The sequence below is a fragment of the Panicum virgatum genome, chromosome 4N (genome assembly GCF_016808335.1).
Source record: "Panicum virgatum strain AP13 chromosome 4N, P.virgatum_v5, whole genome shotgun sequence".
Lineage (NCBI taxonomy): Eukaryota > Viridiplantae > Streptophyta > Magnoliopsida > Poales > Poaceae > Panicum > Panicum virgatum.
Genome location: NC_053148.1, coordinates 39,959,886 through 40,029,624, shown reverse-complemented (window position 1 = coordinate 40,029,624; position 69,739 = coordinate 39,959,886). Strand labels below are relative to the sequence as shown.

Here is a 69,739-nt window from a genome sequence, read left to right as displayed (position 1 = left end):
CTCTCTTGCTTCCAAATCCCCTTAGGGTTTAGCCAGTGTATGCGCATGAAGCGCTCTGTAGATTTTCGGATGGCCCCGAAGAAGTCGAGCAAGGGCAAGGGTGTAGCCGCGGAACCAATCCGCGAAGAAGGATGGGTCGCAAGTAAGTGCTCTGAATCTGACCTAGAAATTTTAGTTTATGCTAGTCTTTTGGCGGAGAAATCCGTCATCCAATGGCGTCCTGCCTTGGGTGAGGATCGTCCATATGAAAATACGGGCGAAATCGTCACTTTTGCTCCTTATTTAGAACGGGGATTGGGGCTCCCTTGTTCATTTTTCTTCTATGGGCTCCCTTGTCCATACTACAGGATTCAGCTTCATCATCTAACCCCCAATTCCTTTGTCCATATTTCCATCTTCACATATTTATGTGAAGCTTTTCTGGATATCGAGCCCCATTTTGAACTCTTTCGATTCCTTTTCCACCTTAAGCCGCAACCAGATTCCTACATTTTAGATGTAGTAGGAGGTGCGGGTTTACAGCTTAGGCAAGAAAAAGATAAAGTTTATATCCCCTATAAGCTTAGTAACAAGGTAATCGACTGGAAACCCAAGTGGTTCTACGTAGAAAACCAGTGGGAGAGCGCCCCAGCGATTACTCTAGGCCCTCCGATATAATGGCCTGAGTGGAATAAGAAACCAGTCGATAGTAGCCAAGTCGATGAGCTACTCGCATGGATTGCCGATCTTAGGCAAAAGAATTTGAGTGGAGAAGTTGCCATGTTCGACTGGATGAAAAGGAGAGTCCAACAGCTACAGGCTCGGGAAACCTTTGGTTTCCAGTATCGAGGAACAACTGATTCATCAAGATTCTTGGAGGAAGAGATCTCAGATGAAGAAGTGTTTAGTCGGGTTCAGCGACTACTAAGGAATGTAAAAGATGTGCCAGTTGTTCCTGATACTTTTTCTGCTACGAATCCTCCGAGGCAGGTACTTGAATAGAGTAGTCGATTTTCTAGTAATCGAGTACCTTACCTTAGTGTAATTCAGATAGAATTTTGCTCTCTGTAGGAGGACGTGGACCATTTTAAGAGTAGCCCTCCACTGTTAGGCACATGATCGTTCCTTTTCTCTTTCCAGTCGCTCTTATACTGTCAGCCAAATCCCAGAGTATTCTCATGGAATCTTATTTAAGCAGTACTAATCATCTGGCCTTGGTTATGCAGATGAAGAAACAGCTGGAGAGAAGAGTGACGGGGAACACAGCCCCACCCCAAGCATGGATACCTAGGTGGGACATCCTAAGGGTACGCGTTCGACAGTGAGGAAGCGCAGCAGCTCCTCACAGACTACGAGCAGCAGGTAAGTAGCTTATCGAGTACTTTACCCCATTTGTCGATTTGCTTGGTTTGATTTTGAATTTTTTTTGCTTTGAAGTCCGGTGGCTAAGATGCCGCGGACTACAGCATCTGGGGATGATGCTGTGGTGGGACGAACCGTCCCTTCCACCACAGTGGACCCGTCAAAGGGATCTGGGACTACTCTACCGACGAGTAGTTCCACTGTAGATAATACCGGAAATACGGGTAGCCAAGCCGTCCTCGTGAGGCCGACCCGAAAATTTGGGACAAGGAAGCTTGCCGTGATAAGAGCTCCTACGTAAGTTCTTTAAATCTTGTAATTGTAGGGTTTATCTTTATTTCGAGTACCTGATTTGTCTTTTCAGTGACGTACTGACGGAGGTAGATCTACGTACCTCCCTGCTGAGTGGGGTCCCCGAACCCGGGAGACTACCCTGCTCGGTGACTCGGCTACAACTACTCGGCGTGCAGGACTCGGCTGTGCGCAGAAGAGGATCCTCAGAGGATTAGGATGAGAGGCTCCAACTAGAAGCCCTCATACCTAGGGATCTTAACCGACCTCCTTCCTTGTAAAACAACCCGAATATATCATTCCTTGTACCCCTACGGCTCCTAGTCTATATAAGGGAGACATAGGCCAACCCATAGGGTGACTCTCTCTCTCTCCACTTTTCGCAGCATTCCACAAACCCTAATACAACCCCGAACAAAGGACGTAGGGTGTTACGCTCATTGGGGCCCGAACCTGTATAAGTCCCTACGTCTTCGTGTTACCATCGAGCTCTTGGTTATGAGATCCCCATCTTGAAATTCTACCGCCGGGTACACCCCTGGTGGACTGGCCGGAATAACAATCCTACAGTTGGCGCGCCAGGTAGGGGACTCAGGGATCATATGTCGAGTTCAATGGCAGCCAACACCGGCGTCGTCTTCTCCGCCAGCGTCACCGCCCAAATGGAAGCGACAGTCATCTTCTCCTTTGCCTTCGGAAGCTTCTCGGAGGTCACGGTTCCCAGAAACCCCGCTTCCGGCTCCCCCGCCGCCGGAGGCAATGTCTTCGCTGGGGTTAGATCCGATCTAACTCCCCAAGCACCTGCCACTTCTCGAATTCCCGAATCCGAGAGCTTCGACATGGCGATCACGCCAACCAGGGTGACCCGTCGCCCTGATGAGTCTGCTGACGCTCTAATCTTCCAGATAGATCGCGTTAGTAGATCCATCGCCGAGTGCATTCGACTCGGCGAACACGCGCTTCACCACCGAAACAACCCTGACCGTGTTCTCCGTGAACTCGGCAACGCTCCCACCAGGACCAGATCTGATCTAGTCACTCCGAGATCTACTGCGCCTAGTGTTCTCCGTGAACTCGGCAGCGCTCCCACCAGGACCAGATCCGATCTGGTCACTTCGAGATATACTGCGCCTAGGGTTCCCGAACCCGAGGCGGACTACGTGACGACCACTCCTTCCTGGACGACTCGTCGTCCAGCCAAATCTGCCAACGATCTTATCTCTCAGCTAGATCGAGTCGGCAAATCCATCGCCGAGTGCGTCCGGCTCGGCGAGGACACTCTTCGGCACTGCAACTACTCGGATCGGATCTTTTTCGGGCTCCGCAACGCTGCTACGACGTACTCGGACAAGATCCGAGTGCGACTACCCGGCCCGGCTACCTTCGGTCAGATCCGATCTGACCCGACCTCGAAAGAGGAACTTGGCTTCCAACATGCCTCGTTCACCCTCCCCCCCAACCGCTCTTCTGCGACGGAGCATCGCCGGATCTTCGTTGTCTTCGACGACTCCGACACTCGTGAAAACAAGACCGACGAGGAGAAGGCTCAACGACTCCGCCGCAACGAGGTCTGCGCCGACATGAGGCGCAATGATGCGGCCATTGATCGGGCCTACCGCGACCTAGAGAATGCCGAACGCCGCAACCCCAGGAATCGGCGCTCTCCGATCCGGCCCCGCAACCTCGACGCTGACTTCTTCCTCAACTACAACGGCCAAGACGTCTTCGCTACGCCGTCGGCCAACCTCGCCGCAGTGTTCCAGGTTCTCGAGGGTCTTCAGGAGACCCCCGAGATCGTCAAGGCCCGTGCTCATTTGAACGTGGCCGCCATGCAAGCCTAGCAGCTGTGCGAGGACAACTCGGCCTACCGCGCCCAGTCGAGCCACTACTCGACACGACCACACGGCGACGACAGAGAGGTCAACCAGGGCGACCTTTGCGACCAACTCAACCAGCAAGATCTGTGTCAGCGCATCAACAATCGCCACAGCCAACGCGACGCTGCCAAGCGCGAGCGACGTCGCCAGTATGACGAAGAACACGGCGACTCCGACGTCGACCGTGGCCACCGGGGCGGCAGACGTCCACAACGACCCACCGCGACAATGACCCCGACAACGATCTCAACGTCTTCTCTGCTTTCTCCTGTTGGCTTCGGGCCATCCAGTGGCCCGCCACCTTCAAGCCTACCGAGATCGAGAAGTACGACGGCGAGTCGGACCCCAAGACATGGCTGTGCACCTACTCCATCGCCGTCCGAGCTACGCGCGGCGACAACGGCATCATGGCCGCCAACTTCCCGGTCATGATGGGTCCCCAAGATCTCAACTGGCTCGAAGCGCTCCCCGCTGGCTCCATCAACAGCTGGCAGGATCTCTGTAACACATTCGTCCAGTACTACTAGGCATCCTGCCCGGGTCCCAAAACCAGATGGGATCTGGCAAGTGTCGTGCAACAACTGGACGAGTCCCTCCGCGACTACATCAAGAGGTGCTTTGCTAACCGTAATACCATTACGGAAGCTGATGATAGGGACGTCATCCACTACTTCAATGAAGGCCTCCACAACATCGAACTGTGGAGGAAGATGTTCAAGACCTACCCCAAGATCGTGGGCGACATGATGACGGTTGTCAACTAGCACGCCGACATGGAAGAAGCCGAGCGGGCCCGCCGCCGGCACAAGAACGACTACTCAGAGCATCCCTCTTAGCGGGACAACCGCTCGGAATGACGCCGCGACTATCGCCCACCTCATCACGGGAAGAAGCATGACCGCGCCGAGTCGTCCAAGAACCGGGACCGCAAGCGTGGCCCCGAGAACACCATCGCCGTCGCCGAACGATCCCAGTTCTGCTCCACCCTCAACCAACCGGATCTGGACCGGCTCCTGGAGGGCAAGTGTCCTTGGCACAAGGACGCAAACCACACCACCCGGGAGTGCCAAGCACTCTCCAACGGTGTCATCAAGAACGACGACCCCAAGCGACCCCGTCGTGACAACCGCGACAGGCCGGGTGGTTCCAGAACTACCCAGGCGCGCCCACAGAGGCGCAACTCGCCCAGGCGAGATGACGATGACTAGAGGGAAGATTCCCCAGGGAACTTCCAGGAAGAAGACAGGGCCGTCAACTTCATATACGGCGGCCCCAGCAAGCCATCATGCCGGCGCAAGCTCTAGCTGGATGATTGCGAAGTCAACCTGGTGTTCAAACACCCGGTTGAACCCCTCCGGTGGTCGGAGACGCCGATCACCTTCGACCGCCGCGACCACTAGGTCCACCGGCCCAGGCCGGGTGCTTACCCCCTCGTGGTCAGCCCGGTGCTGAGCCAGGTCCGCCTGGCCAAAGTACTCATCGACGGAGGCAGCACCCTCGACATCATCTTCGCCAGCACATTGCAGAACATGGGCTACGACACGGCATCCTTGGTCCCATCTGACCAGGCCTTCTACGGCATCATTCCTGGAGCCGCGTCGACTCGGGTCGGCCGGGCCACCCTGCCAGTCACCTTCGGCGCACGCGACAACTACCGTACAGAGTACGTCAACTTCGAGGTCGCCGAGTTCGAGACTTCCTACCGCACCATCCTGGGAAGACCCTCCCCCGCCAAGTTCATGGCAATCCCCAACCACACGTATCTTCTTCTAAAGATGCCAGCTCCAAAGGTGGTCCTCTCGGTCTATGGAGATCTTCAGACCTCCTACGCGTGTGAGGCCAAAAATATCGAGCTCTCCGACACCCTGGAACGATCCAAGAACACGGTTCTTGTTGCTCAGGAAGCAAAGAACCTCCCGGCGGATCAGCAGCAAATTTCCACCAAGGAGTCGACTTCCGAGTCGCAGCTCACGCCAGCCGTGGCGACCAAGACCATCGTCCTCCGGGACAATGAACCGCACAAGACCGTCGTGATCGGGGCCAGCCTCGACTCGGCGTAGGAAGGCGCGCTCACCTCCTTCCTCCGGGAGAATGGGGACATCTTCGCATGGAAGCCATCTGACATGCTCAGGGTCCCAAGGGAGGAGGCTGAGCACTCCTTAGATCTGGACAAGAAGGCGAAGCCCGTCAAACAACGGCTCCGCCGCTTCGCGCAAGATCGAAAGTAGGCTATTAGGGTAGAAGTAACCCGGCTCCTAGCCACCGGTTTCATCAGAGAAGTTGCACACCCAGATTGGCTGGCAAACCCAGTCCTTGTAAAAAAGAAAAATGGTGAATGTAGAATGTGTGTTGACTATACCGACCTCAACAGACACTGCCCTAAGAACCCCTTTCCTTTACCTCGCATCGACCAGGTCGTCGACTCGATGGCCGGGTGCGTTCTTCTTTCTTTTCTTGACTGTTACTCAGGGTACCACCAGATAGCCATCCTTCATCACCCCCTTCGGGGCCTACTGCTACAACACCGTGACGTTCGGCCTCAAGAACACCAGCATGACCTACCAGAAGGCCATTCAGAGATGCCTCCAGGGGTAGATCGGGTGCAACGCCGAGGCCTATGTCAATGACATTGTCGTCAAGACAAAATGTAATGACCAGTTCATTACAGACCTCTCCGAGACATTTGAAAATCTCAGGAAATTCAAATGGAAGCTCAACCCGACGAAGTGTGTGTTCGGTGTCCCGTCCGGAAAACTACTCGGCTTCTTAGTCAGTAGCCGGGGCATCGAAGCCAACCCCACCAAGGTCAACGCCATCAGGTTCATGAAGCCTCCCCGGAGCAAAAAGGACCTGAAGAAGCTCACAGGGTGCATGGCTTCCTTGAGTCGGTTCAAAAGCCGACTCGGCGACAGACGCCTACCCTTCTTCAAACTTCTCCGGAAGTCTGACAAGTTCGAGTGGAACGATGATGCTTCCAAAGCATTCCAGGAGCTCATGGATTTTCTTACCTCGCCGCCTGTCCTAACAACACCAAAAGATGGGGAAGTCCTCCTCCTGTACATCGCCGCCACTACCAGTGTCACATCTACAAGGTATAGTGACCTGTCTACTTCATCAGTGAAGTACTCGGCGAATCCAAGGCAAGCTACCCCCAAGTGCAGAAGCTGCTATACGCTATCCTCATCACATCAAGAAAGCTCCGGCTCTACTTCCAGGCTCACAAGATCAAGGTGGCCTCATCATATCCACTTGGCGACATCCTCCGCAACAAGGACGCCAACAGCCGGGTCGTCAAATGGTCAGTAGAACTCGGAGCATTCTCGATTGAATTCACGCCGCGGTCCACCATCAACTCTCAGGCGTTGGCCGACTTCGTTGCCAAGTGGACCGAGATCCAAGATCCTCCACCAGACACCAGATCCGAGCACTGGATCATGTACTTTGATGGCACCCTCAATCATGATGGAGCCGGCGCTGGAGTCCTCTTCATCTCCCCGAAAGGTGAAAAACTCAAGTACGTCCTCCAGCTACTTTTCAAGGCCACCAATAACGCTGCCGAGTATGAAGCTCTCATTCACGGTCTCCGGATCGCTGTTGCACTCAGCATCAAGCGTCTGTTGGCATATGGCGACTCCAAAGTTGTCATACAGCAAGTCAACAAGGACTAGGAGTGCACCAAGGAAAAGATGGATGCCTATTGCAGGGAGATCAGGAGGCTCGAAGCCAAGTTTTATGGTCTGGAGTTCCACCACGTCCCCAGGGACGACAACGTGGCGGATGATGTCCTGTCCAAGCTTGGATCCAAGCGGCCCATCGTACCACCCGGCGTGTTTGTTCAAGCACTCAACAGCCCTACGGTCAAGACGGAAGAGGAACCTTCCATGAAGACCGACTTGGTCCTGGCCATAGGACAGGAGGTCCTAACCCTTGATATTGACTGGCGCTCCCCAATCATCAACTTCATCAAAAACAACAAAAGCTACCCAAAAGGAAAGGAACACGAGAAGCTTGCTCGCTGATCAAGCAACTACGTCGTCATAGGAACCGAGCTGTTCAGGCACTTGGCTTCCTCAGGAACCCTATGCAAATGTGTTGCACAGGACGAAGGAGTCCGACTCCTTAGCGATATCCACTCGGGTATCTGCGGCAACCACGCGGGTGCCTCTACCCTCGTGAGGAAAGCCTTTCGATCAGGCTTCTACTAGCCTACGGCTCTGGCCGACGCCTGAAACATCGTCAGGCGATGTTCCGGGTGCCAGTTCTTCTCCAAGCTGCAGCATGTCCCGGCTCAGGCCTTACGGACCATACTGCCGTCCTGGCCATTCGCTTGCTGGGGACTCGATTCGGTGGGACCCCTAAAGATGGCTGTCGGCGGATATAGTCACATATTCGTGGCCATCGACAAGCTGGTGACAGCCACCACAGCAGCCAAGGTAGCCGAGTTCATTGAGGAGATATCACATCGATTCAGGGTGCCTAACCAGATCATCACAGATCGGGGTACTTCATTCATAGGCTTCGAGTTCTGGGACTACTGCCAAGAAAGCTGCATCGACGTCTACTATGCCTCCGTGGCGCACCCCAGGTGCAATGGCCAAGTTGAAAGGGCCAACGGCTTGATCCACCAGGGACTCAAAGCCAGAATTTTCGACCCGATCGAAAAGTATGGTGCAAAGTGGTTCCAAGAACTACTCAGAGTAGTTTGGGGACTACGCACACAAAGAAGCCAGGCTACCAGCTACTCGCCATTCTTCATGGTGTACAGTTCTGAAGCAGTCTTACCATCGGATATAGCTTTTGGTGCTCCGCGCATCCAGAACTACGACGAGAATGAAGCCGAAGCAGCTCGATGCACCGACATCGACTCGGCAGAGGAGCACCGCCTAACGCCCTCCATCCAGCATGCGAGATATGAACAACAGCTTCGGCGCTACCATGATCGCGACTTCAACGTCGGTGACCTAGTTCTGCGACGAATCCAGTCGACCACCAGCGCTCACAAGCTGTCTTCCCCATGGGAGGGCCCCTTTGTAGTCAGTGGGAAAGTGGTTCCAGGAACCTACCACCTACAGAGGGCAGACAGTACAGACGTGGGCAACCCATGGAATATCAAACACCTGCGTCGCTTCTATCCGTAGAAGCGTAGAAAATGCAAAGTTATGTACCCATCTACTCATTCAATAAAGTTTGATATATTCTAAATATTGCATTCACTCTTTGTTCTTGACCGAGTCATTTTCAACACGCTCGGGGGCTATGTTCCGGCCACCCAGCCAGCCCCCACTTGGAGTCCGACCAGTCGGACAGGAACAACCCGGTTCGTCTTTACTGAACACAGCCGAGTACATTCAGGAACCACTCTGTGTCACCCTGACCAAACGCGCACATTGATGATCTGCTCTCAAGCGCTAATCAAAGGGCTCAGAGATCGCTTTCCACCTACTCGGCAAATTCAGAAAAGAACCCGGACCGTGGGCATAACATTAACATCAAATAAAATTAAAGCATTATTTACATAAACATTGTCCTTAGCTGGTCCACTCTGACCAACTTTCCTTGCAGCAAAAACTCCTGGAGACCGGCAGCCTACAGCTCGGCCACGACACGCTCGGCGATCTCCAGGACGGCGGCGTGGTTGACCTCCCACTCAGCGTCAGAGCAGTGCTCGGGGACGCCGTCTCCCACCAGGTCCAGATCCGCTTCCAGGTGGGTCTTCACAATACCTAGGGTATGTTGCACTGCATCCTTGGCAGCTCCCCTGATGCAGGCCTCCAGCCGGACGCGGGACGCTTCTAGCCTCTCAGCCAGGCTATCGGCAGCTGCCATGCCCTCGGGCTCGAAGGCCCCAAGCAGCGCCTCCAGCGGCCTGCTCAGGCGATCCAGTGTCGCCCGGCCCTGTGCCACTTGATCCTCCGCTTCTGCAAAAAGCACCCGGCTGGGTCAGCCCAAGCCGAAGAACATGACAGAAAGAACATAGCGTATGATCTTCGGGTCGTACCTCGCCGAGCCTCCCGCTCCAGGCGAAGCTTCTCCTCGGTGGCGGCCTCCCGCGCTTCGGCCACCTCTCGGAGCTTCTGCAGCTCCTCGTTGGCCTTGGTGCAGGCCTCCAGCTCTAAATAAAGCAAGTCAGAGATAAACAAGCACGCAAAGAACTCGACAAACATGACTCTGGCTACATACCGCACTTCTCCTTGCGCAGAGCATCCTCAGCCTAGACCTTGTCGGCCTCCAGATGGCGGCTCCGCGCCTCCAGCTCGGCCACCTTGGCCTCGAGCCCCGCCACCCGACTGATGGTGGCGCTCCCCTTGGCTAGCTCCTGAGCGGCCTGCTCTGACATGTCTACGAGAGTCTGACAAACAACTATGCGTTACAAGACCACGCCTGCAAAAACAAGTCGGCTTCAAAATCAGAGCGAGGTAGGAGACTTACCTCGACAAGTCCCTGGGCGATCTTGGCGGACTCCACAAGTTTGATGGAGACTGTGCTGTCCCCCTCCTCGTCTTCGTCTTCCTCGGCCTCCTCCTTTGCCGGCGGGGGCCTGACCCCCTCGGTGGGCTCGGCTTGGGTCCTCTCCGCCTCGATGGCTGAGACCTCCGTGGTCGTGACCACCTCAATGGCTGTGACTTCCAAGGCTCCGACCTCCACGCCCACCGCCCCTTCATCACGGGGCGGATCCTGCATCTCCTCATCAAGGGAGGGAAGAGACCCTGTTGCTGGCTTCCTCCTCCTTCTTTTCCTTCTCCTCACGGCGGGCGCGGCTCTTTGCCGGGCTCGCCCGCGGCGTGGCAAGCTTCGCGGCATCACTGGAGCCACCCTCATTGGACGACTCCTCAGCCTTCCTCTTGGCGCCGCTGAGCGTCGCCCTCCTACACCAACAACAAGGGCACTAAGAACGACTCCAGGAAACAAAAATCAAGACAGAACAGGATCAAGATTGCGGAGCTTACCCGCCGCTGCGACACAGCGGGAACTTCAGCCTCAGCGGCGCGGCCGGTGGAGTCCCAGAGCCGGCGCGCGGGGGCGTCTCCTCCCTGCGTAGTTGGCCTAGCACCTGGGCCGCTTCCTTCTCGACCTGGGGGCCGGCAGATGCCGCCCCACTTCAGCAGTGGCCGGGGGCGCCGACGCTCCCCGGACTTTGCTCACTCCCTTCCGGGTCGAGCTCCTCAACGACTGTTGTGCTGCCGCCAACCCAGCCTTTGACAGCTGGATCTTCCTGACGGTGTGGCGCGTCTACCTCCTCAGGGCGGCCGATGGCGGCAGCCCCGAGGCTCCGGTAATCTCCACATCCGGCTCGCTCCCCACGGAGGAGTTGGAGGAGAACTCAGCCTTCTCCTCCGCCGGCTCGCGCAGCTCGGCGGAGGCAGCAGCGTCCTTCCCAAGGTCCCCCTCAAGCAGAGGAGCGGGGACCAGTACTCCAAGACCTTGGCCTGCAAAAGTACCGAGTTGTTATACAACCCAACGGGTGCGCTCGGAAAAATAGAGCAAAAACAGAGGAAGCAACTCGATGTGAACAAAACAACTCGGCAAAGTTCAAGAAGACTTACGGCATCGGTTGGCCGCTTCAGGCAGTGGACCTTGGGACAGCCCTTGTCCCGGATCTTCCCCGCCATGATGCGGGCGACCCGGTTCGCGATCTCGTCCCGGGGAACCTTGCGTTCGTGTCCCCGGGTCGGGTCCCGATGACCCCAATACTCGAAGGCCGGGTCAGACCCTGTGCCGAAAAGTCGGCGATCTCTTTGAGGAGGCGCTCCACCTGCGCCATATCCTCGGTGGTCGGCGACTCCTCCCATCACGCCTTGTACTCCGGCGCGCAGCCAGTGCGCGCCGGGAGGCAGGGCACCGGGTTCGCCACCACGAACCATTCCCGCGCCCACCCCTTGTTGGTGTCGCGGAGCTCGAAGTTGGGGTAGACGCTCCCCTGGCGCAGCGAGAAGGCGGCCCCGCCCACAATGTTCCGGCGAATGTTGGACGGGTGCCCCTTGAGGCGGTACAGAGCCTGCTATAGATTAAAGTGGGAAGCGATCCCCAAGTACCCCTCGCAGAGGTGGATGAAGATGGCAATCTGTGCAATTGAATTTGGCTTGAGATGAGTTACCTCGAGCCCGTAGAAATGGAGAAGCCCGCGGAAAAACACCCCCACGGGAAGTGCGAAGCCCTTCTCGTAGAAGGACTTGAACACGACCGCCTGGTTCATGTCCTCCGATGGGAACTCTTCCCCATAGCAGCACCGCCACCCGGAGATCTGCTTCTCCGAGAGCAGGCCGCGCTCCACAAGGTCCTGGATGTCGCTCTCTTGGAGCGAGCACTTTTGCCAGGACGACGACGGTGGCTGGGCCTCTCCGGAGCTCCCCGAAGTCAAGGACGCAGATGCAGAGGTCGAGGTGGCCATGGCGATGGCGGCGAAGCCTAGGCGAGGGGAGGAAGTCGCGAGGAAGATGAAGGCCGAGAGCTCTGGAAGCTTGCCGAGTTGGCTAAGGTGGCAGAAAGCTCTGGAGTGCTTGGGAATAGGGTGGTGCCTCCCCTATTTAAATATCGGAGTCCCCCACAACGGGCAGATCCGAAATTAACTGCCGGATTTGATCGGGCCGGTGATCTCACGGCGGATAAGGTGTGATAAACAGTAACTTTCCTTTTTACCATTGCCTCTGACAACCCCGCTCCCCTGTCAGCCGCGACAGATCCGCACGGAGAATAACGGTTGGATTTTCACCCTGATGCGAATATGCTTCAAATATTCCTGGAAACGACTCGGCGCGTCTCCGTGACTCTGCCAGCTACCCTACCCGGGGGCTGGGTGCCGCCTACTACCCGGCGTGTCTCCGCGACCCAGCCTTGGCCTCAGGGCCCGGACGCCATGACGACTCGGTGCGTCTTCATGACTCCGTCAGCTAGCCTGCTCGGGGGTTGGGTGCCGCCTACTACCCGGCGTGTCTCCGCGACCCAGCCAGGGCCTCAGGGCCCGGACGCCGTGGCGACTCGGCGCGTCTCCGTGACTCCGCCAGCTACCCTGCTCGGGGGCTGGGTGCCGCCTACTACCCGGTCTGTCTGCGCGACCCAGCCAGGGCCTTAGGGCCCGGACGCCGTGACGACTCGACGCGTCTCCGTGACTCCGCCAGCGACCCTGCTCGGGGGCTGGGTGCCATCCATTACCTGGTGCGTCTTCGTGACTTACCTAAGGCTTCAGGGCCTAGACATTCGAACTACTTGGAAAGTCTCAGAGACTTAACCCAGGCTTCCAGGGTCAGGGTTGCCGAGTCAGGTTCGATCACTGTGGCGACCTCAGGGTGGCCAGGCACTGATATCCTCAGGGGGGCAGTGTAACAAAAATAACGACTTGATATTCAGACATTTGGACAGACGAGTTAAAGATCAATTCTTTAACCCTCGAAAAGCTTCTTTGAAACCTTCCGAGGCTCGGGGGCTACACCCAACGGGTGCGCCCAGGGGCGTATCCCATTCTGGATCAACAATCACGATGGACAATTATCAAGAGCACCGAAGGACTTCGCTCAAGTACCACAAAAGTTTGACTCGGCCCTCCGGCGCTCGGGGGCTTGACGGAGGTAGATCTACATACCTCCCTGCCGAGTGGGGTCCCCGAACCCGGGAGACTACCTGCTCGGTGACTCGGCTACAACTACTCAGCGTGCAGCACTCGACTGTGCGCAGAAGAGGATCCTCAGAGGATTAGGATGAGAGGCTCCAACTAGAAGCTCGCATACCTAGAGATCTTAACCGACCTCCTTCCTTGTAACCCGAATATATCATTCCTTGTACCCCCTACGGCTCCTGGTCTATATAAGGGAGACGTAGGCCGACCCATAGGGTGACTCTCTCTCTCTCCACTTTTCGCAGCATTCCACCAACCCTAATACAACCCCGAACACAGGACATAGGGTGTTATGCTCATTGCGGCCCGAACCTGTCTAAGTCCCTGTGTCTTCGTGTTACCATCGAGCTCTTGGTCCTGAGATCCCCATCCTGAAACTCTACCGCCGGGTACACCCCTGGTGGACTGGCCGAAATAACAATCCGACACGTACTCTTGGAGGCAAGAGGGGAAACTGAGGATGACTCAGCACCCAAGTCGGTAGTGGAGAAGCCCCCGAGCACTCCAGAGATGAGTGCTCGCGAAGCAGAGGACATAGGGGATGCCATGCTTCGGAATTCTCCGCTTCCGGATGCTGAGAGGAGCGATGAAAGGCTCCTGGAAGACGATGGAAGCGACAAGCTTCCAGAGGAAGAGGGTGGCGAGAAGCTTCCTGAGGGAGGAGACGAGAAGCTGTCTGAGGACGCCCCTACAGGTAAACTTACAATGCCTTGTACTGATAAAGTACTTCTCTTTGCTCGTAGTTTGGATTAATAACCCATTTCTCCTCTAAATTCCCAAAATATAGGGGATATTGTAGAGAAAGTTGCAGATGTGCTAGAGAAAGCCATCTCTAAAGTGCGGGAGAGTGCTTCTCGGGTTTCATCGGGAAGTGTCATGCCACAAGAAAAGCTAAAGCTTGCATTCAAGCTGCTGGGGGTAAGTAATCGAATATGTAGAGTACTTATGTATAGATCGAGTAGTGTGTACTGATCTTTTTGTTTTATTTTTTGGCAGGAGGTGTTGGGGCAGGAGGGTAGCCAAGCCCAAGATGATTCAGAGCTAAATGCTCTGAGAGAGTGAGTGAAAACGCTCTCGTCCGAGAAGGCTGCTCTTCACGAGAAGATATAACAGCTCTCCAAGGCCAAGAAAGGTTAGTCTTTAGCATATATGATGCAATCGACTAGATTGTTTATAACATCCATAAAAATTCATCCAATTAAACCACGCGCTAAAAATTATTTCAAAATCTTTTCGTCATTGAGCTCGAACCATTTCAAATCTTTTTCCTGCCCGAGCTCTCGATTCCCCGAAATCCTTTCCGGCGATCCGCCGTTTTGACACTCAAATTCAATCCTCGTCCTTGTTTCCCTTTTTCCTCGTTTTGCATGTGCATCACTCCCAGCTGAAGCCGCCGTGCGTGCTCGACTGACCCTACGGTCGCCGCCGCGAATTTCGCTGGCGCCCTCTCTTTCTTTTTTTTCCTCTCCCTCCATTTTTCTTTTCCCTTTCCTCTTTTTCTCTTTTCCTTTTTCTCTTTTTCTTTTTCCCCTCCTCCGTTCCTCCTCCTCCCTCCCTCTCTCCTTTCCCATGTGTAGCACGACGTCGAGCAAAGCTCGATGCCCCCCACCTCCCACTTGCGCTGCCCCGCCCCCACCGGCCACTGCCACCGCCGCTATGCACCACCGCCCCCCTGCTCGCCTCAGCGCCGCCGGACACACGAGCTCGGAGCACGCCGAGCCCGACCTCCAACGCCGCCGTACCCCCTTGCGCCGCCCCCTCCCCACTTGCCTGTCTCTCTCTGCACGGCCGTCCTCTCGCCGTCGCCTCCGAGCACCACCGCGCCGCTCCACGACACCAAAGCCGCCCCCACACTATTAATGGCTGCCGAACTCGCCGTCCGGCTGGTCACCGCCGCGCCCCCTCCACCCCACCCTCTCCCGGCCTATAAATAGGCCCTTCGTCGCACCCTCGAGCTCCACAACTCGCCTGCTACCTCCAGCCCTCCACTCCTGCACCCCAGCACCGCCGCCGCAAGCTCCACTGCCAACTCCCGCCGGCCTCCGCGGCCAGCACGCCTCGCTCCACCCCAGCCATTGGTGAGTGGGGGAAATGGATCCCCCCGTCGCTCTCTCCGTTTCCCCCCAACCCCCGGCCACCGTCGTGGACCGAGGGCCGTCGGCCAGTCCTCGCTGGCGCCGCCCCTCCTCTCCCCTGTTTTGGTCACGGGAAAGAGGAAGAAGAAGGCAATTTTGCCTTAAGCCCCCTATTTTTTCCTCTTTTCTATTAAGAGCCTTCCCCTCTAGCCCTTTTACAAAAGAAACCTCCTACAATTTATTTTCACCAAACACTCCCTCCACCATATGAGAACAATTATGAATAGACCCCTGCCCTTTCCAAAGTAGCCTCAGATATTTCCAAAAATTCCAATCAAGTCCTTTTCTTTCCAGAAGTATTTACAAATGGGCCCCTGAACCCCGGATTAGCCCTAAACTTACCTTAACTTATCATTTCATGCGCCAAAAATCCTCCATTTGCCCCAAAACTTTACCACGCCATTTCTAACATAATTTTGGTCGTGCCATTAGAAAACCACCCAAAAATATTACTCCTATATCCATATCTTAATATTTCCCGATTTGAGCTCAACGATAAAACATTTATTTATTTTTCTTTATTGTGTGCTTGTTTGTGTGCACCGCAGATCACGGTGTGAATGAGGAAGAACCCGTCGACGAGCAGTATCGCGAGCAAGTGTGCGAGGACCAGTACCGTGACCCCGAACCCGAAGGGCAGTATCTTGATCAGGACTTCCCGAAAGGCTTTGTGAATGGCAAGTTCAATCTCATCCTTTGATGCATATTTTGTCCCAGTTTTATAAACACAACCTATTGGCCTGTTTTACAAAACTGCATATGCTTTTACTGCTAAGACATGGTTGGATAGCCACCCCTTGACTTGTTATGACCATTCCTTGACCACCTAGATTGATGTCTACATATGATTCGTTCTATGTGGATGTTAATCACTTCTAGAATTGCTTAGGACCTTATACTCGTTCTACTACACATCAAATATGATTATTTATAAAGGAAAATGTGTACGTGTGTGGGAAGGGAAAAGGTGGATTTGTTGAAAATAAATGAAAGATGTGTCTCGATGAGATGGATGGCATCTCTGTGTGAATTGCCAGAAGGTGTGCTCGTACCTTTGTGGTTGAGCAAGAAGGTTGGGAGATATCCATCTTGTCACAATTAAGGACCGAGTTGATGTGTCATCTTGCCTAACTCAACTATCGTGCAAACCACTCGACATTTGTATGTGGTAACGGCTTAGCATAAATCCCACTAGTTAGTCTGATAGCCATCAGGAGAGCTGAGAGCAACGGGTGATCAAGAAGAAGGGATAAGCTCTGTGTGACTTATGCCCCGGTTAAACCTCGGTGAAAGGTCAATGACCCCTTGGTGGATTCCGTGTTGGCTAGTCAGGTCTAGCTAAGGTGGGTATTGGCTTTGTTGGGATCTGCACCAACACTAAGGTGATTGTGTTGTGGTACCCCGCTTGTGGGTAAAGTTGCACACCTCTACAGAGTTAAAACCTATTCGAATAGACGTGCCCACGGTACTGGGCGAGTTATAGTTTGGTCAAATAACTAGCATTTCTTCTGGGGATGGTTGGGTTGGCGTGAATTGTTTTGGAAAAGTGTCCGGCAGCTGTGCCGTGTGCTACGGCGGATGAGGAGTCCGGTTGCAACTTTTAAAATCTTGGATCCTGTGTGGATCAACCCCACCGGCTATAAAAGAATTGTTCTAAGAAAAACACAGTTTCAAAATAAACTCATGCATAAAAAAATTAGCTTTCCGCAAAATTAAACCCTAGCCTTATCCTTGATTTATCCTGTGCATGTATTCTATTTATACCCGCTCCGTGGGTGTGGTTGGACTAGCTGAGTACGTTTGTACTCACCCTTGCTTAATTTTTACAGAGGAAGATCCAGACTTTATCCCCGAGGACGTTGAGTAGGGGTTCCGTTCTGCACCCAACCTTGCCTGTGGATAGGGTCACCCGTAGGAAGCTTCGTATGGCGCAAGACTCTATTGACCTCTTCGTAGTTAACGTTCTTGTTTGGGTTTTAGTGGTTATCCTCGCGATAGTGGTGCTTCATTGCCCATTACCGCGTAGAGTTGTACGGTGATGTACCATCTGATGTAATAAATGTGTTATCAGCCTCCTGGGACAGATATTTGTATCACATTTGAGTCACCTCTTATGAGGGGACGCTTTATTGTTCTGCTTGATGTTCATAAGCTTTTCTTCTAATCGAGTACACAGCTTGCACAAAATCTCTAAAGATTGAGGAAAGTTTGGTACTGGATCTAAAGATTCTTATGTACCGAAACGCAGATGAAATCGAGAAGCTCAAGAGGATCAAGGCGGATTCTGATCAAGAGATGGCAACAATGCTTCAACAGCTCAAGACCTTGTCAAAATCCCGGGACTTGATGCAGCAAGAGCTTGAAGAACTCAAAGACTCTACTCAAGATGTGGCAGGACTTGTGGAGATTCCAGAGGGGAATGAGGACGAACCGCTCACCTTGGCAGGGAAGCTTCGAAAAGTACCCGAGAGCTTTGAAAGGTTCGTCTCCGCGATCACCCGATAGTACATGGGACATGTACTCAGGTTGGTTAAGTCCTACTGGCCACATACTCCACTTGATGCACTTGGGCATTGCGCGAAGGCTGATTGTACTAATGAGCAATTCGATCAGTACCTGCAAGAGACTTCCGCTGTTGCCGACAAGATAGTGGAGTCTCTAAACAAGCCTGAATCCCCTTGAATTTGCTTGTAAAACTGTTTGCCATGTGGGCCATAAGTACTTTGAACAAATGTTTAATATTTGTGTAATGTCAAGTACTTGTTTTATAGTAGGATTAGGCAATCCTTTGATGTGTCGAGTAATTGTACTCGAATGGCATGAGTTTTGGCGGCATCGCGCCTACTCGATTTTGGTCGTGGATACAAAGAGTTGTATCCATAAGTGTCTTAAGAGGCAAAGTATTCTTGAATAGGGTCAAGGTATATGGTTCTAATCAGAACTCTAGTGCTGACCGGTTAGGATTGAATCCCGCAGGATTAACCAAGTGGGAAAAGCACTAAGGGGGTATTTTAAGCCATAGCTTAATCCAAATTTCTCTTTGAAAAGAAATATTTTGTTAGAGCAATGCTCTTATGGACTTGATTGTCCAACTAGGAAAACTCTTATGGAGTACTTGGAGAATTTGGAGCTTTGAATGTTCTTTGATAGATAGGTGAACAGGAGACCCTCGACAACTACTCAGAGTACTAAGGGAAAACAGAACTATTTTGGTATCTCGAGCGAGCGAGTAGCACTCGTCAAGTTCTCGAGGTAAAAAAGCTCTGTAGTTGAAACACCCTTAGTGGTCTAAGCAAGCAGGAGACTCGTGTCAAACTATTTTAGAGTATCGAGAACTTATTTTATGCTCCTTGGGGAATTTTTGAAGTTGACCAGTTAGGATAGGCCTCGCTTGGTCATCCAAATAGCATACAACTTTTTATGAAGATATCCCCAAACTACTTGATCCAGCGAGTAGCATGTCATATACCAGGACTGGATTGATTTCTAAAATAGACATGTTAGGATGAACTCCGTCGAGTTATCTAAGGCGAAAATATTTTAGAAATATCCCAGACTTACTCGAGCAAAGTGAGTAAGGTGTTCTACCCAAGGACTGGAATAATTTTTAAGATAGATCTGTTAGGATAAACCCCGTCGAGTTATCCAAGACGAAACCATCTTAAAAATATCTGAAACCTACTCGAGCCAGCGAGTAGGGTGTCCTAACCAAGGACTGGAGTAATTCTAAGGACAAGTCTGTTAGGGTGAACCTCGTCAGGTTACCCAAGACGAAAATGTCGAAAGAATATCCGAAAACTTACTCGAGCCAGCGAGTAGGGTGTCCTAACCAAGGACTAGAGTAATCCTTAAGACAGGTCTATTAGGATGAACCCCGTCGGGTTATCCAAGACGAAAATGTCGAAAGGATATCCAAAACTTACTGGAGCCAGCGAATAAGGTGTCCTACCCAAGAACTGGAGTAACTCTTAGGGCAGGTCTATTAGGATGAACCGCGCCGGGTTACCCAAGACGAAAATGCCGAAAGAGTATCCAAAAACCTACTCGAGCCAGTGAGTAGGGTGTCCTAACCAAGGACTGGAGTAATCCTTAAGACAGGTCTGTTAGGATGAACCCCGTCGAGTTATCCAAGACGAAAATGTCGAAGGGATATCCAAAACTTACTCGAGCCAGCGAGTAAGGTGTCCTACCCAAGGACTGGAGTAACTCTTAGGGCAGGTCTATTAGGATGAACCCCGTCGGGTTACCCAAGACGAAAATGCCGAAAGAGTATCCAAGACCTACTCGAGCCAGCGAGTAGTGTGTCCTAACCAAGGACTGGAGTAATTCTTAGGACATGTCTATTAGGATGAACCCCGTCGGGTTACCCAAGATTAAAATGTTGTAAGAATAATCGAAGTGTTCCATAATAACTACTCAATTGCTACTCTAATACTGAGCATGGCTTTCAGAGTGGTATTTATGATGGGGTATGGGTCAGATGAGCGAGAGCCAAGTAGTCGATTCATGAAGGGATCAACTTTTATTGACGATTTGCCGAGATTACAGCGATTGTAAAATGACAGACTCTGACTCTTAAGACCTAACTCTTGCCCGTTAGACGTGAGCAATGATTTACATAGCTGAAAAAGTATTCGGAGGTAAACTAATTGATATAGTAGTCGACTAGATTATTAGTAAAGTCTCCTTTGTCAGTGGTGCCCCAAGGGCCTTGCGGAGTGACTTGCACTCGAAGATCGTATGAGAGCTCTTTGGGTGCACGAAGCACTTGCGTAGGAGCGTTTTGTTGATCCTATCTCCGCCTAGAGATGATTCTCCATGATGTTGGGTGCGCGGTTTACCCTGGGGAAGGGTACTTGCCGGCTTGCGCTTCTTGAAGGATGAAGAAGCATATGGTGGGATGCGGTAGTTGGAAGAAGGGTTGTAAGCCTCTATTTTTTCGCGCTCCTTTCTCCTTGAGATGATGACATTGCGTGCGTCGTGACCAATGTTGATCACATTACGGAGGTCGCTGTTGGAGTAGTTGTAGTTGTTGCCTTGCTGTTCTTGCTGGCGGTTGGCAAGGCGCTGGTGCCTAAATGCCCTCTTCTGATTAAGCAGGCGATGATGCTCGTAGAGATCCTCTGCTGCGTGTTGCTCTTCCAGTTGGACAGTAACTGTTACTGCTGGAGGAGGTGCAGGCATGTCTTGCTTGGTAGCAGCTTGGGCTTCTATGACCGTGGGGGGAGTAGTTTCCATGTTGTCGGAAAGATACTCATCAAAGTCATCAGAATTGTAGTCGTCGAGGTTGAGACGCTCCGTGGAGTCGTCCTCAGGTTCATGAACTTCAGAGATGCGAACCATGAGGATTTCATGGCAAAGATCTTGAATTTCATGGTCTTGTTCGCTTGAGGGCGGGTCTAGTGGAGTGCTCTGCTGGAAGGTTAGATCCGTTGGCTGAGAGCCGGAGGTGTTAGGATCTTGTGTCTCCTTCAGGCTGTACTGGATTAGGCACACATACTTGGAATTTTTAGTCGACTTGGATTTTACTTCCTTGCTGTACTGGACTAGGTCGTCCAGTTCATCCTCCGGGTCAGAAGAGTACTCGGAGTCGGAATCGGTTAATCCACCGATCTTAGAGTATGTGTGCTTTGGGTGAGCAAGAAGCGGGATGCCGATCTCTACGCGGAGGGTGTTCTCGTTCATCCAATGTATCCATGATTGAGTGGGAGGCAATCCTTCAGGCTCCTTAATCCAGGGTTTGTCAAAAATCGACTTGCTAGATTGTTTTGGGGCTTTGGATTTTCCCTTTTCGAGTTTGGCGAGTTCCCAGAGGGCGTCAGCATTCTGGGATGGTTGGGCCATAGCGTCCATGAACAGACTGATGTTGTCAGACCAGTCTTCGAGATCATCGAATGGTTCAAAGTTGTCAAGGTTGTTCATGAATTGATCAAAGTCCTGGTCGAATAAGGATTCGGCTGGTTCAGGGATCACGATTGTGAGCGGGTTTCGGTGAAGGATTCTGAGGTTTCCTGGAGAAAGACGGTCCCATCTGAACAAGCCGGGGGGTTTGTTTTTCCAGATCTCCCGCAGATTCCTCCTCCCGATTTCTGCTTCTTGTTTTGCAGAATGCCTTCAGCCATCTTGATGCAGTCGACGAGTTTGAAATCTACTCGATCAACCCCTGAGAGTATGTTGCCCGACCGTTCCAGTGATGGGTTCTATGCTTCTGGGTTCTGCTGTGGTTTAGATGATCCAAAAGCGGATTCTGCAAGCTTGATGCATCCCTCTATGGATCGTGAAACTCGATCTACTCCCTCGAGTAGTTCCGAGTTGTTGATCTTGGGGCGTTTGATTGACTTGAGATGAGTCAGATATTTTATGAGGGTTTCGGAAAATTGAGGTTTTTCGGAGTCAGAATTTGTATCGAACTCGACTGACCCGATAGTTCGAGTTGGAGTTGGCACATTTTCTGGACTATCCGAACTGAGCTCCAGTACGACTCTTTTCCCATCGAGGTCAGCGATCTCGCAGACGTCGGCGGGTTGGAGAGTGGTTTTCAGTTTAGGCGAGTTGGACGTGACAAGGTGGCTGGAGAAGCTGCCCGACCCGTCAGCCATGCAAGCCCAGGAACCGAAAACAAAGGTTGTACCCTCGGGCACGTTGTTGGCGTCGCTTGATCCGGCCATCAAATTCGCCGATGAACTCGCCGAATCCCCTACCTGGCGCGCCAGCTGTCGGTGTTTACCGCCAAGGCTGCTGAGGGATACCCTTAGCAGTAGGGTTTGTAGGTAGGGATCGATGGCTCTGGAACTCGATGGTGCAAGGAACACAAAGATTTAGATAGGTTCGGGCCGCGAGTTGCGTAATACCCTACATCCTGTGTGGTTGTTTGTATTGCCTTAGGTGTTGATGATATTTGGAGGGGGTCTCTGCCCTCCCTTATATATCCGGGGGGACAGGGTTACATGGAAAGTCCTAGCCGAGTACAGTTGGAGTCCTACTACAACACAATCGGGTAGTTTCCTTTGTACTGCAGCTAGTTCTACGCCTATTCGGGTAGTTACAAAAGAGGTAAGGTACATCCATAAGCTATCCCTTACTCTAGAACATTCTATGCCTATAAGCAGTCCCGCTGCCCCGGGTCTGACACTAGTCTTATTCAGTTTCTACTTGTGTGTAGGGTGAACTTGATTTGTTACTGTTAGCATGTGGAGTGAACCTAAGCTGATACTTGTGTTTTATTGGTACTTGTGATATGTTTTCACGGCTGATTATACAAAACGTCGGGCATTAGCAGTTGAGTGTAACTGAATAGTTAGTGTCTACTCCCTCCATTCTCAATTATTAGTTGTTTTGGCTTTTCTAGATACATAAATTTTGCTAAGCATCTATACATAATATATATCAAGATGCATAACAAAAATTATGCACCTAGAAAAGGTAAAATGACTAATAATTTGAAATGAAGGGAGTAGTAACATAGTAGCGCTCAGCCCCTCCCGCATTTTTCATGATGTTTGAATATGGGGAAAATTCGATTCATGCCACCACAACTCCGTGAAATTGGGTTTCACATTGAAAATCATGCCACTCAATGGCATGGATTTCAACATGAAATCCAACTTCGTGAAATTGTAGTGGCATGGATCCAACTGACCCAATATGGGCCATGTACAAGAGGTAAAAAATTTCGCTGAAAACTCACATCTCACATCACTTTAGCCGCATTTGGCAATACCACATCATGCTTAAATACCAGTTGCAACAATGGTTCCCTAGGATAGAGATTCTACCTACAACTTGTAGTTCTCAAACAAACATGGCTTGCATTGTTAGTGTGTTTGGGCTCCACAACTGTATCTGTATAGCTACCATAGTGCCATTTTCCTCATGATGTCATCATCGTACTAGTTGCAACAACAGGGGACTAAGCATGTGTTTGAATGGTGGGTCATAGTGGATCGGATAGATTTGAACCACTTCGACTTATACGGGACTAAGCCTGTGTTTGAATGGTGGATCAAAGTGGATCAAACAGATTCGAACCACTTCGACCCGTGTTTGGGCCATGTTTTGTTTGGGATGAAAAAATTTCGCGAAAACTTTTTGCAGCTTTGACCAATAATTAATAGTATTAAATAAAGTCTAATTACAAAACCACATGCAGAACCCCTAGGTAAATTCACGAGATAAATCTAATGAGACCTTTGCCCGCATGATTATATCATGGGCACTGTAGCAAACTACACTACGTCAGAAAACCTTTATTAGTGACGGCTAATTTCCGCGTCACTAAATTTTCGTCACTGATGTGAAATGTATTAGTGACGCAGAAAACTCCGTCACTAATAAATCAAAACCCGTCACCAATAAGGTGTTTAGTGACATGTTTTACCAGTAACCCGTCACTTATTACTGATATTGGTGACGCACCTGGCTATATCCCGTCACTGATAATGTCCCCAGTGACGGGAGAAAAGAAAACCCGTCACTGATATGACACTCATTAGTGGCGCGTTTTCACAACACCCGTCCCCAATGTCAAATTTGAAAACAAAAAAAAGAGAGAATAAAATATATCTTATATATACATCACAAATACACATTTTTCATCCTTTATATATACGATAGATACACAGGTTTTGTCCACTATATACAGTACAAAATAGAGCCATGAATGAATTGCAAGTACATAGATTTTATCCATTATACACAGCACACAGCCATGAATTGCAGTCATACACAAGCTTAATCAATTGAACTCATACAAATCAACTATGATCTCTAATGCCATTGCAATTATCTTCTTGTATACCAGCCCACCATTAGCACTATGGCACCTGCATCTGGACAATATATCAATCTCCAGCAAAAAGAAGAATTGCAATTGCATAGAAATTGTACTTGGTCCTCGAGCTAATGTCAATTAACTACCACTTAAAGTCCTCAGTTAATTTTATTCCAGAAGGTCCATTGGCTTGATCAATAACAGCCAAGATGATCTAAGATGTTATCTGCCATGAGACAGCAAAAATAACAGCCAAGTCTTAAATACATAACTTTCTAATCATAAAACATATCTGATGAATGTTTAGAAATAAAAAGTACTTAAAACAAGAAGCATAGTTTCCTAGCCTTCATATCTGATGAATGTTTAGAAATAAAAAGTACTTAAAACAAGAAGCATAGTTTCCTAGCCTTGCAGGCTGCAAATATCCCAAATTGTAGGGGATCCATGAAAGGTTATAACAGAAAACGTGCTAGCAGAAATGTATAGCCACCTTAAGCATGACCAATGCTCATGCATAAGTATGAAAATTTAACAAATCAAAAGTTTAAAGATCAGCATAAGTACTTTTTAGGCAGAGGAGGGGGGAGGACGACACAATTGCAGACTTGCAATGATCTCTAAATGTAAAATGAATATAATAATGGATATCAGCTAAAATAATAAGCATAAGTTGAGACAATTTGCAGCTTAGCATCCATCATTTCTATTTTGCTGGACAAAACAGGAGCATTTTTTTAGGCAGTAAAATCTCAGTTAGAATACACCCTCCTGCATATGAAAAAACAAAACACCCACAGGTACCTAAATACTCTTTGAATTGCATGTTTCTAGCATATCTAGTGGCCTTGCTCTCTATCCAGTCTGTTAAAAAAAAGGAAAACATCAATGCATAAGCTTCTAGAGAAACAGTACTTACAGGTAGATCTCTTGCTGAGTTATATACTACAGCACAATAGCAGTTATGAAGACACATGCAGAAGTTAAAAAGTTCACAATAAATATGAACTTTGATAATTCTTTTGAACCCCATAAAGGCTCTAACAACTTCCCGAATAAAAGAAGACCAATGGTGCGCTGACAATCACCTGGAAGAGTATTGCTCATGTGAGTTTGAGGGAAGTCTAATATGTTCTTGGAAAAAACGGTACAATTGTCAAAAAGTCTATAATATTTGAAAACTGTGACCAGTAGTTGAATTCACAAATGTCATGGTATACTTTATTTAGCACACATGCTAAATAAAAACAGTTATCAAACAGAACAACAGTATTTCCATCTCCTAAGATGACATTCAAGTTGGTTATTTCTTACTAGTGTTACACATGCTGTACTCCCACATGTCGGCCCAGCAAAGTCAGAGTGAGGTCCCTGGTAAAGAATAACTCGTGAGATATTCTGTCAACCTTATATCATAAATCAACAAAAATGTGAAGAATCACAACACATGGACTTCAGAGTATCAGAAGACTAAATTTTAGATTTCATTATTAGGTCATAGCATATAATTATTGACAACACAGTCTTCGTATTGGTGGGGGGGGGGGGGGTCTTTGCATAGGTTTCTCTCAACAAAATAAAGTTCTGATATTTTTGTAATTCACAAAGACAGAATTTAGAAGCTAAGAATCTGAAACAGATATAATGTATATCTCAATGAGAAAGTAAATAAGCTATACATCTATTTCAGAAAAGTGAAAGTGGTGGTAGCAAGTTGCATATATACCTCCGGTGTGAAACCCAACTGGCAGCAACATGAGGGTATAAGCACTGTACCTGCTTCATGGTCCTCGCATCAGAGAATGTAATCGAGATGTCACATGGTGGCTTGAATGCTCTAGTGATATAGTTCTGAATTCACATACCCATAGAATTCCATTATCATTATGGTAGATCACGAAAAACAAATCCAATAATTCCGCATCGGAAAAACATTAAGAGCTAAAATCTCTACATGCAGGGAATTGTTCATCAGAAAACAAACAAGTATCAGACATGTGAATGCGAACCAAACTTTTCCAAGTTGGAACAGAATTCATTTCATCTGCAATTCAGACACCAGGCCTAAACAACCTAACCTGAGAAAACAAACAGACTAACAATCCGCTAGTACTGAGTCAGCTCGAGCGAAAATAGACCAGGGCCCCTTGTGCCCAGGCTGCTACGGAGATGAGCCACGCCGCTCCACGACGAGCTAGCCTCCGCTGTGCCGATCTAGCTGCTAGCCCTTGCTGCCGCTTGCCCCATCTGTCGTGTGTCTGTGCATGTGTGGATCTGGATCTGAGATGGGAAGAGAGGAGTGGAGGGAGAGAGATAGACAAATGTACCAGGCACCGGCGTGGGCCTGCAGATCCACCGCCCGGAGGTGTTGAGAACGGCGGGGGCGGCCGCCGTGAAGGTACGAAACCGCATCCCGAGCTCCTAGTCCACCCCCGCAGTCGGCGCAGCTATGAGGAGGGGGGGCCAGAGAGGAGACCACCGGGGGTGGCGAGGAGGAGGGGGCGGCGCCGGGGACGCGGAGGAGGGGGGGCTCCATCGCATCACGAGCTCCTGGTCCATCGCGCCGTCGCCGGAGAAATCGACCAGCGAAACCCTAGCTTGACTCGTCGTGACGAGGTGACGGTGCCAAGGGAAGGAGGCAAGGAGCAAATGAAGGGCGCGGGTAGTGCGGTACCTTTTGGGCCGGCTGAAAGGCCGCCGCGGCCCAGGCCCAGGTTGCGAGCACATTTTCTATTCTAGCTGCTCTATAGACCCGAGTACTCGTACCAGTGACGTGGGTAGACAAAGTGTGTCACCAATTACTTCCAACATTGGTGACCTGTTCCAATAATAGCCGTCTTCAATGGAAGACCAGGTATCATTAGTGGCGCGTTTTACTGAGACACGTCTCCAATATGTCTGGGCTAAGTCATGGATAAAGATATTGGTGACGCGTTTGAACTATAGCCGTCACTAATATTATATTAGTGACGTGTGTTATTTTTGTGTCACTAATCTTGGTGTCTTCTTTGTTAGTTTTTGACGTAGTGTCATGAATTAATTAAACTCATTAGATTCGTCACGCAAAGTTGCACCCATGTGTGAAAAGATTTCGTAAATAGACTTCATTTAGTATTTTATGCAGACAAATTTTTTTTTTGCGAAATTTTTTTAGGAGTAACCAAATGCAGCCTTGTTACAATTTTATGTGGGTTGGGATGAATCCGGACGGGAATATTCACCATGGATGTGACGGACCATCTGAACCCACTTCGACACGCGTCACCCTCCGTCTTTCTCCATCCTGCATGTAAGGGGCGAGCAGCCGGGTAGGGACCAGTGGCGGCCGGTGGCGCAGCAAGGGCAACCAGCGCCCATGACAACGAAGGCCAGCAGCGTCGCAGGAGCCGAGCCGTGGGCAGGCGAGGCGAGCTCGAGCAGGTAGAGAGATGCAGGGCCGCGCGAGCAAAGGCATGGGGATTGCAGGCGGAGGAGCGCTGCGGGGAGGTAGGGTGGAGGAGAGAGCTTGGGCGGTGCGGGCATGCTGCAGGGAGCTGAGTGGTCTGCGGTCTGAAGGAGACGAGGTCCGTATAAAATAAGAGGATGATAGGTGGGACCAGTTGATGACTGTTGCTACTAGTGTTAAAAGGGTATCCATCCCGTCCTGTAAACAAAAAAAAAAAGATTGAACCCAACCCTCTCGACTCAACAATAGTTGGGTTGAATCCAACCTAAAAAAATAGGAATGCTCTACCAGGCCAGCAGTGCGATGCTCAATGTTATAACTCAGAAGTAGGGTGTTCCCAATGCCTTCAACTATAGCAAGATGACGACAGCATGAAGAAAATGGTGATACTACTATGCTGTACAGTAGAACCAGTAGTGCAGCAACCATGATGCTAGATCTAGCTCATGAAGATAGTTGTACTGTCTTGTACCATTTCAGAGGCTTTATTTAGAAATTGCAGGTTCACATAAGAACTGCGCCCCTGTAAGTTGATTGGAAGATAATAGAAGGCAACATCACGAGCTTGCAACCTGGTTCAGCTTTTGGAGTTCTGAATTTAGCAATGTTGATTTATCCGGCAAAATCATATATTTTTCAGGACCTTCCATTTTACAATAAAATTGTGAAGGAGAAAAGTAGCTTAATGATCCACATAGTTGTGCATCTTATACTGAAACAATGTTTAACCGGCAGGATCAGACCTTGCATATTTCAATAAAGTTGTGAAGGAGAAAAGCAGCTGTGAATGGGGAAAAACAGCTTACTGGACCACATAACTATGCATCTCATACTAAAACCATATTGATTTATCCGGCAGGATCGTATGTTTTTAGGATCTTCCATTTTTCAAAAAAAATTGTAAAAGAACAGCATACCAAAGCACATACAGAAGCACACACAACCGAGCTTTGTTGGCTTCCTGAGATCATCAAGACACCCCTTTCCTTTTGTGATCATGCACACATACAAACATTGCATTACAAGCTGCAATCTCGGCCAGCCTGATCCGTAAATCAGAAACTGGTAAGCCACAGTAGCCATGGCGTGCCCTTTTCTAGTCGCACGATGCACGCCGCAAGATGCAGCTCACATCTGTCATCTATGCAACGGTGGCACAAAGTTAGCTTTGCCCTTCTGCAATGGAAGACACGAGGTGAACACTTCAGTGCACTTCAACAGTTCAACCTAGATCAAGATGAGTCTCGGCCGATCTTCGTTTCAAATTTTCACCACTAGCACTCTAGCAGCCAGTTGAATGGGTGCGTACGAGGCAGCTCATCATTGTTCTGTAGATACAAAGAACGAATTCTTGGTTGTTGGGAGCAGATGCATCTCCATTTCTTTCCCGAAAGGAAGGCGCACCCAACATCTGGTGGATTCGCCATGAACGGAGAAAAAGACGGTTTCAGGAGGTCCAAACCGTCAGAGAAGAAAGACATCAATTTGGCGCCACAAAAAGGAGATGAAGCTCGCGGCGGGCCCATTCGAACGAACGCAGGCGCATGAACTCGCCGCTCAAAAAAAAAGATGGGGAACTCGCCGGAGAGCGGCCGTGGGGGCGAGACCGGCGGAGCAGCGCGGATGACTTGGGGGAGAATAGGAGATAGGGGGCGGCGCTCGTGTAGTCTTCTTGCCGAGGAATTTCGATATTTGACATCGAATTCATAGTCCTCACGTCTCTTAACATTAAATTCGCAGGTCTTTCGAAACAAATATGACATCGGGTATGCGAATTCTTTCGAAATGGGGGATTTCGGGGCTTTTTCTCGAGGAATTTCGATATTTGACATCGAATTCGCAGGTCTCATGTCTCTTGACATTAAATTCGCAGGCCTTTCGAAATATGACATCGAGCATGCGAATTCTTTCGAAACGGGGTATCTCGGGGCTTTTTCATGATTTCGCGATTTTTACTAATCTTTTCCCTTTTCTGGTTACTTGAAGTACCCAAAATACCCTCACCCTATCGTATCAATTGAAATCGATCCGGCACCCGTGACCTCTCTGTATCGTTCTTTCTCCCGTGTTCATCCGCCCACCTCTCCATCCGCTCGAGTCGAGGACGCCATCCGCGACAGCGCTGCCCGCCCGAGCCAGGACGCCTGCTCGTCGCAGGAGCGCCGGCCGCAGCCGGAGCGGCGGTCGCAGGAGTGCCGCCCATGATCCCCTTCGAAGTTCCTCCCGGGTAAGAGCTGTCTCTGAAACCCTAGACTGTCACCTAGGCTTTGTTCGTCGATTAGGGGGAAGCTGCATGGAATTGGAAGGTCGATTTGTGAGGAGTTTTAATGGAAAGGACTGATTCGTATGCTCTTTTGTTTTTTTGTTGGAATTCGGTAGGGGGGAATCGGGGGAATCAGATGTAGCTTTTAGGTTGTCAGTTTAGGTTTCTCAGTTCACTCGTGTACTGGATGATGGGAGTTCTGTTCTTGTGCCACGTCAGTCTGATGAATGGACAGTGAATGCTCATTTTTATTATATGAAAGACCTAGAGAATGATATTGCAGCAAGGGTGAAATGGGGGAGCAGCCAGCAGATAGCAATATATGAATTTGACCCAAACACTGGTGGAGAAAAGATCTTGGTGGATGACAAAGCCTTGTCTCTTGCTTTCTTAGAAAGAGAGAATCGGAAGAAGCTATTTCTGTATGTTGATGTGCAGTCCAAACCTGCAGATTGTGTTTCTAACTCAGTTGTCACTGAAGTGATGAGCAATGTGAGCATAAATAATGTTAGTGCACCTGAACAATCAAATAATGAGGTACGAGATGTAGATGTAATTGATTGGGACAGCCGATGTAGATGTAATTAATTGGGACAGCCTGGATATTATTCCAATTGGTCAAGATCATGTAGGTGCTGCTGTTTGTGTCATGGATGAAGAGGCAATGTATGAATTTCTTGGTCTTAGAGCCGAGGATGAAAGAGCAGGAAAAGAGAGAGCTGCAGCTGAAGAAGAGGCAGCCGAAGAAATTGGGGCTATGGATTTAGATGGTGCTGAATTACCAGTTGATGACCATATTCCTGGTGAAGAAGCAGCTTTCCATGATAGGGAGGGTCCTCCTATGGATGCTGGAACATTGTACCCTAGTATGGAAGAATTTCGGGCAGCAGTAAGGCAGCATGCTATTAAAGGGCAGTTCGAGCTTGGAACTGAAAAGTCATGTCAAACATTGTTCAGGGGCTATTGCAAAGCTAATGGTTGTAAATGGGCCATTGTCGCACGGAAAATGAGTGGCACGAAGCTAGTCAGGGTATAGCTTTTGCTAACTTAACCTGTTTTCATACTAACATGTAGCTTTATTTTTTTTTGTTTACCTAACTATGATAAACACCTATTGTTTTGAAGCTAACCAAGCTGTTTTTGTTTGCAGATTACACTGAACAAGGAAGAGCACTTTTGTGCTTCAACCGGGAGAGTGAGGACCAAGATGGCAACATATCATTGGGTGGCAGAGAAGCCTATCCCTTTTCTTAAGAAGGATGCAAACATTGGTGCAAAGAACTACAAAAGGAGCTAGAAGATAAGTATCAGGTATCAATTGGATATTCAACTGTATGGCTTGGTAGGCAAAAGGCTGCAGAACACATTTTTGGAACATGGGAAGAAAGTTTTGGATACTTGTTCAATTTTAAGGCAGAGGTTGAGAAAAAAATGCCGGGAAATGTTGTAGAGATAGAATTGGTACAGAAGGATGAAGGTGTATTTTTCCATAGTTTCTTTTGTTGCTTGAAACCTAGCATTGATGGTTTCCTGAATGGCTGTAGGCCATACTTGAGCATTGATTCAACAGCTCTAAATGGTAGGTGGAATGGTCACCTGTTTTCAGCTATGGCACTAGATGGTCACAACTGGATGTACCCAGTTGCTTTTGGTTTTTTTGATGGTGAGACAACTGAGAACTGGACTTGGTTTATGAGACAGCTGCAAAAGGCAATTGGAAATCCACCTCATCTAGCTATTAGTTCAGATGCTGCAAAGAGTATTGCAAATGCTATACAAGAGGTGTATCCTTGGGCTGAACATAGAGAATGTTTTATACATTTGATGAAGAATTTTCGGAAGAGGTTCCAAGGTCCTGCATTTGGAAGAATGTATCCTGCAGCAAGAACTTTCCAGCCACAATATTATGAGTACCTAATGGCAAAGATCTATGCAGCAGATGCAAGGGTGCAACCTTGTCTTCAGGAATTTCACAATAAGAAATGGATGAGGAGCAAATTTATAGAAGAGGTTAAGTGTGACCACATTACAAACAATGTTGCAGAAATTTGGAATATGTGGGTCAAGGATATTAAGGACCTTCCCATTGCTAATTTGGCAGACACACTTAGGTCGAAATTCATGGAGCTGTATGCAAAGAGAAGGAAAATAGGTGAAAAATTTGGAGAACATGTCATGCTTCCTATTATAGTTCGCCAACTCAATGCAATGAGTAGGCAATTGGGTCATTTGAATATCAAAGAAGGTGGCAAAGATGTAACACCCGGTTTATAAAAGGACATAAACCGAGCAATCATATACGTGCCAGGATCAAGTCACACGTATATACAATAGAATGAACAGTATATCATAGCACATATCACGTAAAAATATATAATAAAGCGAGTACGAATGTTATTTATTACATTAATGACAAAAATATCTGATACAACAGAAGTGAAGAATACATATACGAAGTCTCTCGGAAACTGGGCGCCACAGGGACGTCGACTGGGAGACGAACGCCTAGAAGTCCTCGTAGTCCTGGTAGCGCTGAGCGATCTTCCTCGCGTCGGCAGGAACTGAGCAGCAGTAGAGTATCCCCAGGAGGAAAAAGAGTAGAGTAAGCAAGAGTGAGTACACAACTTGTACTCAACAAGTATAGCACAAACTATGAGGCTCTAAGGTTGGCTGACTCAACTGCATTAGCTTTTAATCTTGGCAAAATTTTATTAAAGCTATTTACTACAAGTTGATGAATTACCATAAACCCAGTTACATAGTAATTAATCAAAATTAATCATGTTACTACTGAGAATCAAACCGAAACCACCAAGATAACCCCGAGAGGCACCCCCCTCGTCGGAAGGAGATAACCCCACTAATCAAAAGGAGGATCTGGGCCGCTCATGACTGTGAGCACGGCTAGTATACCAGTTTTACACTCTGCAGATGTTGCACATCTTTACCCACAAGTCGTGAGCTACGCTAGTTGTTCATCACACTTCCTTAGGTGAGATGACTAGCAAACTCACTACGAGGCCGTTACAAAGGACACGTTGGTAAGGTGTAACCGCTAAGGAATCAGGCTCCGCAACGATGGTACCCACCTCGAGGGGTACGCAGACCAAGCCTCGTAGCCTGGCCACCATTGAAGCTCACCACCCCCCATGCCCCGTCGGTAAGTTACCCCCGAACCAAAATGACCTAATTAGTAAGCCAAGACCGTCCCATTCCAGTCTTGTGGTAGCGCTGTTGTCCCAGGTTGTCGCTCTATGAACCGGTCCTTATGGAGAGTGGCCAACCAGGCAGTAAGCACCGTGCTGGCCCCCTAAACCATGTTTCTAACAAAACCAATTTTAATGAGAAGTGAGCCACTCAAGTCACACATAGGGCCACTCTCAGAATTAAGTTGCATATACCATTAATCAAATTAATTAAAAAGGACCAAGTGTGTTATAGCGCGGCACCTAGCACAACTAACCAAAATGCAACCCAAGGGATATATAAAGGATATAAATTGGCTAGGAAAGTTCTTATAGGCATACAGTATTAAAATGCAGTATGAAAATGTATTTAAAAGTGATAGGTTGTTCATGTTATACTTGCCTTCCTCAAACTGCTCGTGCTGCTGCTCAAACTGCTCTGAATATGGTGGCTGCTCCGGGTACTGGTACTCCTCCGAAGGATCAAGTTCTAGGGGCTTAACTGCGAGAAAAACTAAGTTTCTGGGGGTTTTCTACAAAAACCGAGGGTCTAAACATAATTAAACATTAATTCTAGGGTCTAACGTGCAAAACTGCCAAGGGTGGACGGCGGGTTCTAATTTAAAGAAACTCAGGGGGGTCCGTGCAAAGTTTTGGGCCTAATTGGAATTAGTTTTGAACTGACCAGTAGCGCGGGTTGAATCTAGGGAAACCCGGGGTCTCTTTTGCAAGATCGCCAGGCGCTGACCGGTATCCGCCTAAGTTGACTCGGGCCGGATCTGTTTTGGGCCGTCCGATGGAGATCGTGCGGCTCAGGGCGAAAGGGGGTGCGGGCGGCGGCGGGACTCGCCGGCGACGCGTTCCCGCGGCGGAGAGCGGCAGCTGGCTCGCCGGCGCGATGAAATCGAGCGATTCCGACCCTGATTCGGCTTGGGATCGGGTCAGGCAGCTAAAGCGTGGCACAGGTGATCTTCCTAGGTGGTTTGCATGGGGCCGTAGGGAGCTGGATGGCGCGCGCGGCGGCGGAGGCAGTTCTGGACGCCAGGAACACGCCGGCGTGCAGGCGTGCGGCTGTGCTGGTGCTGGAACTGTGCGCAAATGGGCCCGTGGAGTTTGCGCAAGGCACAGGCAAGCCTGTGCAGGAGTCTTGAGGCCCGGTGCAGTGCTGTGGCAAACTCACCGCGGCGAGCTGCGGCGGGGAAACACCGGCGGTGGTGTTCTTGCCCCTGGGATGGCCTATGTGCCAAGGCGTCTAGCGCAGAAGGTGAAGGGGGTCGCAGGGTTGCTCACCGAGCTCGAACTTGACGGGGGGAAGCAGCGCAGGGGCGTCAACGGTGATGTCCGGTGGCGGCGCTCCGGGGGAAACTTGTGCGCGCAAGGGTCGAAGCCGGCGGCTGTGAGCTTGGAGACGTTCCTGACCACGAGGCGAGGACGTGGCGTCGACTTGCGGAAGCGGAGCGGCGGCAGAGGAGCGTGTCCACGGCGGTGCGGCAGAGCTCCGAGCCGCGGGTCGTGGCGAAGGCGGCGCTAGGGTTCTGGGGAAAGATTGGGGTGGGGATAGGGTTCACGGGAGGTCGTGGATCCTATTCATATTGCGGCTGCGGCCTAGGCGTGCGGGATGGGCAGGGGAATCACGGCGAGGATCACGGCCGTGATTCGGGAGGCCGTTGAGCGCGGGCGCGTCGGGGAAGGAGGACCTGGCAAGCGGGCCCGGATGGTCAGCGGGAGAGCGTGACGCGGTGTGGACGGGGTTGCTGGCGGGCGGGACCGGGCCGTCAGCCAGAGGGGAGGGAACGCGTGCGGGGCGACGCGGCTGAGAGGGAGCTGGCCTGGGAGCGTGGGAGCGGGGCGAGCTGAGCTTTGCGCCCGCGTGAGCTAGGCCAGGCGGTTTTCTGGGCTGGCTCGGGAGAAAAGGAGAGAGAGGAGGAGGCAGCTGGGCTGAGCGTGGGAGAGGAAAGCTGGGCCTCGCGGGTGGAAGTAAACTGGGCCACGGGGAGAGGGAGAAGGAGGGAGCGGGTTGGGCCGGTTTGGGTTTGGGTTTTTGGTTTTCCTTTTCTAATTCTAACTCTATTTCCTATTTCTATTTCTAACTCAAACTCAAGCCAAATGAATTCAAATTTGAATTTGAATTCACTCTAGCACTCAAACAAATAAAGCAATGCTCCAGCATGATGCAACAACAAAATTAAACCTAAGATAAATTTTAATTACTTTATGAAGCAAAAATAAATAAATTATAAATGCAAGGCTAAGCAAATTAAATCCTAGAAAATTGAATAAAACCAATTTTATTTATTATTAAATACTGAAATTTGAATTAGGGTGTTACAAAAGATGAGGCAGAGGTGACAGAAGTCACTCCTAAGCACAAGATCATATGACATGTGGTGAATCTTAAAAGTCATGAATGCACCTGCAGATAGTGGCAAGTCTCAGGAAAACCATGTCCACATGCTTTGGCCCTGATCACTACAATAAGAAACCCAAATATGGAAAGCTACTTGCATCCTTACTACTCTGTGTACCATTTCAGACTAGCCTACTCTGGTGTCATCAAACCGTTGCCTGACAAGTCCCAGTGGCCTCATGTGGATCTTGGCTTCAAGGTCTTGCCGCGGTTGTCCGAGATAGAAGTTGGGCGGCAAAGAAAAAATAGATATCCAAGCTGCTTGGAAGACAAAGGCAACAAACCTAGAGGCAAAGGGGCCTGGCAGGTTCAGTGCAAGAATTGCTTTCAATTTGGACATAGGACTACATCACCAAAGTGCCCGCTAAATGGAACTAAGAAGAGGTATGCATGAGCTGTTATTTTTTCTTGCATATTTTCAGTTTTGAAGTTCTGAAAATTTTATAAATGTAACACAATTATAGGAAGAGCCGTGCTAAAAAAGAGAAGGCTGGGAGGCCACCTGGTACTAGCAAGGAAGGTGCAAGTACATCAAAAAGACAGAGGGTTGAGGAGCAAGAATGTTCATTCAGCACAGCACAAGAAGGTGCCACCGTCAGCACACCACAAAAAGGTACCACCGTCCCTACAGAAAGGTATTTCATGCCATGAATTTAATTAATGTTTTCATTTCAGCCTTGTTTATGTAAGTTTGACACAAATTTCATATCTATTTCAGCCAACAAGTGATGTTGACAGAGGGTGTGACAACAAGCAGTACTCCAAAAAGTAAGAAGGCAGTTTTTAAGAAGAAACTTACTCCAACTAAAAAGAAGCTAGCTACCAAGAAGAAACTGTGAAGACCTTTTCATGTGATGCTTTTGTATTTTGATACACACAGCACCTGTTATGCTTGTGTGCTACCACCTGTTATGCTTTTGTGTGGTCCTAGACACAGCACCTGTTATGCATATTTTCAGAACATGTTATTGTATTTTCAGAACCATGTCATTCTATTTTTAGGACCTATCTTTGTATTTTTCAGAACCATGTCAGAATGTCAGACTCAGTGTGAGAACATGTCAAGTTTATTGGCTCACATATATCCAACTGATCATGATATTAAGGCGGCCGTGCCACTAAGGCGGGCGATGGCGACAAGAACAGGGAACAGCAAGAACGGGAGGAGAGGGCTGGATCGATTCTGATCCAATCGATCCTAAAGGGGATGGAGTCACCCCATTTTGGGTACTTCAAGTGACCAGAAAAGGGAAAAGATTAGTGAAAATCGCGAAATCGAGAAAAAGCCCCGAAATCCTCCGTTTCGAAAGAATTCGCATGTCCGATGTCATATTTCGAAAGGCCTGCGAATTTAGTATCAAGAGACGTGATGCCTGCGAATTTGATGTCAAATATCGAAATTCCTCTTGTCACTGCACGTGTTAGCCCCCTTTCTCAATCAAGACCGTGGAATATGAATCTAACAGCTACCGGGTTGGCAGACGAAATACGACCCACCTGGCTGCGGTCCACGGAGGCCTAATACGCCACGGCGGAGAAAGTGTGCTCGGGCCCATTTTAAGTCAACTATCTAAGAGCTAAAGCCCACTAGTTCCACGGAACGGCCCAACATTCCAAGAAACTAACTGGGCCTAACAACAACATCGTGACTCGCGAAAATCAGGAACAGCTTCGGCCCTGCTCCAGAAATCCGCAGGCTCCAAGACAAAGAAAAGGAATCTTCTCTTGGCAGCTCAGTGACTTTTGTTTTGCTCAAAAAGAAAAAACTCAGTGACTTCGTGTGGATGATCGTTAGACCGCCGCACCTTACAGGTCGACGGCGTCGATGACGACGTGAGCCGGGAGCAGTAATGAAAAGGAAGTTGAGTCCAAGGAACATGTTCTCTAATCTCTACGGGTGTGGCGCCCAGACAACGAGGAGCACCCGCCGTGGACCACGGCCGGGCCGACCCAGGCCAGAATCAGCGTGGAAGAAAGTCCACGCACCTGGAAACCTGCCATGTTCTGTGGAGGAGACGACGCCCAAGCCTCACAGCCCACACACACCACATTTTCTTTAATTTTATCGTCACCGCTATACCTTTCCGCGCAGCATGTCATGTTCGCCGCGCAGCAGCAGCAGCTAGCGGCGGCGGCGACGCCCGTGCGGCCGGGCATGGCTGGCGTGGCCGCGGCCGACGGGCGGCCGGGCCCGGTCGGCGGTCGCCGCCGCCGCCGTAGCACACGCTGCCAGAGTAGCCAGGCAGCGGCTTGAGGCCTTGAGGGCAGCATGCCGGCCGGATTGTTCGGCTCAGGCTCGTTTGGGGAGCCCGGGCAGGCAGGCAGGCAGGCAGCCACACTGGCAGGGCGAGGCTCCGGGGCTCCAGGCCGAGCAGTCTAGTCGATCACAGGCCGGGCCGCACGAGGGGTAGTGCTAGTACAGCACGCACCCTAGCTCGCTCATCGTCGTCTCGTTCGTAACCACCGTGCGACAGCGCCATTATTGTGGTGGCCAGCCACACCCCTCCCGACGTGGAGCCTCCTCCTCCCACGCCACCCCGGCGCTTGGACCCGGCCGGCCGGCCGGTCTTCGACGACGTGCTGACGTGCACGGCCCCCCGCCTTGCTGCTACCATTCGCGCGGCCGTGAAACCTCAGAGCGCGAGAGCTCCGCCGTGTCGACGCGGCCGTCCTTTTTTCCACGACCAGGAAATAAGTGCCCGAGTCCGACGACTCACCAAGAAACTGGCTACGTGCGTGCGTTCGTGCTTGGGTTGGATACTCGGGTGGGGCTTGATGGGGGTTTTTGATGGGTTTTAATACATGTACTATTGGATAGGTGAAAATAGGTGACACTATGAAACAGATTGGGGCGAGTTGGGTTGACGACACAGACGGATTGAAACGGGTTGGGGCGCTATGGTAATAGCTCAGCGCGTAAGTCGCATATCATCTTTCATCGTGACTTCGGGTTGGGGTATTGGGCCGACGGAGTGGGTCAGGGCGAATGGTAGTTAGGACTCTTAAAATATGAGTAGGGGCGAATTCGGGGCGGGTTCAACCCCATTAACAGGCGTACTCGGGTAGGGATGATCTCATCTCACCCTGCTTGTGACTCGCATGACATCGATGGCGGCTGGGGGCAGCGGATCTTGTAACAGCACGCACGAATAACTTAGGCCACGTTTAGTTCCCACCCCATAAACGCAAAAAAATCGTCACATCGAATGTTTCCACACATGCATAGAGTACTAAATGAAGTCTTTTTATAAATTTTTTTGCATAGATGGACTGTAAATCGCGAGACAAATCTAATGAGCCTACTTAATCCACGATTTGCAACATTGATGCTACAGTAACCATCCACTAATTATTGATTAATCATGGATTAATTAGCATCATTAGATTCATCTCGCGATTTACACCCTATCTGTGCAAAAAGTTTTGTAAATAAACTTCATTTAGTACTTCAAATTAGTAAGATTCCAACACAAAAAATTTTTGCGCTTGAACTAAACAGGGCATTAAGAGAGGGTACTCCCTCCTACTTTTATAAGACGCACATGCATATCAAACTTTGCAATCAATATTCGCATGAGTATTTTTTATTTTAATAATGAAAATTTTATATGTTTGGATTCGTAATCAAATATAATTTACCATAATTATAAACTTTACCATGATTATATGTTTACAACCATAAGTGATAAATATATAATAAATGAATGGTCAAAGTGTTATTTGGAAAACACTATCATGTTATAGTATGCTATATAAAAGTGGAAGGAGTGAGTAATAAACAAACCCACGCCAACAACGCCGGCGTCGGCGATCGGCTCCGTGCATACATCACTGCTGCACATCAGCATAGTTTATTAGCTTAATGCAAGGACAGGTTGAGTGAGCCTACGGCGACGACGACGACCTTGCTGCATGCCACAGACGCTGGAGCCCTGCCAGCTCGAGGTTTCTCAGTCCGGATAGTAGATCTCAAGCGAGCTACAATGTTCACAAACAATTTTGTTTATAGCAGTACAGAAAACAATGTTGAGATCTAGGCATCTTGCATTGGCGACCAACGCTCCTGAGCGATGAACCAACCAACTAGCAGCAGTAGGTCGATCAATATAGGCACCCAGAGGCGTCACCCCTTTTCTTTTCTTTTGGAGTCTAGTGCAGGTGGTGGCAGTACAGTACGCAGCGGGGCAGTACTGTGAGCGAGTGAGTGGGGGAGTGTTTGGTGCTGACCGACCCATGCACGCACGAGAAAGCCCACACCGGAGTTAATACGGGCCACTAGCTCGCTAGCTGCTGCAGCTTAAAAGTCTGTAAATAAAACCACTACTTTATTGCCCTACCACTGTCCTTGAACCTGCCCCTCGCTCTAGGACACTGTGTACACTACCATGCTTTTAGATAGAGGCTGTGTTTAGGGCCTGTTTAGTTCGTTTTATCCGTAAACGTAAAAAAATTTTCGTAGGAATCTTGCCAATTTAAAGTACTAAATGAAATCTATTTATAAAACTTTTTCGTTTGTTTGTGGTAGATATTGTCCTACCATGACCTAACTAGGTTTAAAAGATTCGTCTCGCAACGTACATCAAAACTATGCAATTAGTTTTTTTATTTACCTACATTTAGTACTCCATGTATAGATTATTTGCTACATTTAATATTTCGATGTGATGGAGATATGATGGAAAATGATGTTTTTGTGGGGGGTTTTTGGTGAATCTAAACGGGGCCCGAGAGGGAAAGAAAGAAACACAGACAGACATGGCCGGTGATCCAAGAGTGTGACGTGCACCGGAAACCTATCTGTCGATCGATCTCATCACTTCATCAGTGTTCGGACCCGAACCTCGCTTGCTTCTTGGCGAGATCGAGTGCTCCGCACGGGCCGGCCGGCCGGCCGCCTTCCAATCGCGGCGGAGCAGTACAAGGATAAGCCGGGGATCAGTTAGCTCGATCGTAGTCGCCGACGCAGCAGGTTTGTTTTGGGAAGTTGCCGACAACCACCACCACTCGGTGAGGTTTTGATTTCTTCCAAGTCGCAGCGGCGACGCGCCTGCACCGTGCCTTCCGGTTCCGGGGACTTCGCTTTCCTTGACTCGGATAGACCTCTCGATCGCTCTCGGTTCCTTGCAATGGACGACGACGACGACGCCGGCGGCCGGGGGTTCAGCTCCGCCGCGGCCCCCACCGCCTACGCACAAAGGGACAACATGCACACGGGAGGAGTTAAGTAAATAAACGGGATGAGCCGACGCTGCCATTCTCATGCAGACAAGAAACCATGCCATTACTGTATAGGTAGAGGAACTTGCCGGATGCTGCTTGGTGCTTGCTTGTAAAGTAGTAGCAACGCTAGTCAGATTGCTTGACAAGGAGAGAGGTAGTGAAGAGGTGCCAGTACCAGCTCGGTACTGTCTACTGTGACTGATGGTCGAGAGAGAGAGAGAGTGCCAATGGCCTTGTTTGGCAACGCTAGGATTCTAGCGCGCACAAATCCCGAAAAAAAAATCTCGTATGCATGAAGCACTAAATGAAGCCTATTTGCAAAACCTTTTTAGGAATGGGTGTAACTTTTCGCGACGAATCTAGGGTCACTATCCTCTAATCGCGCAGTCAAAGGCCTCATTAGATTCTTCAGAGTCACTAGCGCGGGGGTTCTGAAGTTGGTTTTGTAAACTGGCTTTATTTGACACCGCAATTAACGGTCAAAATTTACTGTTCCTAGCGCTAGGAAGCATGCCAAACAAGGCCAATAATTACTGCTCACCTTTTAACCATGTTCCTTCAGGTCCTGAGTCCGGGACAGCCAACCACCTCCCTGACCCAAGGTTCACCAAACCGTCGGTAAGCTGTCCGGTTTGACCGGTTACCAGTCAAACCGGTCCGGCCCCGGCCCCGGTATGAAACTGGTCCAAATTCAAAATTTAAATTTGAATTCAAAAAAATGAAAAAATTCTAAAAAATTTCTAAAAATAATTCAAGTTGCGACGAATCTAATGGTGTCAAATTTTCTCAAAAATTCATTCGTTTAACATACTTTTCGGACATTTAAAGTTAAAACAAAAAAGAAAAGCAAAAAAATGAGACGGTCCATTAAGGTCCACTTGGTAAACCGGCCGGTAAACCAGTTACACATGCGATTTTAAATTTGGATTTGAATGCAAACCGGTCAAACCGGCCGGTCTAACCGGTCGGTATACCGGTACGAACCGATTGAACTGAGTTTTTTGAATTCAAATTTGAATTTGACCAGTTTCTACCGGTAACCGGTCCGGTAAACTAGAACCGAACGCCGGCGGTTAGATCTGACCGGTCGGGAAATGAAACCCTGCCCTGACCTGCCCAAACTTTCCATGGCGTGAGCAGCTGCACCTCCCAGCAGCCAGCACGAGCGGAAGGTTCCATCCTGGCTGCAACTCGAGCAAGGAACTCACTGACACACGTATCTGCGTGGAGCCCAACCGTAAAAGCGCCCGCCCATTGATGATTGGCGTGCGTGGACAAGCTAGGGCAGCGAGCCCCGCCATTGATCCTGCCCTGCCTTTTTACGGAGCTTCTGCTGCCATGGATGATTGGCGGATTGATTGCTGGTCATGGACGGATGTGCCCTCAGCTCGTGGGCAGAGGATGCCATGGATCGGAGATGCTGCCGCGCGCCGCAGTTATTGCCCGGCCGGCCGGGCCAACCGCGCTGCCAGTGTGCAGTGGCGTCGTCGTCGTCCCGTGGACATGGGTGGAAGGTAAAGGAAGACGTGTGTGGCCGTGTGTTAGTTCGGTGCCATGTAAACGCAGAAAAATTTTGCGACAGAATTTTGTAAATTTGAAGTACTAAATGAAATTTATTTACAAAACTTTTTGCACAAATGAGTTATAAATCGCAAGACGAATATAATGATACTAATTAATCCATGATTAATCAATAATTAGCGGATGATTACTGTAGCATCACTGTTGCAAAATTATGAATTAGATAGGCTCATTAGATTCGTCTTGCGATTTACAGCTCATCCATGCAAAAAGTTTTATAAATAGACTTCATTTAGTACTTCAAATTAGCAAAATTCTTTCGCAAAATTTTGCGTTTACGGGGTGAGAACTAAATAGGGCCTGTGTGTACTGACGGGAGTTGTGGATCAGGAGTCTCCCGGCTTCACCGCCTCCTTCAACCGGTGCATGCATGCATGGTCCTGTGCCCAACTGCTTCCTTTACCAACGATCGATCACACTGACCCATCTCCAGTTCATCTCCGGCAGCGCATGGTACCATGTCTTCGTTCGTCGCTCCGCATTCGATTTTCAGGCTACGGTAGTGTTCATTCGCATCGATCTGCAGCCAGAAACAACGCAAGGAGATGGAGGATGAATGGGTCAGTCACTCCAGCATTTGCCTTGCATCAGCATGCTGCAGTTAGCTTAGCCCCAGCCAGCAGTCGGCCACTAGCAAAGCCAAGTTAGCAGCGAGCATCTCGACCAGCTCGGCTAGTGAGCTCAGCTCGCCGGAGGGCAGCTAGCGCCGCCATAAATGAGGTCGCCAGGGGCGTGGGTGGGGGAGTTTATTACCGACGTACTGGCAGCAGCGAGGGTGGTTATGCCGATGCCCACCCGCCACGCACACCACCTCACCGACAGCGCGCCCCGCGTCCCCCAACCCCACCAGCCTCTCCCACGACTCTTCTCCGATCCTCTCCATTCTCCTTCTCTGCGCTGCAGTTCAGTGTTCTATCACCTGTTACAACCTTACTCGTATGTTACTGCCGCCGGCCGGCCCCACGGCTGCTGCTGCTGCCCCAGCCGCCGCCATGGATCATGGGCCAGCGCCTCCTGGGGGTGGTCACATACATACATATACATGTACCTGCCACTGACAGAAACCCCACTGCAATGTACTCTGAAAGTCCTGGCCTGGCAGAGTACAACAAGCACACTCTGAGTGTGTTTAGATGCCCCAAAAACCCCCAAAATACAAACTTTCCATCACATCTCCATCACATCGAAACATTAAATATAGCAAATGACCCATGCATGGAGTACTAAATGTAGGTAAATAAAAAAACTAATTGCATAGTTTTGATGTACGTTACGAGACGAATCTTTTGAGTCCAGTTAGATCATGGTAGGACAATATTTACCACAAACAAACGAAAATTGCTACATTGTGCTACAGTGTCCGATGTGACTTTTTCTCCCACTTTTCCAGATATCTAAACACAGCCTGTGTGGCAATGTGGCAAGTAAAAGCCAAGGGCCAGGCCACCGGCAGATACGTGGAACGCAAGCTAAAAGTACTCCCGGAGTTGCTCTCCCCCCAAAGGCCAAAATCTACTCTTGTTTCTTTCGCACGCGCGACACAGCCGGCCGGGGGCGTCGTCACCGGCTCATCGCTCCATCTAACCACATTGAACGCTGCCAAGTACAGCGGGGAGGGCTAGCTTATATTCACCGGCAGGGCGCCCGGGGGCACGGCAAGAGCATTACTCCTGCCCACAGCCCACACTCCTCATCCGGAGGCACTCACTCGCACACACTGACTGACTGCTGCCCAGTGCTCGCCCGGATCCCACCGCTCTGGCGCCTGCTGTGCCCTGCCTGCCTGCTCTGTCCTTCCCTCCCCTGGCAGAGAATCTGCAGGGCTTGCCGGGAGGAGGGAGCAGCGCTACCATGGTAGCGTCGAAGAAGAAGTTCCGCGGCGTCAGGCAGCGCCACTGGGGCTCCTGGGTCTCCGAGATTAGGCACCCGCTGCTGTAAGAACAACTAGCTCCTCCTAGCTTCCTTCCTCTCGGCTATGGCTACGGCTGCATGCAGCTGCTAGCTTCACTCGCTCTCGCTGTATAGCTTGAAAGATACATTTTAATTTGCTAGGTCGCTGGTTTTAATTCCTACAATTTTCCTAGCTAGCAGCTTGTTGGTTTCGTTCTCTCTCTTTCGCCATGCATGCATGTGTTTTGAGTAGGAATGCGATGGCAGGAAGAGGAGGGTGTGGCTGGGCACCTTCGAGACGGCGGAGGAGGCGGCGCGGGCGTACGACGAGGCCGCCGTCCTCATGAGCGGCCGCAACGCCAAGACCAACTTCCCCGTCCCGAGGACCGCCACCAGGGAGCTGGCGCCCGTGCCGCCCGCGCGGGACGCCCGCGGCGGCTCGTCGTCGGCTGCTGCCTCCGCCGGCGGCAATAACAGCAGCAGCCTGTCGCAGATCCTCAGCGCCAAGCTCCGCAAGTGCTGCAAGACGCCGTCCCCGTCGCTCACCTGCCTCCGCCTCGACCCGGAGAAGTCCCACATTGGCGTGTGGCAGAAGCGCGCCGGCGCCCGCGCCGACTCCAGCTGGGTCATGACCGTCCAGCTCAACAAGGACGCCGCAGCGGCCGCCTCGTCGTCCGGCGAGGAGCCGGCGCCCAGCGACGGCGCGGCGGCCACGCCGACCTCCACGTCCACGGTGACCACGGACGGCTCGCCGTCGGCGTCGGCAATGATGGACGACGAGGAGGAGAGGATCGCGCTGCAGATGATCGAGGAGCTGCTGGGCAGGAGCAGCCCGGTCTCGCACTCACATGGGATGCTGCAGGCTGGGGAAGGCAGCCTCGTCATCTGAAAATTGCATGGCTGCACGAGCAAGCTAGCATGATCAGGTCACTGTCCCAGATCAGAACAAGTCTTTGGTAGAGAAGCGTGGTTGGTGCAGAACAAGCAGTTAAGATTGCACCATATCATAGGTATCTCTGTTACTATATCGATCCAGCTTAATTAGGAAACCAAAATATATAAATATAGTAAGATAAGATTAGTCACAACCGTGTGAAGCTCTCTGTATGTATTTATTAAAGGCCTACTTACTTGTATGTACGAGCATGCATGCAGTCCCCGGCATGATAGTCACACTGTCACTAGTGAAACCCCTTTGCTATGTATCAATAATATCAGGCTATATATATCAATATCAGTGGTGTCAGGCTATATATCAATATCAGTGGTGTCACCTTCAAAATAGAAGGAAATAATAGTAAGCACCTTGTAATTGTTGTCTTCCATTCTTCTGCTTTCATACTGATGTCTTGCTGAGGGTTTTCATCAAAGGAACTTCAGGAATCTGATGAAGTTGATATTTGTACTGCTGCGGATTCTCATCAAGGAACATCTGCAATTAGATATGATGAAGTAGTTACTTGTGGAAAATGAGATGTGTTTTATTGGGTAATCCTTTCAAATCATAGAGCATTAGTCTAGCTAGCAGTTCCTCAAGAATAAAGAAAATGGCATTGAGCATTTATGCCACGTACCTTTTCGGCAAGGCAGACATACTGCAAGGGAACAAGCAAATGGCACAGACTTCACACAACTACATTAATCAGCTCAAAGCAAAATGTTTACTGAGTGCATGTGCGTCAATGAGAAATTTGGCAATAATTCTAATGCAACAGTAGTGAAAAAAGAAAGGTTATATTCTTAGATGTTATCGGTCGTGAATCTCAGTTTCAGATACATATAACAATTGAGAGCATGTGAGCATAATCAGCGAATGGACTAAATTAATGTTCACAAAATTTGTACAGAAACATGAGGTGACAAAGGTGAACACCATACATGGATTATCATTTGATTACAACAAATCACCGAACGTACAATAGCATGCATTATTCCTCACCATCAATAATAAGCATCCTAATACAAAGATGATTAATGATAAGCTGCCAAGTTAGCATACGACCACACAAGCCATAATGACCAGCGGAAGGCAGGCAAAAAACATCACTGATTGCATGTTTGGTAGATTAATTGATGATTAAATGCAATGTCTACACAATTAACAGGAAGCCATCAACTTAATTGTGACAGCTCACCAGAATGCATATGATTGTTTCAATTGTTCATCCACAGAGTAGACGGCAGGCTGCGGGGAGTATACACAGTAAAAGCAGAATCAGTTCATGTCAGCTTCAGCTACCATGTCTTTGAGTTGTGACGTTAATCCAGAATTATTAGCGCAAAAGAAAACTTCACCACTTCCCTTTTAACTTGGAAACAAAATTGAACGCTAGTACATCATATCTAAATATCAAATGGTAGCTAGAAAGCAAGAGGACTGAAGCAGATGACAAATAACATGGTCCCCATATTCTCTCTTTCCTAATTTCACAACACACAAATAGGAGCAATGAAGGGCGAATCATCTCCACAGTTGGTTCTATCGGTTGGTAAAGCATGCAGTCAATGCAGGTGGGCCAATTCAGTTAGTTGGTCAGTCATAAAGGACGATCTTGCCAGCCAAAAAAATAAACGGGACAACAACAGGAGGACATTAGCTGCCATTGACACATACACTAGACTGAGTCTAGGATGTTGATGAAAACAACAATGGATCACTATTTATAGTACACAACAATATTAGCATCTGATTAAGACCTTAGTGACGTCCAGTGATAGCTACTGCCAAAAGCGATGGGTATGTAGTGAACTCGCTATTAAGTTTGGATGCTTAAAATAAACATACTCCAGTTAGCCTTTTCCTCCTCTATTAATTAATAGCGCTAGCATGTTTGTTAGCTCCTTAGTTTGTGTCACAATCTATCAACCTATCACATAGGTTACAAGAAGTCCACACAGTTGAGATAAACTATGGATATGAAAAGGAAGACAATATTCCTTACAGAACAAAATAGACATATAAGGTTCGCTTAATAAAATTTAGGGGAGGATGGAGACTAGTGCTCTTAAATTTTTGGAAAAGTCACGCCAGTTTTTGCCTTGCCACCTTGTGGTGCCAAGGTAGCTGGTTAAGGACCTCCCATGTTGCAAAAGCAGGCATTGAATATGTCTAGTAGGATAGCTGTACTGGTCCCTCAGCACTAACTCAGCTTTGCTTCAATCCTGTTCACATCATGACAATGTCATCTTAATTAGATTGTAATTGTAAAGCTACTGAATCAGTTACTCTGCGATATTGTTGGCACTATCATCACCAGCTAGATCTACCTAAAAACTCTGAAATGACAATAGATGTACAGGCCAATAAATGGATTAATGACATTGCCTCCTTGATAAATGATGAAATTAGTCCTAACATGCTTAAGAAAACTGTACACTCTTAGCTTGTAAAAGGTGAAATCAAACCATTGAAGTAAACAGTAATATTAGAGGACAGACTGGACAGTTTAAGTCAAACTATTTTCTTAGCAAATACATACAGTCTTGAATTTTCTTACAAGTCTTCCCAAAGTATGGCAAAAGAAGCAATTGGCAATAGACATAAAAATGGACTAGCTCAGTTAGGGACTTAGGGTCAGAATGCCTTGTGTGGCTCCTCTTGATGTGTATAGTATCTAGATGATTAGATTTATCCGCGGCGATACTTCCATTAAAAAAGAGGTGTCAGATCTGACACAGCATTTTCTGCAAGCAACCAGCTGCAGACCAGCCAACCACCCGTTGCACAGCATTGGAAAGTATGACTGCAAGTGTATGATCGAGTAATGACCCTACAAGGAGGTTTTAGTACCATTGCCTGGTGGTCCTAGCTAGCTGTTGCATTTTGATACTACTACCACACAGCAGAGTCAAAACGATTAAACGCTTCCTATTCAAGTTCGTTTCAACAGGTCCATGCATGCAATAAAAATCTGAATACAAGTAGACCTGTTTTAAGCATCTGCAAAGTGATATTTGATAAACTTCCATAACACTGTAATTTGATAAAGCTAGAAATGGTATAGTTATTAAACAGTTCCAAAGCACATGCTGGAGACTCAATTTCCAAAACAGGATGCAGTTTTAAACATAGTAAATTTCACAGTGCACTACAGCACTTCCATGGAATACAAAGTAAAGGTACCTCTTATCCATCTGGCACAGTCATAAAGAAAAAAAATACAATTGTTCCAGATTCCTTCCGAAGTACAATTCTTGTTGAGAAATTAACTATTTTTAACACTAAAACGCAAATTAATCGAGCCAACTATCACAGGTAAGAAGCAATATGCAATGAATTTGGATCAGGCTCAATGATATACTGAATGTAAATCCACAAGATGTATGCTAATTAACTTAACTGATTATCAAAAGAAAAGTTAGTGAAAGGAGGTAAATTTTTTTTTCTTTTAGCGCAATTCGACTAAAACAACAAAGGTATCAGAAGATGTATATTCTAGGAATGATAATATTGTTAGCTTGAGTGGTTAATACGCATCACCATCAGGCCAGTTTGTGTCTGCTAAAAAAATAAACCAAAACTGGGAAAGGCCATTTCATCAATTCAATTCGCTTAAACTTTAAAAAAATATTAATGAAGAACAGAAAGTATCTCCCCCCCCCCCCAAAAAAAAAGTTATTCAGCCCATCTACTGTTAGGCAAGAGTCAATTGTCCCTTTTCTCCCTATTTTAATTGCTGCTCATCTATGCTGATGTATTTGCTAATGTATGTATGCTCTTCAGAACCATTTTGTAGAAAAAAAGTAAAAAACATATATTTGTAGATCATAAATTCACAACTTGAAGATGGTTGACAATTAAGATATACTGGGAAACTTTCCTGTGGGAATGTACAAATAGTTAATAAATTAATATGGGTATAAAATATTTTGCACTAATGGAATATCCAGTTGTAATATCTAGAAATATCTAGAGTGCCAGACCACAAGTTTGACCATTTAATTGAATAGGGAAGCAGAAGTGTATTTATCAAAATTAAATAAAGACAGACAAGCTAATTGTTGTTGTTCCCCTGCAAATAATTATATTTGATTGAATTTGATAGAAGATGTAATTCCCAGAAACTTTTATGATAGAAGAAAATAAACAATGGTAAAGAACATTAAACACAAGCAGAAAAAATATTGCAGAATGCAAAGAGGGGGAGGCAACGGCAAACACCTCATAATAAAAGATTGAAGGTCCTAATTTGGACTGAACCACAGACAGTTTAATGAAGCACTAATGGAAACAGGCAAGGCTCCAATATTTATCGCTGCTTCACTTGCTGGCGTCTCAACCCTCCACCAAGTAGGCAAAGCGTATCCTGGAGATATATAATCGCAAGATGAAACATTTACATACTATTTCCCTTAATAATTAAATGATCTGTCCAAAAATGAGTAAGTTGAGAAAGCTGTTGCCTGTCATACAGGAGATCTCATCAGCCATCAGTCATCACCAACTGGAAAATTATCTTTGGCAAGGCCATGGAGAGGAATACTCTTGAATCCCATCATCATTCTGGTCAATTCACCAAATACAGCACACCGGGGCTCTTTCAGAAGGGAGTTCCTCTGCTCAAAATATCATGGCACGATACTGGAGGAAGTAGCAAAATATCAGCCGAATGCCCCTGATCCAAATGCACCTAAAAGAAATAAAACCTGCAACATGCCCATTGCTTTGCAACATCAATAAAAACTGATGATGCTTTATAACACATCCCAATAGCTGAGACAAGAATTTCAGGTGAGGGTTGTGTTTCAGTATCTCCAAACCTCCCTATCCATAAAAAATTACATAGGGGGTAAATACCAACTCCACGTTTTATAGAAAAACTCACGTTGTACACAAGGTATAGTAAATTAGTATCCCTAAAATCAATAGCATGTGAAGCTTCTCCCAGCCTGAAGACCTGAAAATTAAAGGCTACCCCTCTATTCAGGTGAGTCATATTAACAAGCATCCCCAATACCAATCCCACATCCATCTAATTTGACTAGGTGGTCCTAACTAGTACGAGGCCCAAATAACAGATTCCGTATTTTTGTCCAGTCATGTGAAAAAAGGAAACCAAACCAGCCCAACATGACGCACATTAGCAAGCACCCGCTACACCTATGTCTCACACCCATTGCGAATGCAAGTACTACAGTCACGTCAAAAGAATCGAGTCAAAGCAGCCCCGAATTTGCGTAAAAGGATCGCTCGGTTCGCGTTTCCTCAAGCCAAGCTCACAAACCTTGCTGGTTGCAAGGCGGCCATCCCAGGGGACGGGGACTCCGGACTCGGGGAGTAACCCACAGCCCACAGGTAACCGCTGGGTTTCGGGGGGGGGTCGAGAGGGTACCTTGCGAATGGCGGAACGCCGGGGAGCGAGAGGGCACCGGCCACGCCATCCCACCGGAGTGGGGTAGGCGGGTAGCGACTCCAGAGTCCAGACTGCGGCGGCGAGCCGGCGGGGCGGCGGTCTCCTCGTACCAGGCGACTTTGGGAGGTTTTCTGGTTTTTTTTCTTTTTGTAATGGGAGAATGCGCGGATGAGCTGCCGGGTTGGGCCACAGTTTATAAGTGGGCTGGGCGCGCGTTTGCAACTTTGATGGGCCTCCATCACGCTGATCATTAGTCAGAATATAACATAACACAACATCTTACCGAATGGGCCGATATAACACAACATTAGTGGCCCACATCCAACAGAACCGGTCCAAAAGTGATGCAGCGCGTTACTCAGTTCTAATGCAAATCACCAATGAGCACCAATTTCGTGGCGCAAATCACTTTCAAGGCATCTGGCCTGGTTCAATATATGAGAAGCTGCAATATTTTTCTCTAACTATATTGTACACAAAATTGTTATAACTCCAACAGGACGCATCGCTTTTGATTATTAGTTGCACCACAACATTCTAGATGTGGCTATCACTTCCGCTTCCAAATCCGACGGTGATGGCGGGTTTGGAGCTGGCAGTGATTGCCCTTTTTGTGCTAGTGATCCTTCAGTTACATTTGTGCCAGTTTGGCTCTTCTTTCATGCGAAGACGCGTCTACTTCTAAGTTCTACCATAGTGATTCGGGAATATTTGGATTTAAGTGCTAATATTCCAAAGTGTTAGTTTTTAGCACTAGACTATCTCAATATGAGTGCTAATAAGGTGAGCTAAACTTTAATCAACACTAAAAAGTTTAGAAAAACGTATAAGTGCTAATAGACAAAGTTTAGCACTCATCTTTATTTCATCCAAACATACCTCAATTGATTCGGGCAGCAAATCTCTAGGAGCTATGAAGTGGCATGAGAGATTCCCTACGTGCGATGCCACTCCGGAGACCCCACATCTCCTTGGTTGCCTGTAGACGAATCCGTTCCATTCCATCCTGAATGCACCGTTCCTTTCGCGATGATGAAGCTTGGAGATTGGTCCTGAGATCTCTGGAATATCTTCACGGCACTGATGTCGTATCAGATTTCTGTGTCACTTGTCAGCTTTGTATACAACGCTAGGCGTGCATCGATCCGGGGACGAAGGTAAGTAGAGCAATTGTGGGGTGCCTATGCACCCAAGAAATTTTTGCAAAAATAGTGATTTGATCTAGTTTTTCACCATATATATATATGCACCACCGCAGCTCAACTTCATGCACTCGCAAGGCTAGTGCAACCCTCTTCATTTTGTTCTAGCTTCGCCACGGGCATGCCTCTGAGAGGCACAATAGGTGGAGGCATTGCCTTCTTGTTCAGCTTGCTAGTGGGAGCTTTGATCCTGTACTGTTGCTATCGGCGTCGCCACCACAGGAGCAGCGAGTCGTGTTGCTCCTCGTCCTCAATGAGCACCGCCTACGCGCCGACCCCGTCGACGTCCACCTCCGCCACCTCCTCCTCCCCCCACCTCCACGGCTACAATGACGTCTCTTTCCACCACCGACGTATCTCGCATTTTATTCATCACGGCGGCGCCAAGATCTCCTTTCGCGTCCTCAACATTCGCGGTGACTCCTCCGATGATATACAGCTCATCCTCCACGGCCACGAGGTCCACCTCCTCCTCCTTCGCGGCCACAACGTCATCTCCTTCCGCCACCGATGCGACATCCACCTCCTCGCCGCCTCCTTCTTCCCAGCCACGGCGACATCACCCGCGGCCGACGCATCCTCAATGTCCACTCCCTCGTCCTCCGCGGCCATGGTGACATCTTCTTCCACCACTGACGTGACGTCTACAGTCAAATTGATTTCCGTTGTCATTGAAGTTCTAGCGGAATAGAGAATAGCTGGCTACCTCCTCGTAGACGGGGAGGAAATCACCTACTTGACTTCAGTTCCCTTGAGAGTTGGATTTCGCAGCTTGAGAGTTTGATGCCACCTGGTAGATAGAGTAAACACGATGTGAGAGTTATCTCTTGTTTCTGATAGGGGCGAAACTACATGCACCACGGTCCCCTGTAAGGATCGATGGACCAAGAGGGGGGTGAATTGTGCCTTTTTCAAATTTCTAAAACAATTAAAGCAACCTTAACCTATGCAATGCTAGTAAGACTCAATTCACCAACCGGCTAACTAAGCAAACTACACAAGCTATTAAAGATACAACAAGAATGTGAAACTAAGCAAGGTAGAGCTAAGTTATGATCTCTAAGGTCAAGCACATAAATAATTGTATGAAAGTAAGTGCTTAAAATGAAAGAGTGGGCAAGAGACAACCGGATTTTTTCCCGTGGTGTCGATGTATTGGCACACACCCCTAATCTACGTTGTGACACTCACTAAGAGTCTTGTCACCTCCCATGTTACCGAGACTTGGGCGCTCACTAAGAGTCTCCGTTCACCATCCCGGCGTGGTGGAGCTCAAGCCACGTACAAACTTCTTCGGGCTCCCACAATCCTTGGCAAGCTCCGGAAGAAACACCTTCAATCACCAAGATCGCCTAGGTGCTGCCAATCACCAAGAGTAACAAGCTAGGGCCTTCACTTGAGCAAGAACCGATCACCAAGAATGGATGTACACAAGCTTCTCTCTACTCAAGTCCTTAGTTTTGCTTCTTGAATGATTGAATGAACAAGTGTGTGAAAGATGAAGCTCAAGGTGTCTCTCAACAATAGTATAGTGTATGAATGTTTTCTGGTGTCAAGAGAGAGCAAAATGACCCATTGGAGGGGTATATATAGGCAGCTCACATGAATAGAGCCGTTGGAGAAAAGCTACCAGAAAATTGCTTAGCGCCGGTTAATCCGACAAACCTCCAATAGCCAGTGTCGGTTTAACCGATGAATGTAAACTGCCCACTTGGAAAACTAGCCGTTACAACTTGGGCAGATTAACCGACGTATCATCGGTTTAACCGGTGAGTGTAGTTGTCCACTGATCAACTGAAAAACCAACTCTCTGGACAACTGCACCGACGTTAACTCAAATCCATCATTGGTTTAACCGATGAGTACAACTTGGAAATCCCTGGAAAAACCATCTCACTGGTCAATTGCACCGATGTTTGATTTCAAACATCGTCGGTTTAACCGGTGTATAGAACTTGAAACACCCTGGAAAAACCAACTCTGGACTAATGCACCGACGTTAATTTCAAACATCGTCGGTTCAACCGGTGTATAGAACCTGTCCAGACTCTGATAACTGCGTTTAACCGACGTATAGAAAAGTTGAGTCGTCGGTTAAACCGGTGTATAGACTTTTTCTGATTTTGCCTTTTCTGATTTGAGTCTTTGAATGAAATCCAAATATTCTTGAGATATAAGTTGAAAACCACTTGTTTGAACTTCTTAGAACCTGAGTGACTATAGTGTGCATCCATTTTTAATTGACCATGTCCATGCTCAAGTTACTTGCCCTTAACCCCTCTTAATAGTGCGATCACTACAAAACTATACAACCTATACTAACCTAAGTGTCCTTCTCAACCTTACGACACTTAGGACTAGAAAGATCCTTAGTCTTGATATATATTTGAGTTGAATACCGAGATTGCCTTTTTGAATAACGAAATTGAGGGGCCTCTTTAACAAATGACCAAATGAGCGATAATGATTCATTAAGCTGCACAAGCTCATTAGTCACAATAACGGTTGTCATTAATCACCGAAACATACCTAGAGGGCCTAGATGCTTACAATCTCCCCCTTTTTGGTGATTGATGACAACACAAATATAAACATAAATAATAACGAGAGAGCGAGAAAGATAATACAGGATAAACTCAAGCAAACTCGAAAGAGAACCAAGGAGCTCAATGGCTCAAACGAAATCCATAGATATGTCTCAAAACACAGCATACTCAAGCGTCAAAAGTACATATTCATGAACTAACATCAAATGAGATATAAAACATCAAAGTCCTATAACTACGAGCTCTCTCTAGCTCTACCCTCCCCCTGACTCCCCCTGACTCTCTCCCCCTTTGGCATCAAAGCACCAAAAAGGCGAGCTACTGATCCGGCTGTCGCGGCACGGCGAGGAAGCGGTCCGGGTCGTCGTCATCGTCGTCGTCGTCGGACGGAGAGCCCTCGGTGACGGACGGGAGCTGAGGGTCTGAGCTAACTGAAGGTGTAGCTGTCGTGGAGGCTCGTGTGCTGGCACTGGCTAGAAGAGGGTCCATAGAAGTGGTAGCCGGGTCAGCAGAAGAATTGTCAATGTCTGACGTCGTGACTGCTGAAGCTGCCGGCTGCGTCGACTGCGGAACTATAGACTCCTCTCCTCCTCCCCCTGAAGGTAGTGTCTGTGGTACGACGGGGAGGGCGACTGACTGAACTGCCAACGGAGAGTCTTGGAAGAGTGTAGTCGCTGGCAGTGGTGAGAAGAGTGGACGACTGGCAGACCCAAGGAGTGCAGACATCGAGAATGTGGTCTCCGGTGTCGCCGAGGTAGCTGGAGCTGCAGTAGGGGCTGGAGCTGGAGTGACTGCAAGCTGAGGAGCTCCAACGCCCTGAAGTCCTGGCTGTCCTGGCTGCTGCGGGGCGAGTCCGGTGTGAGTGTAAAGCTGTGTAATCATCCCGAACATCGCCATCATGCCCTGCTGCATCTGCTGGAACTGAGCGTCTGTCCTCTGTGAAACTCTGTCAATGAGTCCGACAAAACGCTCCTCGGTTGCAGCACGCCCTCGGGCAGCCTCCCACTGAATGGCTGCGAGCTGAGCCTCATGAGCTCTCTTAGCCACCTCCTGTGCTATCCGATCCTCTCTCTGCTGAGTGACCAGCTGCTGAAGAAGAGAGGTGAGCTCGGACGGCTGAGTCACCTGGGACTCTGTGACTGTAGCTGCTGCTGGTGACTCTGGAGCTGGCTCTCTGGAACCTCCTGCCTCGTGGTCGTGAGTTGCTGGGGGTGCACGAAAGTACTCGTCGTCCTCGGAGGAGTCTGACTCAAGCTCAGATCAGTGTATCTCATCATCTCCTCCGGGAAGCTGTGCCTAGCAGCTAGCAGTGCCTCATCCTCCTGTGCCACTCGGGCCTGCACCTCAGGTGACAGTCGTGCCATAGCAGCTCTCTCGGCCTGTCTGCCCCTCCTCCGGTCCTGGGGAGCTGTCGGACGGTAAACTGGGAATCGGGGAGCCTCATCCTGAAGGTATACTGCACTGACGGGTGACTCAGCTGGCACAATCATAGAGCATATGTAGCTGATCCAGTGAGCATAAGGAAACTGGCGCACTACACCCATCCCGTCTATGATCACATCCTCGATCTCAGCCAAAATAAAGTCAACAATGTCAAAAGGCTCGTGAGTGAGTATGTGTAGAAGTAGCAGCTGCTGCAGGCCTGTAAACCCCTCTGGCTAGCCACTCCTAGGCAACAAAGTCCTCCAGAGGGCCATGTGAACTGCGTACGCCTCTGGGGTCAGCAAGCTGGGTACTCTGGCATACGACGCTGGAAACGGCTGGCGGAAGCACTGAGAGATCGCCTCGTGAGAAGGTGCAGTCCCGCCAATCATCGCTCTGCGCGGTGGATCTGCGTCTCCATATACCATCTCGTGCAAGGAGACATCAACCAAATCGATTCCGAGAATCCCTGCAATCGTCGCCCTGGACAAGCCAAACGCCTGGCCTCCAAACACGAAGTGTACGGCTCTGCGCTCGGGAGCGATCCAGGCTGTGGCATAAAACACTCTGAACCAGTCCTCGATATATCTGTTCTGCTCCATCTGAAGTAGCCTGGGCAGACCTCTTAAGTGTGCAAAATGCTCTCTAACATCTGCTCCCCCTGTAGCTATCCTCAGAGAAACCCAGTCAAGCACCCTGTGCGGAAAGATCCTGTGCCCTCGCCTCTGGTAGGTCTCGTAGAAGCTGGCCTGAAGTAGTGTCCAGAATCTACAGTCGACCCTGCTGTCACGGGTCACGGGGAACCAGTCCTCCTCTCCAACACTCCACCTGAGCCTCTTGACCTTCACCGCATTGGCCTTGGTCAAGTTCTGGAGCAGCACACCTGGCTCCAGACGCACAACAGTGTCTATACGGAACACTGCGCTCTCGGCCTCTAGGGCCTCGGCTCTACGGGCTGCTGCAACTGCTGCTACGGACCTACGAGGCTCCTGTGGCTGGGGACGTCTGCCGAGTGCGGCCAGAACGTCGTGGAGTCGGTGACCCCTGAGCACTCTCTCCCTGGGACTGCTCTGACAGTGCTGCAACTGAATCTGCTTCTGACTCTGAGCGATCTGACTCTGCAGCTGCCTCAGTCGTGGCTCTGGTGGCCCTGGCACCTCGGACCCTGCCCATACCTCGACCTCTGCCCCTGCCCCTGGCTGGCTGCTCCCTGATCGCGAACGGACGAGCACGGCCTGACGCTTGCTCCTCGGCGGCCTTGGCCACCATCTCAGCTCTCTCGGCCTCTCTCTCGGCATGGGTCCGCTTGCGGACGGGCTTCTCGACCACAACTTCCTTTCCCTTCCTCTTCTCGCGACCCATCTCGATCAGGCAACCTGTCGAAAACTTAGCGAGCACTTGGCGAGAAGGTGCTGCGGCTACGGCATGGGGGTGCTGCAGCGTGGACGGCGCTGAGCGCGTGGCAATGATGCGGAGGCACACAGTGGTGGCGACGCATAGGGGTTGGCGCACGCGGGCGGCGTAGGCGGGCGGCGTGCGAGCGGCGGTGGTGCAGGCTGCGCGTGGCGGCGGCTTGGGCCGGCGGCCTAGATGGCGGGCGGCGCGTGGAGCGTGAGGCAGCGGCTGCGTGGATCGCTGGCGACGGCGTGCACGGGCGGCGGCAAGGTGTAGCGGCAGCGCTGGAGTGGCGGAACGAGCGGCGGCGGCGCGGAGTCGGGAAAAAAACAGAGGAAGTGAGGCAGGCGACCGCGGGCAAGAGAGATAAATGATAAGTGGGCCTCACGATTTTCCTTAACGCCGGTTAAACCGATGCTTAGGTTTAGAACGCCGGTTGATTGCATCGGTGCAGTTCACCCGAGACTCCAGCAGAAAAACATCTGAACGCCGGTTGAACCGATGTTATGCATTTTGAACTCGCCGGTTGAACGTTGCTAACACCGGTTGAATGCTAGGGTCAGATCTGGGTTACGTTCACCGGTTGATCCGATGTTCTGACCTTTGCATACGCCGGTTGAACGCCTGGTTTGTCTGAGCTGAGACAGAAACTTAGTAACACCGGTTAAACCGATGGGTATTGATCCATTAAGCGTCGGTTTAACCGGTGAACCCGAAAACCTTTCACTCAGCTCACTCTTCTATGCTAAGTCCAATAAACTTATAAAATTCAACTAAACTCAAGTTAATGGACTTGCATAGGCGACTTTACCCCTCAAAATAAATAGGGTAGCACACTAGCTTAATAGATTTTCTTTTCAAACACAAGGAAAAGCCGCAAAGCGAGACAAAGCGCCAAATAAAATGTATGAACCATGTCATAGGAATATTGAAGATAAAGAGCTTCAAACTCATCAAGACATGACTCACTAGGCAATAACGCACCTAACACTTTGCTCTTTTCACTTTTCATGAATTAAGATCTTGCATATGAAACAAGTCTCATTTTCATCAAGTGATCTCCTTTGTGACCCTTACGCATGCAATGATGGTGCAAGCTAAAACCACATGCGAAAGAATAGTAAACATGAAGTGCACATCTATATGACAAAAAAATGCATAACGAGAATTTCTACTTGTCAAGTTTGAACCCACGGGAAGCTTCTTCATGATGAGCCTTTCTACAAGCCTGGAGGAAAACAAGTGGACCACCACCTCTAGCTAAATCCTTGCTCATCACTATCTTACCATGGTTAGACAAGTGTCCTATATGTATGCATTTTTCTATATGACAAGGCAACTTACATGACGTTTGCCGCATCTAATAAATTAAGCTCATTCCTTAGCCTAACAAAAGTACTCTCGTCTAATGGTTTTGTGAAAATATCCGCCAATTGCTCCTCGGATCTCACACCTTGAAGAGATATGTCTTCTTTAGCTTCGTGATCACGCAAGAAGTGATGGCGAATATCAATGTGCTTTGTGCGAGAGTGTTGAACCGGATTCTTGGCAATTTTTATGGCACTTTCATTGTCACAAAGGAGTGGTATCCTATCTAGTTTCACACCAAAGTCCAAAAGGGTTTGCTTCATATATAGGATTTGGGCACAACATGCACCGGCCGTTATATATTCCGCTTCCGCGGTGGACAAAGCCACGGAATTTTGCTTCTTACTCGACCAAGACACTAGAGAACGCCCAAGCAAGTGGCAACCCCCGGAGGTACTCTTGCAATCCACACGGCTTCCGGCAAAATCCGAATCCGAGTATCCCAAGAGATCTAAGCTAGCGCCTTTGGGATACCACAAGCCTATGCTTGGGGTGTGCTTGAGATACCGAAGGATCCTATTCACAGCCGAGAGGTGTGATTCCTTTGGGTTTGCTTGTAAGCGGGCACACAAGCACACACTAAACATTATATCGGGTCTAGATGCGGTGAGGTAAAGCAAAGACCCTTTCATAGAACGATAGAGGGATTGATCAACCGGTTTACCGTCCACATCCAAGTCGAGATGCCCATTGGTTGCCATGGGTGTCTTGATCGGCTTGCATTCATCCATCTTGAACTTCTTCAAGATATCTTTAGTATACTTTTCTTGATGGATGAATGTCCCTTCCTTTAATTGTTTGACTTGAAAACCAAGGAAGAAGGTCAATTCGCCGATCATGGATATCTCGAATTCCCTAGACATCATGGTAGTAAACTCATGGCTTAGTAGGTCATTAGTTGAGCCAAAGATAATATCGTCAATATAAATTTGACAAATGAAAAGATCCCCGTTGACGTCTTTTGTGAACAATGTGGTGTCCACCCTCCCGATTTTGAAGTCTTGCATGATTAGGAAGTCACGAAGCCTCTCATACGCCCTTGGAGCTTGTTTGAGCCCATAGAGTGCCTTGTGCAACCTATAAATATGGTTAGGATTCCTCGGATCTTCAAACCCGGGAGGTTGCTCAACATAAACAAGTTCGTTAATAACGCCATTTAAGAATGCACTTTTCACATCCATTTGATATAACTTGATATTATGATGTGAAGAGTAAGCAAGAAGGATGCGGATAGCTTCAAGTCTTGCGATCGGAGCAAAAGTTTCACCAAAATCCAAACCTTCGACTTGAGAAAACCCTTTTGCCACAAGTCTTGCTTTATTGCGTATCACCACCCCATGTTCATCTTGCTTGTTTCGGAAGACCCTCTTGGTGCCGATGACGTTCTTGTTTTTCGGAGGAGCTTCGAGGACCCAAACTTCATTGCGGGTGAAGTTGTTCAATTCTTCTTGCATGGCCATCACCCAATCCGAGTCCTCAAGTGCTTCCTCTATGCTAGTGGGTTCAATACAAGAAACAAACGAGTAATATTCGCAAAATGAAGCATGCTTAGAGCTAGTTCTTACTCCCTTGGAAGGACTACCAATGATTTGATTAATTGTATGATCCTTGGAGATACGACCATGCTTCACTAGCGGTTCATGCGTGGATGTTTATTAGGGTGGATCATGGGTGACTTGTGCTTGTGGTGGAACATTTTGCTCTTCTTGTTCTTGGATTTGGGGTGTTGGCATTGGCACATTCTCTTGAGGTTGTGGATCATCTTTTTCTTGATCTTCATCCACTTGGAGTGCCGTGGAGGTGCTTGGTATAGATGAGGAAGGTCCTCCCCCTTGATCATTGCCTTCATGCACCTCTTCCGGCTTGATATCCCCAATGGACATCTTCTTCAAAGCTTCATCAATCTCCTCATCTCCTATATTGTCATAGCCAACAACCTCCTCTTGGGAGCCATTAGATTCATCAAACTCCACATCACATGTTTCTTCAACTAACCTGGAGGTTTGATTGAATACTCTATATGCTTTGGAGTTTGATGCATAACCAAGAAAGAATCCTTCATCACATCTACTTTCAAACTTACCGAGCCTTTTCTTCTTATAAATGAAGAATTTGCAACCAAAGACTCGAAAGTAGGATATATTCTCCTCTTGAGAGTTTCTCCACACTACTCTTGAGGCTTGCCACTTGATCCATCAATTCATTTTCCCTAGAAGGAGCAAGCTCGGACACAATATTAGTGGCATTTGCATCAATGAGTAGGTCATCACATGAAGTAGAAGCATTGACCTTTTCAATGGTTTCATTGACAAAGTTCTCAAGACTTGGGTCAATTGCTTCATAGGCAAATTCAAGTTCTTGATATTTGTGACCCAACTCCCTATGCTCTTGTTTAAGCTTTTTGTGGCTCTCTTCAACTTGCTTAGCAAGTACAATTGACTCATTGTGCTTTTTGAGCAAGTCATTGTACTTGCCAAGCAAATCGGAGTGGGTAAGCTCTAACTTGGCATGAATGCTATCAAGAATCTTGACTTTGCCCTTTTCCCTCTTGATAACGGATGTATACTCATTAATGAGGTTAGTGAACTCATAAGGGTCAAGCTCATTGTCACTATCACTATCCTCCTCACATACCTTTGTTTTACCTTTTGCCATGAGCAACATGGGAGGTGGAGGTAGCGATGACTCTTCGTTGGTGAGGGCGATGGTGACGATATCTTCTTCCTCATCACTTGACTCTTCGCTTGATGAGATATCGATCGCCCACTCTTGTTTTTCTACCAAGAAGCTTCTCTTGGCGTTGCCATTTTTCTTTGGGAAGAGCTTGGTCTTCTTGTCATGGCTCTTCTTCTTCCCAAGTTTCTTGTTTTTGTTCTTCTTTTCATCTTCATCATCTTCGTTTGAATCATGGCGATGCTTGCTCTTGTTGTCCTTCTTTCTCTTGTCCGGCTTGGGGCAATTTGGAGAGATGTGACCTTTTTCTCCACAATTGTAGCAAGTTTTGTTCTTGATGTCTTTCCTTGGCCGGAACATTCTTCTTTTTGGGTCAAAGTTGTAACCCTTCTTGTTTATCTTGTCGCTCAAGCGTGTGAACTTTCTCATCATGAGAGCAAGTTCTCCATCTTCTTCATCATCGGATGAGCTTTTATGATGATCTTCTCCTTCATTGCTTGAGCTTGATTCTTGCTTGATCATCTTGAGCTTGCGGGGCTTGTTTGCCTTGGTTTTGAGAGCGATTGACTTGCTTGTAGTTGGCTCTTCGGACATACCAAGGATACCCATTTCATGAGCGCGAATTTTGCCCACAAGCTCTCCCACTTCCATCGTATCAAGATTCTCCTTTTGAAGCATAGCATTGATAATGTTGTACTCGGGCTTCGGAAGGAGCATGAGAATCTTGCGGTTGATGGAGTCACTGTCAATTTTAGAAACTTCAAGAGCATTAATGTCCTTGACAATGACATTCAAGCGAGAATACATATCATTACAATTTTCATGAGCTAGCATCTTAAAAGAATCATATTTAGCTCTAAACAAGTGATATTTTTGTTCACGAACTTTTGTGGAGCCTTCATGAATTTCAATTAGCTCTTTCCAAATATCACTTGGTAAGTCCATGCCATTTACTCTAGCAAAGACTTCCTCACTAATGGCTTCGAAAATTGCATTTCTAGCCTTTGCATTCCACTTTAGTTGTTCCGAGGTGGGTGTTCCGGTGAACCCGGTCTTTGTTGCCAACCACACTTCGGGGACAATTGCATCAAGGTATGCGGCCATGCGAACTTTCCAATAGGCGAAGTTCTTGCCCTCGAAATGAGGCGGCGAATCACCCATCTTAGCCATAGTTCTAGGCGGTGAAGCCTAATGATCCAAATGAGCAACGAGGCTCTGATACCAATTGTAAGGATCGATGGACCTAGAGGGGGGGTGAATTGGGTCTTTTTCAAATTTCTAAAACAATTAAAGCAACCTTAACCTATGCAATGCTAGTAAGACTCAATTCACCAACCGGCTAACTAAGCAAACTACACAAGCTATTAAAGATACAACCGGATTTTTTCCCGTGGTGTCGATGTGTTGGAACACACCCCTAATCTACGTTGTGACACTCACTAAGAGTCTTGTCACCTCCCATGTCACCGAGACTTGGGCGCTCACTAAGAGTCTCCGTTCACCATCCCGGCGTGGTGGAGATCAAGCCATGTACAAACTTCTTCGGGCTCCCACAATCCTTGGCAAGCTCCGGAAGAAACACCTTCAATCACCAATATCGCCTAGGTGCTGCCAATCACCAAGAGTAACAAGCTAGGGCCTTCACTTGAGCAAGAACCGATCACTAAGAATGGATGCACACAAACTTCTCTCTACTCAAGTCCTTAGTCTTGCTTCTTGAATGATTGAATGAACAAGTGTGTGAAAGATGAAGCTCAAGGTGGCTCTCAACAATAGTATAGTGTATGAATGTTTTCACGTGTCAAGAGAGAGCAAAATGACCCATTGGAGGGGTATATATAGGCAGCTCACACGAATAGAGCCGTTGGAGAAAAGCTGCCAGAAAACTGCTTAGCGCCGGTTAATCTGACGAACCTCCAATAGCCAGCGTCGGTTTAACCGATGAATGTAAACTGCCCACTTGGAAAACTAGCCGTTACAACTTGGGCAGATTAACCGACGTATCATCGGTTTAACCGGTGAGTGTAGTTGTCCACTGATCAACTGAAAAACCAACTCTCTGGACAACTGCACCGACATTAACTCAAATCCATCGTCGGTTTAACCGGTGAGTACAACTTCTGAAATCCCTGGAAAAACCATCTCACTGGTCAATTGCACCGACGTTTGATTTCAAACATCGTCGGTTTAACCGGTGTATAGAACTTGAAACACCCTGGAAAAACCAACTCTGGACTAATGCTCCGACGTTAATTTCAAACATCGTCGGTTCAACCGGTGTATAGAACCTGTCCAGACTCTGATAACTGCGTTTAACCGACGTATAGAAAAGTTGAGTCGTCGGTTAAACCGGTGTATATATTTTTTCTGATTTTGCCTTTTCTGATTTGAGTCTTTGAATGAAATCCAAATATTCTTGAGATATAAGTTGAAAACCACTTGTTTGAACTTCTTAGAACCTGAGTGACCATAGTGTGCATCCATTTTTAATTGATCATGTCCATGCTCAAGTTACTTGACCACCCCTCTTAATAGTGCGATCACTACAAAACTATACAACCTATACTAACCTAAGTGTCCTTCTCAACCTTACGACACTTAGGACTAGAAAGATCTTTAGTCTTGATATATATTTGAGTTGAATACCGAGATCGCCTTTTTGAATAACGAAATTGAGGGCCCTCTTTAACAAATGACCAAATGAGCGATAATGATTCATTAAGCTGCACAAGCTCATTAGTCACAATAATGATTGTCATTAATCACCGAAACATACCTAGAGGGCCTAAATGCTTACATCCCCCAAAAAAATTATACTTTTCTAATCTCAGCCCCTATATGCACCCCCTCTCCCCAATACTCTGCTACCCTTATTGATCTAGCCAGCAGATAAAGCAAAGAATGAGAAGCGAATTGACCTTTTAGATAGGCTTCTCCAAGACATGCTCCATGCTTATTGAAGCTCACATTAATCAATCAACTAATATTTACTCCCTCCGTCCTGAAATGTAGGCATTCTAGAGTTTTTAAGACAAATTATAGTTGTGTAGAAAAGAATCTTCTACCCCTAATTATTATGCATTGGAACTCTATTTGGTTCATTAAATATGTGCTAATTAAGGTATCATTCCATTTCTCCATGCACCTTCCCCACATGCACCTTCCATATATGGTTGCATGCACGTCTTTCTATTGAGACAGACCCGAAAACGATGCACAATTAAAATGGTTGGGTCTACTTTCAACATTGAAAATAGCCTTATATTTGAGGACAAATTTTGAATCCTAGAATGCTCTACATTTCAGGACGGATGGAGTATGTATCTTAAGTATGTGACCCTTTTGCCAGCTCCTTGCTAGTATTGCTATCTCATTGCACGCTGACGGCGACAATCCAACGGATGGATGAAACCTAGATGCAGCAAGGTTGTTACTTACCCTCATTGGGCGTTGCTGCTCGGACACCTGCTGCTCTTATTTGTTTGTACTTTGTGTAGTCAACAAGTGCACATCTCAATGGCAAGAAACTGATGCCTTTTTCTCAATTAATCTGGTTAAAACATCGATGCTTTCTGAAATTTTTTTCTATTAATCTGATTTTGTTTACAATGCCTTTAAAACTGCAAGATAGAGTTCCAGGGAAATTGCAAATCAAATGAAAATTTTGAAGCATCTACTTATTCTTTGAACTGAGCAAATGTCAATATGAGTCCATATTTACAAGATTTTGTATCTAAGGTAATATTTAATTAAAATTCCGGGCTTCTACAAATAGAGTGGTGAATTCATGAAAGGGTTTCATTGATATCTAGTAGACGCTCAGATTTTGGCCTTCTCTCTTTCGTCATACTACACTAACTAATATGGTGTATTTTTTTATTTCTCTATATTTTTTGTTACATCATTCCCATTATATAGATTATACTACTATTGATGTTAAAAATGTCTCGTTGCATTATTATATGAACAATATTGTCTAAAAACTACATACGCCATTATGTTCTTGGTAAAGTGACGCAACCACCCTAATTTGTTCTGGCTTCGCCACTGACTGAAACCACTTACAAGTTTGGCACCACGGTCTCACATCCAACAAAACCTCTCTGGAATTGAGAGTCAGTTTCCAAGGTTTTCTGATCCAAAATACTTCTAAACAGATCACCACGCCGTCACCGAAGTCTCTGCTTGCCATTGACCCAGAGCTTCTCAAAGCTCGATTCACTAGTGAAGTGGGCACGGCATAATAGCTAGCAAATCACGAGCATATCCTGCGTTAGTTCGGAAACGATCAAGAAGCCGCCATGGATATGCCTTTCGATGTCATTTGGCGATTAGGGTGCACGATGTCCGTTACACACAGTCCGTTAACAAGTTTCACATCTTCAAACCTCAACAATGCATTGATACTGCAATAGAGACGGGGAAAATTGGCTGCACAACAGTGACGAAGGCATCTGCCCAAGAATATGCAGAGAGGTGCTTCCTAGATTCGGATCATTTTCCGGGGAATCCGTGCTGCTGGACAAGGGGACCCTAGCCTTGCTAGTTTCCACGGTTTCAGGCCCTGTTTGGTTTTGGGTATCACAAATAACACATAATTTTCGAGAAAAAAATTTTACATGCATGGAGTACTAAACGAAGTTTATTTGCAAAACTTTTTCACGAACATGTGTAACTTTTTGAGACGAATCTAATGACGGTAATTAATCGATGATTTGCTACAGTAATGCTACAGTAACCAACCTCTACCCGTGCGGTCAAAGACCTCATTAGGTTCGTCTCGCGAAGTAGCGCAGGGTTGTGGAGTTAGTTTTGCAAACTACCTTCATTTAATATCCTAATTATTAGTCAAAATTTTTATACTATTTGTGCTACCCAAAACCAAACAAGGCTCAGGCTTCAGAGTTCAGCCCCTGCTGCCTGTCCACTGTCCATCAACCTAGAAAGATGGTACCCTCTTGGAGCGATCTTTTGTGCAAGAGAGACGATGGCCAGATATATGGACGGAGTAAGTGTAACACTACTGTAGGACGACGAGTGCATCATGTTCTAGCAATCTAGCTTCATTTCCATAACGATAGTGAAAATAGCATGCATGCGAGAAGCGCCAAATGCAGGTTAGCAAGTACGAAAAGGTTATTATTTCGATGGTTGCTGTTGCCACAATGACATTCTTTTAAGTTGCAACGTGATCATTATATTGGAATAACTTGGTTTGCAACCATATGCTTAAGGAATAGTAGTATATACTAGTGGTTAGTGCACCATTTTTGTCTAATCTATGGGCTATGCCCGCGAATTTTGGAGAGGAGAAAAGATATCGGAATCAAACGGTAAAGTAGAGGTGGACAAACAAATGAAGAGTTAATTAATAATTGTTTATATTGTTTTAGATTATATTCCGCACTGAAAGTGAACACGCTATATTTAAAAAAAAACTCTAGAACTTACAATTTCTTATTGGATTTGCATGCAAACCTAAGGAAAACTATGAGTTTAGCGCACATTTTAACTGCAGAAGTAAACCATAGTGTATGAGCCAAACAATAGTGTGTATATCTCAATAGAGTAAAACATGGTGTAGTCTAAGATCGAGAAACTAACAATTTTCTAGCAAGCTATATATGATTTTGAAAGTATCCATATGGTTGGAATAACTTTATTGCAACTACAACTATGTATTTTTCCAAAAAGTACATTTGGATAATATATCCACAAGACCTACGGTCCATTAACAATTCAAAATGGGGACGACAAAAAGCCGCACATAGCGGTCACCTATATGGACCTAAAAGTTTGACCAATAGTCATACGTACTTTTCCACCATACCAACACACGACAAACATATTCCACGGTCTTCTTACGTGGACTGCAGTTTGAATCTAGCAAGTCACGTGCTTTCCTCACTGACCAATACCACTTTACTTGACCAACTACCACACCCAACATGAGTGGCCACTTGGTCTCTTCCTATTACAACTTTTGAACCCCTTCCTTAAAAAACCGGACGGTTTCTCCATATCTTCCTTAAAATAATCAAACAACCCGAAGTGTGTCGTGAGAACTCGTGAGATGAGAACCACACGTTCACATGAAGAGAAGTCTAAGAGAATCCAATATCTCGTCAGCCACATCACTGTTTCGACAAGTCAGAATGCTTAACATTAGAGTAAACAGAAGCCAGTGCCACAGTGTGCCCATCTACAGCTTCCAGACGACAGCTCGCCCCAGCTTTCGAGTGATCGGGGTAAAGCAGCGGCTTCGCGAGACGCGATAATCTCCGGATCTTCTCATGGAAGCTGCTGTTTCTTTTTTTTTCTTGGGTTGTTAGGGCCTTAGAGGAGAAGCTGACAGAGAAGGACCGGGGCTTTTAAGGCCAGGACAGGGACGCGCAGAGGATCTGGGACATATCCGCTTGGATATTCCACTTCCGGGAAAGAATTATGCCCGGAATCTTCCATCGCCGCGGCAGCCAGCAGGGTGGTCATGCCATGCGGGTACTATAGAATATTTGGAGTGCTGCTTGGATCTTCTGCTCCCAGTAAACACTGCGTCCATTTATGCGTATGGCAGGCGTTTTTTTTTCTTTTTTGGATTCAAGTATGGCAGGTGGTTTTCTTTCTTTGTGTTGTCTCCAACACTGTCGAGTCGCCGCTTCTACATGACCTTAGATCTTGAGGCCATGATATTTTGAATAGGATTGTTGTTGGTGAGTTATGTGGGTATTGAGAATTGTACACTTTTTGTTTCTCGTTCTGATACTTTTGAAAGAAAGTAATATTGCGGTTCCTCAAAAAAAAAATTGCGCTATCTGTGGAAATGGAATAGATGGGAAAGCAAATGATAAAATGGCGATTGCAAAGCGCATGGTATATATTAATTTTGGCAGGAAAAGGTCAGTTTTTCAATTTAGTGTCACTTTTTTTATTTTAATCAATTATTTATTCTGTCGAAGAGGAGTAGGGTGTTCCAGGTTAATAGCAAAATTCAGCCATCTTAGAATATCTTGTTGACATTTATTTATCAGTTAAATATGCCATGTATTTGCTCCTACTACACAAATTGTATGTATAAATTACAAACCCAACAAGAAAGAAATTGAAACTAGGTATTCAGAGGGAAAAACAAGGGAAATATGTCAGGGCACAGCTCAGTCTTATCATTACACATCACGAGCTTGGTGTGTCAATGAGGCGTGATTATTATTGCTAGGAATATTCCTATGGATATCTTACCTAGCAGCATTTGAATAATGTTGATCCCCTCTTTGAGCAGTTGTCACTACTAGAAAACGGGCATTGGGCACCGGCTGAGAAAGGCCAAAGGCACCGGTTTCCCAACAGGTGCCCCGCAACCGCGACCATTGGCCTCGATTTAAGACACCGGGTTTTTCAACCGGTGCCTTAGGCTTCCATTGATACCGGTTGGAAATACCAGCCGGTACCAAAGAGGCTGCACGCTGACGTAAGGTGGCAGCCCCTTTGGTACCGGTTGGTATTTCCAACCGGTACCAATGACTTTTTCCTTTTTTCCCCCAAATCTAGTTTTGTTTGTTATATTTATTACTATTTATTCTTTTATAATTGCTAAACGCACTCAAGCTCTACAGTACTCTACGTTCATTGGTTGTTCGTGTTCGTTTTCAGAGAATATTTGAAACTAACTAAAAGTGAAATGCGAGCATATAATTAAGCTAATTAGATGAACTAATATATTTACAAATTTACAAACATCAAGGCATAATGTTTAAAAATATTTACAAATGTACAAGTCATGTTAGCCGTCCAACTACTAGTCCCCTCAGGATGTCGATGGAAGTCCTCTATAGATGTGAACGTCATGGTAGAACTCGCCTCTAGGATCCAAGATCTCGTTCAAAATGAATCCGGCGAACTTACTCCACATCACCTTGGCAGGCACCTTCTTCTTGACACGCATCCCCTCAACGTCGCCTGGATCATCTCGAGGAATCTTATACCGGCATGCGTTGCATACAGGGCATGAATCCAAATTTTCATACTCACCTCGATATAGGATGCAGTCATTAGGACAAGCATGTATCTTCTGAGACTCTAATCTTAAAGGACAAACAACTTTTTTGCCTCGTATGTTGTCTCCGGCAAGGTGTTACCCTCAGGGAGTAAGTTTTTTATAAGTTTCAGCAACTCCTCGAATCCCTTGTCAGACAAACCATTTAATGCCTTCCATTGCAATAATTCCAATGTGGTACCCAACTTCTTTTGGTCTTGTTTGCAATCAGGGTACAACAATGTTCTGTAGTCCTCCAACATACGCTTCAGATCTCTCGATTCCTTTTCTGTTTCGCAACCTTCCTCAGCTTCGCGCAGCATCTGACCAAGATCATCTTCTACAACGTATCCTTCAGTATCTTCTTCAGGCTCACCCATTGCAGTGTCGTTGAAAAAGGAATTATAATTGGCTGCAAAGTCAGGAATCCTGTCCTCTTCTTCTACATTATTATCCAGCACAATTCCTCTTTCGCCATGCTTGGTCCAAACATAGTAGTTCGGCATGAAACCACTATTGAACAAGTGACTATGGATGGTTCTTGATGATGAGTAATCCTTCTCATTCTTACAGAATTTGCATGGACAACGAACGAAACCGCCATACTTGTGTTTCTCGGCCGCTTCTATGAATTCATGCACGCCATCCATGAACTCATTTGAACGCCGGTCGGCCATGTACATCCATTGCCGACTCATCTGGGTCCACAATACATTTATATACATCATTGTACTGT

General features: G+C 47.9%; 6 protein-coding genes and 3 long non-coding RNA genes across 16 annotated transcripts; 6 read left to right on the top strand and 3 right to left on the bottom strand.

The window, feature by feature from the left end:
• Window positions 1-5,038: 5,038 nt before the first annotated feature.
• LOC120669396 lies at window positions 5,039-5,569 on the top strand. Its single transcript, XM_039949156.1, has one exon. The coding sequence runs from the start codon at window positions 5,039-5,041 to the stop codon at window positions 5,567-5,569; it is 531 nt and encodes a 176-aa protein (XP_039805090.1).
• Window positions 5,570-7,195: 1,626 nt separating this feature from the next.
• On the top strand, window positions 7,196-7,528 carry LOC120669395. The gene has a single exon (XM_039949155.1). It carries the CDS (start codon window positions 7,196-7,198, stop codon window positions 7,526-7,528), a length of 333 nt encoding a protein of 110 aa, XP_039805089.1.
• Window positions 7,529-7,870: 342 nt separating this feature from the next.
• Window positions 7,871-8,647, top strand: LOC120669394. Its single transcript, XM_039949154.1, has one exon. The coding sequence runs from the start codon at window positions 7,871-7,873 to the stop codon at window positions 8,645-8,647; it is 777 nt and encodes a 258-aa protein (XP_039805088.1).
• A 15,156-nt stretch (window positions 8,648-23,803) lies between these two features.
• On the bottom strand, window positions 23,804-26,661 carry LOC120669673. 4 transcript variants are annotated; one of them, XR_005672748.1, is made up of 3 exons: window positions 25,751-26,661; window positions 25,339-25,395; window positions 23,804-25,112 (listed from the first exon to the last, which is right to left on the bottom strand). It is a non-coding gene; the product is annotated as an uncharacterized LOC120669673 (long non-coding RNA). The 4 variants fall into 4 exon arrangements; XR_005672750.1 differs by having other exon boundaries at window positions 25,339-26,282; window positions 26,352-26,661; XR_005672749.1 differs by having other exon boundaries at window positions 23,804-24,250; window positions 24,944-25,112; window positions 25,339-26,656.
• Window positions 26,662-30,311: 3,650 nt separating this feature from the next.
• Window positions 30,312-31,558, top strand: LOC120669672. Its single transcript, XM_039949479.1, has 2 exons — window positions 30,312-30,762; window positions 30,883-31,558. Exons 1-2 carry the CDS (start codon window positions 30,382-30,384, stop codon window positions 31,027-31,029), a joined length of 528 nt encoding a protein of 175 aa, XP_039805413.1. The 5' UTR covers window positions 30,312-30,381; the 3' UTR covers window positions 31,030-31,558.
• Window positions 31,559-35,253: 3,695 nt separating this feature from the next.
• LOC120669671 lies at window positions 35,254-36,344 on the top strand. Of its 2 annotated transcripts, none has more exons than XM_039949478.1 (3): window positions 35,254-35,708; window positions 35,789-35,937; window positions 36,043-36,344. In XM_039949478.1, the coding sequence occupies exons 1-3, from the start codon at window positions 35,407-35,409 to the stop codon at window positions 36,051-36,053; spliced, it is 462 nt and encodes a 153-aa protein (XP_039805412.1). In that variant the 5' UTR covers window positions 35,254-35,406; the 3' UTR covers window positions 36,054-36,344. The 2 variants fall into 2 exon arrangements, with proteins under 2 accessions (XP_039805412.1, XP_039805411.1); XM_039949477.1 differs by having other exon boundaries at window positions 35,789-35,959.
• Window positions 36,345-42,299: 5,955 nt separating this feature from the next.
• LOC120669670 lies at window positions 42,300-44,419 on the bottom strand. Its single transcript, XR_005672744.1, has 3 exons — window positions 44,307-44,419; window positions 42,879-43,044; window positions 42,300-42,645 (listed from the first exon to the last, which is right to left on the bottom strand). It is a non-coding gene; the product is annotated as an uncharacterized LOC120669670 (long non-coding RNA).
• LOC120669668 (ethylene-responsive transcription factor WIN1-like) lies at window positions 43,679-45,338 on the top strand. Its single transcript, XM_039949476.1, has 2 exons — window positions 43,679-44,059; window positions 44,283-45,338. The coding sequence occupies exons 1-2, from the start codon at window positions 43,977-43,979 to the stop codon at window positions 44,902-44,904; spliced, it is 705 nt and encodes a 234-aa protein (XP_039805410.1). The 5' UTR covers window positions 43,679-43,976; the 3' UTR covers window positions 44,905-45,338.
• Window positions 44,624-50,511, bottom strand: LOC120669669. Of its 4 annotated transcripts, none has more exons than XR_005672742.1 (6): window positions 50,348-50,511; window positions 49,428-49,661; window positions 45,590-49,321; window positions 45,321-45,447; window positions 45,147-45,234; window positions 44,624-44,915 (listed from the first exon to the last, which is right to left on the bottom strand). It is a non-coding gene; the product is annotated as an uncharacterized LOC120669669 (long non-coding RNA). The 4 variants fall into 4 exon arrangements; XR_005672743.1 differs by having other exon boundaries at window positions 45,321-47,177; window positions 49,177-49,321; XR_005672740.1 differs by having other exon boundaries at window positions 45,321-49,321.
• Window positions 50,512-69,739: the final 19,228 nt, after the last annotated feature.

What these genes read in the sequence shown, in the direction of transcription:
- LOC120669672 (XM_039949479.1), top strand. Translation starts at nt 30,382, where the DNA reads ATGGATGAAGAGGCAATGTATGAATTTCTTGGTCTTAGAGCCGAGGAT. An exon ending in GTGGCACGAAGCTAGTCAGG is followed by an intron (nt 30,763 to 30,882) that starts GTATAGCTTTTG and finishes TTTTGTTTGCAG; the next exon opens with ATTACACTGAACAAGGAAGA.
- LOC120669394 (XM_039949154.1), top strand. Translation starts at nt 7,871, where the DNA reads ATGGCTGTCGGCGGATATAGTCACATATTCGTGGCCATCGACAAGCTG.
- LOC120669668 (XM_039949476.1), top strand. Translation starts at nt 43,977, where the DNA reads ATGGTAGCGTCGAAGAAGAAGTTCCGCGGCGTCAGGCAGCGCCACTGG. An exon ending in GAGATTAGGCACCCGCTGCT is followed by an intron (nt 44,060 to 44,282) that starts GTAAGAACAACT and finishes ATGCGATGGCAG; the next exon opens with GAAGAGGAGGGTGTGGCTGG.
- LOC120669396 (XM_039949156.1), top strand. Translation starts at nt 5,039, where the DNA reads ATGGGCTACGACACGGCATCCTTGGTCCCATCTGACCAGGCCTTCTAC.
- LOC120669395 (XM_039949155.1), top strand. Translation starts at nt 7,196, where the DNA reads ATGGATGCCTATTGCAGGGAGATCAGGAGGCTCGAAGCCAAGTTTTAT.
- LOC120669671 (XM_039949477.1), top strand. Translation starts at nt 35,407, where the DNA reads ATGGAAAGCTACTTGCATCCTTACTACTCTGTGTACCATTTCAGACTA. An exon ending in CTAAATGGAACTAAGAAGAG is followed by an intron (nt 35,709 to 35,788) that starts GTATGCATGAGC and finishes ACACAATTATAG; the next exon opens with GAAGAGCCGTGCTAAAAAAG. An exon ending in ACCACCGTCCCTACAGAAAG is followed by an intron (nt 35,960 to 36,042) that starts GTATTTCATGCC and finishes TATCTATTTCAG; the next exon opens with CCAACAAGTGATGTTGACAG.